At 36.8% G+C, this 72089-nt stretch overlaps 1 long non-coding RNA gene across 1 annotated transcript; it reads right to left on the bottom strand.

Annotated features, from left to right (window-relative positions):
• Positions 1–22190: 22190 nt before the first annotated feature.
• On the bottom strand, positions 22191–69795 carry LOC147651936 (uncharacterized). Its single transcript, XR_015289824.1, has 3 exons — positions 69681–69795; positions 24784–26204; positions 22191–24527 (listed from the first exon to the last, which is right to left on the bottom strand). It is a non-coding gene; the product is annotated as an uncharacterized LOC147651936 (long non-coding RNA).
• Between the last annotated feature and the right edge of the window lie 2294 nt (positions 69796–72089).

Raw genomic sequence — 72089 nt, 5'->3', positions numbered from 1 at the left:
AAAAAGAAACCTTGCATATTTTTGACAATGATAAATTACAAGCTACTGAAGAGAGCAAAGACTTAGTTACTCTTTTAGAAAATCACATCCTGGACAAATATCTTCATGACACAGAGGATGTGATGGGGAACACAGACAGTAGCAAATGAACAACAGTAAAGCTGGCAAGTAACCTCATTTCACTTTCCTTCCCAGCCACACTGAAGGTTATCACAGCTCTAATGTTCTCTCCCAGGACAGCAGGAACTGTAAAGCCATCTACAGAAAATGAGACGAGGGTAGTAAAAGGACTTCAGGATTCATGCAAAACATTTAGTCTTCTTAATTTCTGGTTACTGTTTTACAGCTGGAATTAAATGGCTCAGTTATGAATATGAGAAGCAGTTTGGCAATACATGAAAACAAACTAATTAAAATTAAACCTTATGAAATAGTGCGAGTCAGAAATTTTCCAGTCCAGATGTCCGTGCCTTGATTTTGTTTTTTCTTTTTAACTGGAATATCTCAAACCTTCCTAAAGTGCAAGAAAAAAATAATACACAAAACTAGACCAAATTTCTCCAAATCTATTCCATTAAGTTCATTGCTCTCAAAAGCTGTAAGATACCTGAAGACTAAAGTAGAAAAAACCAAAAACCTTTTGTCAAAAGAAACCCAGAATACTCCAGGGTTTGGTATTTATACTTATCCCATATAATTAAAGAAAAATATTAAAAGGGCATTCTGCAGAAATAGACAACTATATTAGAGGCTATATTAACAAACAGCTTAATTTCCCATAATTGGATTATGTGTTTTAGCTCATCAGTTCTATAGACTGGCCCCTAAGATGTTTTTCTTGTTACTTTGATTATTGCATACCCAGTACAGAGAAGGTACAGATGCTACAGAACACACCAATCCCCTAGAATGAAGTGACAAATGTCTTCAGTGCAGTCAATTCCCCTCTCAGGAGGACTCTGATTCTTGGGTATGTCTCTTTGTGCTTGCACTGCTGAAGATAAAACATGATGGGCTCTGGAGAAACCAATATTTAGGTAAGCCTATATGTCCCTGTGGTTACAGAGCTGCCTGTAAATGTGGGCTCCACAACAGGAATGCCTTCAATCAGCTTTCTGACAGCTACATCTCTATGAAGAAATGTTTGGGCATTAAGGCTTTAGGTAGCAGGTGATAAGCAGGAATTTTAGTTCATTGCAAGGGAAACCAGGCAATTTGGGGTAGCCCCAGGATAAAACTCCTATGAATATTTGTTATCAGGTGCATTCTCAAACTGCTCCAGCAGATATTCCTTCCCTAACCCTGACTCCTCTCTTGCACCCAACCATTTTATCATGGGGTGAGTGGAGCTACAAATTAACCTGGTTACAAGTAAGAAGAGAAGGTTTAAGGTTTTTCTATGTCTCATTTTGTGACAAAGACATTTAGTCACACAGTTGGTTTCCTTGTTGAAAGCAAAGCAAAATTCACCATCTAGCTACTAAGATAGGGGTTTTTTGAAGCTCATGCTGTCTATGACCTTCTTATGTTTAGGAAATTCCTGTCAGAACAAAGTATTTAGATTAATATTGGGGAAAAAAGAGACAATATCTTCTGTTTAGAACAGAATGTTTATAACATGTATCTCTATTATCTCTCGTTACTTTCAGACTGTCATCTTTTCTGGAAACCTCAAAAAGTAAGAGTGACATTCCCAATCTATGCACATAACCTGCTTTAAACCACGTCAGAACATAGACCTAATCTCTCTTTTCTGTAAATGTGGACATGGAATTTCTGAAACTCTGAAAAGGTCTGTAAAGTGTCATGCTTTGGCAATCATGGAAAAGTCAAAATAGGACTGATGCTCAGCTCTGAAAATAAACCAACAAACAACCTAACAAGGATAAACCTTTTATAAATAAAACAATATTCTAACTTTTCCATATTAAAAAACCCCAAAACTCCAGACAGAAGAAAAACCCACCCCTGTACTTAGAAAAGATATTTGATAGAGACTTAATCACATCTAGCCAGGAAGATGCCATTTCATGAATCAGGGAAGAGTAGCCAAGTTTGGCTAGGAACAACTAAATTTACATCTGGACAGACCTTGCCTGTATCAATAATAATATTTTCTGAACACAAAATCGTGCAAAGTAATGGCATTAGTCATACAAAAGCAAGATGAATACGTAAATAAATCATGGATGGGCCAGAGCCATAAATATTTGAGTGGGTGTTTCTGTGTTTAAACACTAGTACTGAGAACTACTTCAACAATCTGACCTGAACATGACACTGCTTCAATTTTGGAAATAATAACAATATCTTCATGTTCTGCAGGAAGAGAAAAAACAAAGGTTGTTTAGGTTTGTTTGTTTTTTAAACACCTAACTCCTCTAGTCCCCAAAATAATCAGAAAAAACAGTAGCAAACTTTTTAAGGTAGTTATCATGGTCAAAGACTGCTTCACCTTCTTTATAAACTTTTCCAAAAGCTCTTCCATCAAAAAGAAAGTAGTTAAGGCACATGTAAAAAAAAGGATAACTCTTTCAAAGCTTCTCACTGTATAGAATTTGCAGTCTAAATACTACAAGTACATGTGAAGCCAACTTTCAGCTTCAACAACCTCAGATTTCGTAAGGTGCCACCTCTCATCACTGAAACAATGCCTGTTGATTGTTTTTCAGAAACATTACTGGCCCCTTTTGTATGACACGAAATATAAGGCACCATCCCTAATTTTTGATTGTCTTTTTCCTGCAAATGGTCACTGTCACCAGTTCATACAAGGGCAGTCACTGTTCTCCTTCTAAATGCTCTGAAAATTTCCCAAAATAATCTGGGATTTCTGGGAGGCCCAAATTTTGTTAAAGTTACAAAAGCTGTCTGAATACACATCTGTATATTGTGTAGTAAACTCATTTTCCTGATCAACTCTGGCAAACTAAGTGCACCCGCAGCTTGTAAACTCAAAAGCTTAACTATGAGTGACAGCATTCAGTCCATTGAAGGATGAATCCTACAGAAACACAAAGCAGTAGTTTTCCCATATAATTTAGAACAAAGTAGGGTCTGATTTCCAGTTCTTAAATTTATTACAATTTATGGTTTAGAGACAGACAGAAAGGGAAGAGAGAATTCAGAAAAGAAGCAGCGAGTGGGAAAATAGCAAAACAGTGTATCATTCTTCCTCCTTCACTACACACATTCTCTACCAGCTTGGATTTGAGTGCTACCATCTTGCTTTAGGACTTGGATCTGACTGCAGCAGCAGCTGGTAACCATTTCTCAGCTCTACTCCATGCACAGGATACACCAGTGTACAAAATTAAGGAGCGCTGCTTTTGGCGAGCAGACAGGGCAGCAGTTCTGTTGCTGGCCTGGGGTCAGGAGTGTGTGAGCCCCAGAAGCAGCTGTGGAAATGCTGAAATCCTGCTGCTGGGAAGGGGCAGTCACACTCCTGACAGGCACAGGCAGTGAGGGGACACCACGGCACAAACACTGCTGGAATGGAGAGGTGAAATCCCGGGATGAAACCACAGACAGGGGACAAAACTGCACAGGAAGAAACCCTGAATAATGCTCCCATTCAATGTCTCAATGGCTGCAAGGGGTGGGAACAACATCTTTTTAAACACACTTTTGCCAAAAGACATTGACATTTAGAATGAAGCAGATACTGCTTTTCATACTGACAGAGTGATCACATATAAGGAACGTGGTTAATTCCAGTTTATGGCGCACTGCTGAGGCCACAACAGAGCAGCAACCCTCAAATCAGATGTTACAGCACTGAATTATAAAAGGTTACAACCTCTCCAGAATAAGAAAACATTGAAATATCCCAAAAAATAAACTAATGAGTCAGTGCAAAATAGCACCATCTTTGACTAACATTTTTATATCTTAAAAATACAACCATGTAAGCACTGGAGTGTTAAAATCACATTTCCCCAAATCTAGAGTCCCTGTGACAGCCCTATGACATTCTGCTTCAGTAAAGCTGGCTTTATGTTTTAGTAAATTTAGTGAATTTAAGTAAATTAAGAGATCTAAGATCAGAATTGCTGGACAAAACAACTAAAATGCAACCTGTAAAGCAGGCAGTACTCTGCAGGCTTGAACCAGGAGTCAGTCAAGCAAAGGGGCACCACCAAGAACTTCAGGCAGGCCAGAGATACTGATGATAATGTTTAATTTATTCTCCAACTCAGGATCCATTCTATCAATAAGTCACAGTTTTCCAAAGAAAATTATCTTGTGATGTTAGATCACATTGTCAGATACCAGAAAGGCAACACAGAATTTTCTCCTAGTGGCAAATGACTGTGAAAAAATAAAAGAAGGTAACAGCTTCTATTAGACCAGGGAGAAGTAAAGATCCCATTGAACTGTGGTCCAATGAAAGATAAAGAAAACAGTCCCTGGGTCAGATGGGGGGTTCTGGAACATTCTCCTTTCCCAAAATCTTTTCTTCAAGTCACCCTGGGCAAGCCAATTGGAAAATTCACCTAAGATGACAGAATTTTTAATAAAAAGCTGAAATCCTGTTAATGGAGCATGGACATGACAACTTAGTATACTTCAGATTTTTCACAAAGGAAAATGCAGTTAATTCTGGAACTGATCTCCAAAACCCAAGTGAGTGTAAGACAGATGTCAGCTTTTCCTAGGATGAGACAGCTCTGTGGGAGAATTCAGTGGAGTTAATGTTTCTGAAAAGCAGACAAAGCTGAAGGATAGAAAGAAATATGGGTGCAGTCTGTAACAAGGACTTTCTGTGGGAAGAATAGTTTAAGGGACAGATTTTGGGACTGTGTATCAGGACACCTGGGCTTCATTTTGGTTATGACATACATTACTTCCCTGCCAGGAAGATACCCTGCTTTGCTTTGTTTCTTGAAATGCAGCTCAGAGGAAATGAACATTATGATACATACCAATTGATGGTATCTTGCCACTTGAGGCATGAGAAATATTTATAGCAGAAGATTTTTCATTCATCCCTAATGGGACACTTAGACCACTCTAGACTTAGACCACTCTATGTTTGCTTATTTGGGCCTCAGCCAAAGGACTGCTTCATTAAAAAATGGTCCTAAGATTCTGTTTCTTATTACACAGCTCTGTTTCCTGTCTTCTCATTGGGATCTATGCACTGAAAACCAGATCCCTAATCTATTTCAATCTTAAAAGCCAACCACTTTCCTGATTTTATTCCAGCAGTATATATATATATATATATATATATATATTACTTTTAAGCGCAATATAAAATATAGGTGTATTGTGTAAGTTCAGAGTACAGGGTAGGTTTCTGAATAAAAAGGAGAATTTTTTCAAAGGTAGGGAAAAATTCAATTGCAGAAAGTTTGAAATTTTTGTTTGAATAGATTCTGTTGAGCTCCTTCTCTTACAATATAAACATTTCTATAAAATGCATTTTGCAGCTGCTTTTTTCCCAGTTTTGTCTGGGATAAATTGCTCTGAGTGTACCACAGGGTATCAAGTTAAAGAAGTCCCTACCAGATCATGATAAAAGTGTCCCAAGGCTTACTAAACTCTGAGATGGCTCTCTGTGGTTTCCTGGGACAGAGACTTCATGGTAGCAGAGTATCTTCTGATACAGAAGCACCACACAGCTCTTTATTTTAGGAGTACAGGCTTTAAGAGTCTTTTTGCACTAAAAATTTCATATTTTCATATTTCAGACTTTCATATTTCTACTCACATCAGAGTCTGTTGCGTTCCTAGTGAGTGTGGGCAAATGGTTTGGAGGAAAGAAACACCTCCCATATGTTCTGAATTTCAATTTGGTGAGAGTATAATTTGTTTAGCTTTGGTAAGGTCTCAGCTGGAATAACACATCCAGCTTGGGAAGCGATGATAATGATGAATGACCAAACACATTAGTGCTGATTAGTCTAAAGAAAGGAAGTGAAATGTCTGTCAGTCCTACAAACATCTAAAAGAAATGCAGAGAGGAATGGAAGAACCTGCTCTATATTTAGGATTAGACAAGAAGCTTTAGGTTTAAAACACATGAAGGAAGATCCAAAATAAATGCTAAACAAGAAAGTGTTTAACAGTGAAGGCTTGTTTCATTTGCAGTTCTTGAAAACTTCAGTGGTAGAACAAGGTTGAAAAATTGTCTCTCAAGAACAACAGAGGTTGGCTCAAAGAGGGCCCAGCCCATTGTTATTTGCACATCCCTCTCATGCTGCCCAGAGGGGAATCACCCACCCTTTTACCATCTCCCAGTATGAAACTCTCATTCTAATGTTGGCTTTCTTTTGAATAATCTGATTAAGTTATCTGTATATTATGTTTCTAGAGTAGGATTGAGATTAAAATATGCATAAAGTACAAAAATATAAAAATATATAAAAATATACACCTTCAGTACAAAATACATGCCTTTTACCACACAGCTATGAATTTCAGCTACTGCTTTTAGTTTAGCAGGTGCAAAAACTCATGCACACAAATGCTTCAAAAGCTTTTGCTGAAAGCCTATTCATCAATTTGCAACAGGTACAGAGCATTCAATCCCCTTTTTTTTGTGTTAGGTATTATTCTATCAATACTATAATATTGGTATTATAGTATTGATATACTATAATACCAATATTGTAAGTACTGCTTACAAAAAATAAATAAGAAAATATAATGGAAAAACTATTACAGTAAAACACTGTACAATTTTCTGTGGGTTATAATCAGATATTTATTATTTTTCCTCTGAAATTTGAGCTCATATATTCAGTGACTTCAAATTCTGGCACCTTAATCTAATATAAATGTTTACAAATCAGCACAAGATCTACAAGATATTTTTAAAAAGCTCTATTTTTATAATGAGACCTTTTTGCATTTATCTACCCCAACACAGGAGAGCTACATTTCTCAAAACCAGGCATGAGATCCAACATACACTGCTAGGGGCATTTTTGCTAAATTAACTAAAGAACACCAGTAACTAATCAATATGAAAGTAAATCTAAGTGAAAGGGTTGATAACTTATATTAAATATAACACTTTATCTTCAGGAGGGAAACAACACATAAAGTTTAAGAGCAATTCAAACTGGCAGCCCCAGAATAGGGTTAAAATCAATAACTGTGAACTAACTTCCTGCAGGTAGATTACAGAACACAGTAATGCACTGTAGGCATATGTAATACAGAAATTTGTTCATCTAACTCCACAGTCCCCAAAAAGGGTTCAGATTTTTTTTCCTACTTTCATTTAAAATTCTTGAAAACAATGGACATGCTGATAGCAATTTTTAGATGAGGAATTAAACTTTAATTTTCAATATTTTGTTGGCTTTTACTGAGAATTGTTCCACAGTTTACTGAAGAGCAAGGCTTTACAGACAATGAGGGAAAACCTCAAACTTCACCCTTCCCACTTGTGAGGATTCAAGAAGCACTTCTGTTATTCACTCAGCAGGCATTAGAAGCTTTCTGCTGGTCCCTAAAGCCACTGTGGGAACTACACTTCCATCTGCAGAAGAACAAAATTATCTGATGAAGTTAGAAGTGGTCAGCAGAAGATCCAAATTCTAAAGTCAGTTATGTGGCCATTGATTTCAAGGAAAGCTTCATATTTTAGCTGAAACAAGTAATGTTTAGAGAACCATGCCTTTCCCCCAATGCCACCAACTACCTACAGTGTTTCCTTATAAAATTCACTCCTTCACTAATGGCATCATTTGCGTTTCTCATTGATCCTTAACCTAATTCCTAACCCAGATGCTTTTAAGAATTTAATTAATTTCCTAATTTAATTGAAGCTGTTAATCAATTATTATAAATATGTATAGATATACACACATTCTTCCTTCCATTTTTTAGATATTTGTGCAATATTCTATGTAAGTTGCAAAGCTTCTTCATAATGTTTGATCTAATTCACCAAATTGTCTTGAACTCCTTTGAAAGCTTACTTCACTGATTAATATTTCCTAGCAGGGAATCTTTAAAATCCCCATGCCTTAAATATTTTCATATGCTGGAGTCCCTTCTTAAGTCTAGTGGATAAATAGAAACTATAGCTGTGTATGTATATATATATAAATACACACATATACATGCATACATATATATATATACATACACACACACATACATATATATATATGCACAAAATTTTCTCCTTTTGGTTTGCAGTTTTCTCCCTCCAAAACAGATGAATACCATACAATAAATTTAGACTTTAGTTGGACTACCTCACTCCTTTATATACTGGCCTTATTAATTTCTCTCTTCAGACTATGCCCCTTAACAATCTCTTCCCTAAATCCATTTTACTTCTTTTGTTTTATGCAAATGAGACATTTTTCATTAAGTAAATATTAGCTGTGAACAGCAAGGAGTTGAGAAGGAGGAAGAGATTTGATGAAGGGAATAATATAAATATTTTTGTTGTGGATGTTTTGTTTAATTTTTATGATTCTTTAGGAAGTATAGGTGGAAATAGGTTCTTTTTATGTTATTTTAGCTTTATTATGAGATTTGGTGAAGGGAATAATATAAATATTTTTGTTGTGGATGTTTTGTTTAATTTTTTATGATTCTTTAGGAAGTAGAGGTGGAAATAAGTTCTTTTTATGTTATTTTAGCTTTTGTGGCACAGACTTGTGTTATATGAAAGATATCTTTCATTCTCATCAAATTGCCTTGATTTCATTTAATTTGAGGTTTGTCATAAGTATTCATTAAAGGCACAAGGGATGGGATTAGACATTCTGATCCATCCCACAGGGAAAAGGGCTGGAGGAAACATTTTGCTGTGTCTTGGGTTCGACTCGGAAAGAAAAACAACTGTCAAGAGGAAATCATGGATGCTGACTCCTCCTTATAGAGTGAATGGGAAAGCAATAATAAGAGAATGGTTGAATTCCTTCTGTCCAAGAATCTCTTCCAGCATTGGTGGGAAGAGATGATCTCATAGGAGAGAGCACAGGGTCTCTTCCCTCTGCCCTGAGCTTTAACTGCTCTTCTTGCACATCAAGACTGGCTCTGCTCGAGCCTCCTTGCACTTGATAATTGTTTGAGTAGAAAAAATACATGGGAAATTATCACAGTGTGAGCTATGAGCCTTCAATGAATATATTCAATCTGCTGCAGTACTGTCCAATCTTTAACCACTGCTAAATTCCCAGAATGAAATTAAAAACAATTAAAAAATCATTATCTGCATGATTTCTGTATCTTGTACGAAAGAAAACAAGTCGTATCTAATGCACAGCAAAATGCCGCTAAATGCTTGCAGGTATAAGGAGAATTTTCTTTCAATTTAAAATATAATCAAGCTCCTTGAACTTTAAATTAATCTGTGTTCAACATGTGCTATCAGAATTTAGCACTGCTATGTGAGTTACATGCCTGCTTTGTAACAGGCATTTAACTTAGCATTAGATTTTGAGTGGGTTAATAGATAATAAGCAAAGGAGAATCTCAAAGCCTCAAATTAAATGAAATCAAGGCTGTCTTCAGAGATCAAGGCAATTTGATGAGAATGAAAGATATCTTTCATATAACACAAGTCTGTGCCACAAAAGCTAAAATAACATAAAAAGAACCTATTTCCACCTCTACTTCCTAAAGAATCACTGATTCCTTAGACAACCTAGACAACTTTATTTCTCTCCCAGTTCATTTCTTCTTTTTATATCCTGTGGGGTGCAGTAGTTCAGTACAGCCAAGCACTTTTATATTTCCCTAATGTCTGGGTTCCCTGCATTAATATCCCAATGGGATATAGTGTTACTGAACTGCTTCTGTTGCACTTTACTGGTGAAAAAGAAAAATTACTCTATTTTCTGCTAAGGGAGAAGAAAGAACTTTAGGTATTTCAGTTTCTAAACATTTGAAAATTTATTCTCATTGTCTGAGAAGTTGAGAGAGTTATCCATTTCTATCAGTTTTGAGGTGAGATTTCATCCCCTTAATCTGGTAAGTAAATTAGGCTTTTAAAGTGAGCCTTAGGCATCTGAATTTTGCCTACATGCTTCTGAAAAGACCCACCTAGTTCCAACTCTGAAAATGCCTCCCTTTTTTTTTTCCTAGAATTTCCAAAGCAGCTTCCTTGATGCATCTTCACAGCTTTGAAAGGCTCTCTCACAGTTCTCCATCAGGAGCCATCAGCCAAGCATTACTACAGCTTGAGCTTCCATAGGAGTCTGGTTTGGTAAATATTTGCAGGCAATGCCCAAACCAATCCAACAAGAACTGGGATTTCCATGAATTCCAGTTGCACTCCAGGGTAATCTTTAGCTTCAAGTGCTGATATGCAGTGTACATAGAAGCCATGCTTAGAATACTTGATCACAACAAAATGCAGAGCTGAGGATCATTTATACTGTATTTCCTACCATTTGGAGTGTGCTGATTTTGTCTAGGGTAGAGTCCATTTTCTTAATAGTTGGATCTGTGCTGAACACAGTGGTGATAACACAGAAATGTTCTTGTTATTGCAGGGCTTGCACAGAGCCAAGGCCTTTTCTGCTTCTCAGCCCACCAGTGAGGAGACTCAAGAGATATTCCATATCATTGGTGCAATGCTCGGCATGTAAAGCTCAGGAAAGAAGGAGGATGAGGGGATATTCATAGAGATGATGTTCCCAAGCAGTTATGGAATTCCATACTTCAAACTTTGTAGCCCCTTTTTTGCCTTGTCTCCTTCTTCTAAGCTGTCACATGTGGGAATTACTCTAGTGGAAATTCATAGCACAATATAGCTGAAGGGGACTACCTGCACAGAGGGTCTAAATCCCTATGTATTCCACCTATACAGATGGGTTTTACTAAAACATCTCTTTTTGCTCAATATTTCAACTAGATTATTTTATTATAAATTAAACCTCCAATGTTCCTTTATGTGGAATTATTTCTCCTGTCGTGCTTCCAGTAGCTGTTGTGCTTAAATAGGAATTTAATGAAAGGAAATACACAGCAAGCCAGCCATAAACTCCTTCACTGTAAGGAGGCACAGGTTTCTGATGACAGCTTTTATCTCAGAGCATCCTTAAGATCAACTGTACTGACCAGCCATCACACCAATCCTGTGAAACACCTCTGAAAGCCCAGTTCTCCATTAGTCTGTAAAGTAATAAAATGAAGTAGGAAAGGATGGATTGAACTGTTAACTGCAATTTGGGACTCACAGCAATGTAAACCTTTTATTTTATCAGACACTATATAGTGTCTATAGTGCTATATAGAAAGGATAAACCAAAAAAGGAAGAAGTAACTAATTGTAAACATTTTTTTTTAGTAAATATATTTTATATATTAATTTTTATATATATATATATAAAAATTAAAGTCAATCCCAGTGTGTGGATTAAAACTATGCATTTGTGAATACACAAAGTTTTACTTCTAAGGACTGACTTTCAGTACTGCTGATTAGCTGTGTCTCTCTTTGGCAGATCTGCTAGAAACCTCTGACACAGCAGGCTCGTACTTTTACTGCCTCTGCAATCTCTCATGAGCTTGAAAGCAATTGATACCAACAATACAACATTCAAATACACTGCTGACTAAAAGATGTCTCCTTTATAAAGCTGGGCAAGGAAGAATTAAATCAGTAAGAAACAGTCAAATGGAAGCAGCTCTCAAACAAAAGACAGAAGGGAGTAAGTCTGACCCTGCAGTTAGAAAGGGAACATTTCTTTTAGCAGAAAGATGTCCTAAAACCTGCAGCTCCTGACACCCCAGCACCTCTTCCTGTGCTTGTGGTGGAGGCTCAGTCACTCCACGTTATCCTGGATAGGAGCAGCACAGCTCTGGAGGGGCTGTGGGACACAGGGCTGATTGAGAGCAGTTGTTTGACAGCTGGATCAGGTCCCAGCAATCATGAAACTTTTACACTCCCTGCTCCTGCAGAGTTCACAGTACATTTACACTCTGTATATTCAGCCCCCACAGGTCATAAACCAACATACTTTGCCAGCTTTAGACCTCCAAGGAAGGCAACAGAAGAAAAGAAAGACAACAGAAAGAAAACCCAAACACAAAGGCTATCACCAACATTCTAAAACAATACAGGAAGGAGCAACTTGGGGTGTCTGCCAGGACACATTTCACAAATCATATTAGGTTTATGGCTTAGCAGTGGTTCATGCTAGGCAATCCATGCTAATTTGCAGGAAAGAATTTCTGACTGCAACATTTTCTCAAAGAATTAATTTTAACTCAGCCAGTTTTTCAGCCTTTAGCATTTTGTTAGTTACAGCGGAAACAGAATTAAGTTAATTCTTGAGAGTAACTCACACTTCCTCTTGATGGACTACTAGCCCTAAAAATGAGATAAGGAAAAACATGGAGGGGGATTTCATATAATCCATGCCATTCAAATAAACTGAATAATTAATATAATAAAAGATACATCTGACTCCAATGGAAGGATTTACTGTCTCCATTGCAGTTTACATCCCTTAAGAGAAGAAAATTTTGTAGATCATTTTAAAATTCCTGAGAATTTCACGGTAGCTGATGCAAACCCAGGGTAATATAAATTTAGAGATAATGGATGAACTGTACTGTAAGTCAAGGAGGTAGACAGATGAACAATTTTTTAAAAGGAGGACCTTGCCATCATCCTTCCAAAAGACAGGATAAATACATTCCATGTCTTACCAGACATATCAGAATCTTATGAAATATTGAAATCCTCTGGGAAATACTTACTTTTTTTACTGACCAGCTCTATTCTTAACCTGTAATTTTTCTAACAAGATGAAATTGTATTGTAGGCTTGCCTAAATTTCCTAGATTATTTCTTCTGAAAACAATTTTGGATTTGTATTGCAGATACTTGAATAACTGGATCTACTGATTTTGAGTGGTTGACATGCACTTTATATTGCCCCCTCCCCCATCTTCTTCAATGTTTTACAGCAACTTGTATTCAGGAAGAACAAGCAAACATTTTGTAAATATTCTTATTAAATGCCACTTCCACATTTCCTAAAAAAATGTGAAAAAAATACTTTATTTTCAACGCATTTTTACATTTACAGAAATACTCTACTATGTAATGTCTACATTATTTTACACAACGGAGTAGTTTTAGCATTGCCAGAGATGAATGTAAGATTCCCCACACCACCCACAGAAATGTGACTCAGTACAATTACAGAGACACCACTGGTAGTAGAAGATGTGTGCTTGCCATGCCTCTCTAATTACTGGGTTGCATTAATAGCATTGCCAGCAGTGCTGCCAGTTGCTGCCATTATGGCAAAATGACAGCTTCAGAGTGTGGACAACTGGCCTCAAATGGCTAATTTTATAAACACGAGGGAATAGCCATCACTAGCAGCAACTTCTGTTAATTTAGTCTAGATTTGAATTTGTAACATTAAAAAGCAATAGCACTGGTGTACTCTGACATCTCTGAGATGTATATTCCTCCCTGACAAATGAGCAGGCTGCAAATCAACACTGTATTCCATGATCAATACTACAAGAAGTTTGGATGTTTTCAGGTCATTTTCCCACATTTTCCTTGCTTACTATACATGCCCATGAACAATTACCCTCTGTATGGCTTTTTAAGTATTTCTCCACCACTTTAGTTTCTCTGCATGAAGCAAGAGTGTGATTTACAGGTTAGGTCTACAAACAGCCTCAGTAGCTTTTGGAGGAGTATTCCTGTCTTTGAGTTCTGTGTTTCTATTCCCTGTGCCTGAGATGATAATTTCAAATCTCCCTCCAAACCATCAAGTGTCCACATTCCTTATTGACTCTAGTATCCCTGTGCTGTGAGACACCATCTGAAGGAATTCCCTAATCTGCCAGAGACCATACAAGTGTGTCTTTGAGCTGATTAAATAATAAATAATATATATAATATAATATATATTAAATAATATTATATAATATTATCTATTATATCTAATATAATAATTAATATATAATTATATATTAAATATTAATTAACACTGAATACTGTGTATTCAGTGCTACGATTCTATGAGTCTCTTCATGACCAAGAAATGGGTTAGGCAAGTCTGTATGGCTGAGAATTGATAGGAAGGATTTACCAGCTGAAAACTGACTAAAATTCAATTCTCTGGCTACAAAAGCTGGAAAAAAAAATTATTTTTAAAAATTATTTAGTAAATAAATTGCTTTAGCTCGCTAGTCATATTAAATGAGTCAGCTCACTGGCATTCTTAATTGAATAGGAGCTGAGTCACCTATGAAAGAAAATCACCCCTCACAACCAGTACCCTTATGAAAAGTCCTCCTCAGTCCCATACTCAAGAATGATAACTGTCTTTTCAAGCCCACAGAATGAATGCAAATAAAGACTTCAAAAATCATTGCAAAAATTATGACAAAATAAGCTGCTTAAAATATCTTCTCTCCTCTCCTCAACAAAGAAATATGCATTTTATTCTACTGGCTACTGCTTGCAAGTATAAAATATGTCACCACTTAAAATTTACAAAAGTGCTTTCTTCTTAATCCTGCAGTTCAGTGTGCTTCCCCTTTCCTACTTCAATCCAGCAGAATCTCTCATGCATTTTTTCATGTTTTCAGAGGCTGCACAGAATTTCAGTTTTCTGACTGCTTCTCTGATGCATGTGGAGAATAAGACAGCTTTTGATTAAAGCCAATTGCAGTGTGAAGCCTGACCTACAGGGCCACCCCAGCAGATACATCACTCACACATTGTGCCAAGGCAGTAATGCCTCCATATATGTACAACTTTTATGAAGCTCTGTTTTGTGATGGTATTGGACATAGTAAATATTTGGAGACAAAAATTAGAAGTAGCTGCAGCAGACTATAAATACATATTTCTGAATCATGCAACGCACATCCAAGGAGGAATGACACACAGGGTGTTTGGAGCTGTGTGATGGCAGAGTTCCCAGGCATGGCTGAGTATTGGGTGGGATGTGTGTGAAATTCTCACCTCCCACCATCCTGTCTTACACGTTCACTCCAATCCCTACAGGAAAAGCAAGAGTCTAAGTATGGCAATAGTGAAACCATCAGAGCACCATACCAGTCCATAAACATTTTTCAGGACAGAGGATTAACAAATAGAAAAGCCATAACACCAAATAAGGTCTCTCAAGTTCTGTAAAAACCTAACACTGGGAAGATGTGTATCTGCAACCATTTCCTTCCTACAGCACAAACAAATCCTACAAGCAATGTAAGTTTAAAATAAAACAGTTACAATGCTGGAGGATGGAAGGGAGAAAATAGGAAAAATAATCTTGCTCCTGTTATGCACAAGGTAGCCTATATTTACTTACATACAAAACAAATTAGCAATTTCAAAAATCAAGGTATTTGTTCATTTTTCAGTCCAGGTCTTTCTGAAAAAAATATAAGAGTGTGGAACCTCAGAGTACTTCTGAGAGAGAGAGTTGCACTGGAGCTCCCCTTCCCTGGGATGCTGAAGAGTGTTGAGCCCTTTGCTACAAGATACCACTAAACTTACTTCATTTTTCTCTTCCCCTTCTTGGTCTTTACTTGTTTATAGAGTCAAGAAGTGCCTCAGTTATTCTTCCATCCTGCCCCTTCCAGTATAGGGCAGGAACTTGGTGAGGCTGCCCAGCTGTGAGGATACAGACAATTCTCATTGCTCCCTCGTATTACCTACTGCAGAACTTTCAGAGAAGCAGGAGTTTCTCTAACAATAACTAATGCAAATACGTGTGAGTAGCATTTGGCTTTGTGTTTCCTTTGTGTTATAAACTCAACTCTGTGTCTCTTTAAATGCCTCTCTGTGAGATGGCACAAATTCCCCTAACTTATATGTTCAAAGAGCCCACCAGCATCCTAATAAAAAATTAGCATATGAAAACCAGTTAGATGAGGAGAGATTAACATAAAAATGTATTGCAAAAATCTGGATTGCAAAAAAAATAATTGCATTGTGCTGTCAAATCTCAAGTTTACATTAAAATGGAATGCTAAAATGAAAACAGCACACAGCATCATTGTATGTCAACTTTCTTTTTACCCTGCAGTGTAGTAACAGTGTCCAGACTCTGGGGATAGAAAGCTGGAAGTTCTCACAGCATGCATTTAACTCAAACTGTTATGAGAAATTGGTGTTTTTCTTCTTCTGCAAAAGCAAGCAGAAATGAAAAAATAAAAGAAAGGGATTACCCTGTCATAGCAAGAAGATAACTTACTCACTTTCTATCACACTTTAATGTGCAAATCAATCCTCATGCTGTTCTTTGCCAGTTTCCACCATGTTAGTCACCCTGGAACAGCTGGGAGCTCTCCTGCTGCTCCACCTGGCACTGGCTCTGGATCAAATGGGGGTCATCTGTCAAATAATACATGAGAAATAAATGGATGGAGGTCTTCCAAGGGGTGGAACCACTTGCTAGTTGTGTAGGTAAATTACAATGAAACAACGTAAGGCTCATTAGTTTGTTAATTAAAGATTATTAAATAAATAGTCCATGCACTAAAGATAATTTTTTTCTTTTTTTTTTCTAGATGCCTGTTCCAAATCTCTTAATAGGTACAATTTTAGGAGCAAAAATTATTGTTTTCTGGTGCTTGAAAATCTCTGAGATAATTTTGATTTAAGAATTTTTTTCTATAGATTTCCCATTTCTTCTAAACCGAAACAGTTTTGAATTTTAAATTATTTCTAAGGAAGATTTTTTTCTTTCCTCCTTTACCTTTAAACACACCACTTGGGCTTTCAAAATAATTTCAGAGCTTTTTGGCTTCCTCAGAAATCTTATCTGCACTCTAAAGAGAGACATGTGCCCCTACCTGTAATAAAACCTCAATGCAAAGCACAAGGTGCCATATTCCAAGCATCTTTTAAAGTTATTCTTCATCTTGAATAAGTTGAATAACTGTCCTAATAGACTTTATCTTTACCAGGAGCTCCTTTTTCCTGTTCTGGTGCTTTTCATTAAAGTGCTCTCTTTCCCAAAGCAAATAGTCACTCAGCATCACTGAAATTCAGAGATCTTCATGTGGAAGTCCTACACACAGTGAACCAAGTGCAATTCAGTACATGTGCACTGCTGTCAAGCATTTTGCTCCAATATTCCAGTTCTATCAGCTTGGGTCTTTTCCAACATTGTAAATATATGCACAGTATTATTTCAGTGATTTATCACGATAATCTGGACATCTTAGTGCATGTCTCAGCTAGAACACCAATTTTGTCATGCTGAACACTAATTTGTTTAGAAATTCTGTCATGCTTAATAAAATGAAGCATAATATCAAGTAACCTCACTGATTTCAATGACTCACCCACTTCTCCTGTGGGACACAATCAAAGCAACTTCCCATGTCACATAATTCCTTAGCAGCTTTGAAGGCTACTCACATTTTCAAAGGGGAATAAATTTAGATTCTTCAAAAGATCTGCACAGATACTCAATCCTTATGTGTGATCTAATGTGTAATCTATCTTTAGGGCTAATTTAACAGCCTTTTTATTGAAATAATGAACTATTTACTGTAATTATGCATGTAGCATTGTTTTAAGTTTAATAAGCCTGGCAAAATCATGAAAACCATGTTGTGTAAAACAGTCACTGAAGTAATTAAAAGCCAGAGTACAGTGTTTCACAGAACTGATACAAACATCTGTGGTTCAAGATTATGTCATGGCATTCTGTGCAGGCAGTGAGCACCCCTAGTTTATTCCACAGATTTACTTTAGCTGGGTGCTGAAGCAGTTCCAAAAATTCCCCAAGAAAAGTTTTGTCTCCATACAGAACACAAGTAAATAGTAAATTACATTAAGGTCAGACTTATAGTCAGAACAGGCATGTGTGCCATAATTGTTCATTTTTGCAGGCAAAAAATAAGCAAATGTTGATGGCCTTATGGGTAAAGTTTCCTTATAAAATTTCACTTTATTCTTTTTTGCATGACATAAATTTCCATAAGAAATAGCTGGATAACAGGAAAAGGTTTAATATTCAACTTTCTATTTTTGCATACATTTTATGATAATACAGCAAGAAAAAATGCCACAGAAATTTGCTTTATCAAAGTCACATAAACTCAAGATGGGTGTGTTTGCACAGGTTTGACTTGACCTCTGAGCACTGTGGCTGAGTAGAGACTAAAGAAGAATTGAGCTTAGGGGTTGCCATTTCTCAGTGCCCCCTACTCCCCAGTGACATACACAGGGCTAGATAAGATTTCCCCCTGTAATTACCTTATCAAGTACATCTCACTTTCACTTCAGAATTCTTATCTCTATAATAGCCAAAAGTAATCCAAATGTATGGATCCATGATAAAATTTTTCCAGCTTATGATGCAATGGCTCCTCTTTTTTTTGTCCTTTATGGAAGCAGCAGTGGGAATTCAGTCACCTAACACAACCAGCCTTGGGGACAGTCAGTGAGAAGTGGTACCTTCATCATTAGGTCATCAATTAGGTTCTAATTTGGCTTGATACTCTGGATTACACGTTCCCTGCAACATTTCTGCAATTGGTTTTGTTTGACAAGTCAGCTGCAAAGCTGTTTGGGGCTTACCTGGAGATCCTGACCTTGCAGTAAAGAAAATACCTTGTGCCAAAAATCTGGGAACAAATGAGGCAAGTCCAAAGAGCAAAACTGTAAGGCCATCTCTCTGTGTGTCTCTCTCAGAAGATCCAGAAGAAGAGAGTGTAGAAAAAAGTGCTTTTAATCACTTACTGATGTCTGTCAGTATATAATGGGTTTTATATTTCTGATTATACTCTTAAGGGCAGGAGAAGAAAGAAGCTCTACTACTATCCTGAGAAGTAACTCTGCTAATATCCTGAATGTCCTCATGAGGATTTAAACTAGAGGAACCTGAAGAAACAAAACTACATTCTTTGTGAGGAAAAAAAATTCTAAAGAAACTATAGCAGCCGTTTTGCTGACAAGGTAAAGTCACAATGCTTTAGATCATTTTATCTCTCAATGCATTGTTGTCTGCTGCAAGCCCTACATATCCTGTCACAGATAACAGAAACCAGGAAAAATGAAATAAGGCTCAGGAAGTAAGTTAAATAACACAGTAAACTTGCTGATAATGGGATCTGCTATGACTGTGAGATAACTTCCTAAAGAAAGTCACAATGACCTAGTTATTCAAAGAATGGAAAGCAGATGACCCTTGAAAATAGGACCATCTTTCTTCAAGAAGAGGATGCTGGGCTGCCTGGTATTTCTTAATCCTGAGCATGACATCTGCAAAGCCAATTGGACAATTTTTTGTCTTTATCTCTTCTAACTAACACCTTTTCTGTCATTGAAAAATAGCGAGATTACAGATCTCTTCAAAAAGTTGCTTGAGAAATTCTGAGAGAACCATTGCTCTCAAATGTGATAAAGCAGTTTCAGAGATAAAATATCATTCAGAGAACATTTCTTATTAAGATCAGCTTTTAAATTTGAGAACTACAAAATATCTATCTTTTGTCCTGTGGCTTATTCAGCAGAATGTTTATTATTAATATTATAGTACTTATGAGCAACAAAATGTCTTCTCTTCTGAACTCAATATGCTTCTGAAGAGAAACAAACCCATCAATGTATATATTTATTTACTACCATTTTTTCTGTTCCTTAAAGAACAAGCAAGTTACTTGAGATTTTAATTATGATTCCCAAATATGTCAAATCTCTACTGTAATTATTTTTCCACCATGCTCTGTAGGAAGTAGAAAATGGAAGTGGGCAAAGAAAAGGAAGATTCATTTTTCACAATACAGTAAACTAAATTTTACTTAAAGAAAATTTTTGGGTTTAGGCACATAACATCTTTAAATATTTGAAAGATTATAGTTTAACAAAAGCCCAGGAAGTTTGCTTGACATATTATTTCATGTTCATTCCATCTGTTACTAAAATGTTGATGTATTGATAATTTTTTCCACATTTTTACTAAAGGCTGTTGACAATATTTGATTTTATTGTAAAAAATACTGTCTAATACTCCTTCCAAATGAAAAAAAAAAAAATCTAAAGCTAAAATATTCATAAGAATATTTTAAAATATTTATTAAATTCGAATTTTAATGAAACTTTTGTTTAATGTTTGCACTGATCTCTTTGTTATTGTAGGTATCCTTATCCAGCAGTTTTTTAAGTAGGATTTACTTTTTTTCTTTTAACAAGAATGAAAATAATATCTGCCAAAAAATAGGAGGAATATTTGGACTCTGTTTAATGAAAATTACCTAAGAATCTTTGATGGATATATCTGTTCATTCCAGCAGACAAAAGAGAACCATCTAAGTGAGAGCAGGAAGCTACAAGAAGTTACCAGAAAATAAAGATTCCAGCATGTATTATTGTGTTTTTTCAGTGCTTGGTGTCTATCCTGCTGAACACACCCACATTTTACAGCTCCAGACTTCAGCTTTTTGAAAGGGCAGGATTATAGGACAGTGTTGAGAGCAAAGCCGTACTCTGTACAGAGTTACAATGTAGTTTTAGATAAGTAACTCAGTTTTTCACAGACTTTGTACTACTTCATTGTTAGTTCAGTGTCTCTCAGGCACTCTTCATTGAAAGGAATTGCTCCTTCCTCCTGGTGCAATAGGTTCTCAATCATGGACTTAACTTTTCACTATCACTCAATAGAAAATTAAACCTAATTATGAATTATGCAGCTATAAAATCTCTACACACATATGCATTTTAAATCGCTGTGTCTTTGTTAATGATTTAATTTATTATATTTCTGTTTAGTAATGGCGTTAAAACCTTGGTACTGGTTGTGACAGTCAAGTAAAATGTTAAAGGCCTGTCAGCATTATCAGGAGGCCAGGTCCTTAATCCCCTTTTTGGAGACTGAAATCCCATCATTTCAGGCTGCACAGGGTTTCAAAGGGCAGATCAATTTTTATAAAGGCACTGGGGATACTTCTGCATAGAGGCTGAGAGAGAAGATTCTGTTTATGTATCTTGCTTGTACAGCAAATACGCAGTGATGCATTCCTTTTATCACTTTCAACACCCCTCCCAATTTGTCCAGTAAAGCCCTCTGATGGAGGAGAAATATATCACAGTGGCACTTCCAGCACAGGAGGTGCACACAGCTGCCTCCTTGGGAAACAAGATCACCATCTCGCTCCCACTCCTACCATACGTCATTCTAAAATCAAAACAGGTTGTCATGAAAAAAGCTGCCTTCAACAGCTGCTTTTCTGGCACTAAAAGCTTTTAGGCCAGTCTTGAAATAAAGGATTCCACGAGCCTGAATTTCCAAGCATATGATTGATTGTTACAGTGAAACACATATGAAATAGCTGCCTGTATTTAGGGATGTACACATTCCTCCTCCTGTCTGAAAAGCAGCGGCCTTGCCATAACATTTAAAAACCATTAATGGACCATTAATGGCACTTCATGGTTCCAGTTTGGCTGAGCTTTTGGGGACAGATTAGAGGTTTTAACACTCTCGTTCCCAAAGCTGTGAGGCAGTCTTTGGAAGCCTCCAAGTCACACAGCTCTAATAGCTCATACAAAAATGTACCCAGATAAGGAGATTTCATACAAGTAATTAATTGGTGTTTACAAAAACACCCAGGAGGTCTTTGACTGCTTCCCCCTCACTCTCAACCTCACAATAATTTCTCTTTCGTGGCCAGACATGCTGAATCTTTGTTATGTATTGAAGGGTTCCAAGGAGTTCCCTTAGACTGTTTTCTAAGAAAGGTCAAATTTCCTAGAATGTAGAGTTACAAAAATAAGTTGCAAAAGTGACAGAGGCAAAAACTGCCCCACTTGGCCATTTCCAGAAGCGCCTTCCCTTGTCCCCCTGTACTCCAGAGGGGGAAGGTGTGTTCCAGCAGGGTCTCCTGCTGCTTTTGGGCAGGCTGCCACGGGCACCAATGGATCATTTTGGCTGTGCCACCACATTCTGTGGGCCACAATCCCATCACTTATCCCACACATGGCACATTTATTCCCTAGTAAATGCACACTTGATCAGTGATTCTGAGTAGAATGGAGATGCACGAATTATGTAGGAGGGAAGCTTTCAAAACAGGAAACAGGTGTCCAAGTTGCACTACTTTTAACATTTTAAATCTACTCTTTTTCTTGTAATATAATAATTTTTAAGCTCCAACTGTGAAACACTAAAACAACATTTGAAAAGTGAAAATTCATTTTTTGCCTGCTTTGTCAGTTTTCTAATAACATGATACATTAAATTCCTTGCAGAAATAATTAAGATACTGAATTTAAGCCTGATTAACAAATACCAATTTTATTCATTAAATCCTTGGTTTTAATTTTTAGATAGGAAACAAATTAAAACTAAAACATGTAGAGCAGGAAATACAATCTCCTTTAATGTTCCAACCCATTCATTTATTGCATTAATTTTAAAGTAATTGTACTTAACTTTTACTCAGCTAGGTACCTGAGAACTTGAAGAAATTAGCATATTCATACTACTAAGACATAGCACAGTGATCCTGTCTATTTATTTACTTATTTATAAATTAATGGCTTGATTTTTTTATTCCTTTATCCAGCTGTAGATTTTTCCTTCCATGAATAAGAGTTATAAATTCTAGAGACAGGTCAAAGCAAAAATGTCACACAAAACCTTCCAAGGATAAACTTTAATACAGCTTAAAGGATTCGTGTAATTTCCCCTACTCCAAGAAAAAATTTACTCAATGCATATAATTACATTTGTATTCAACATATATAGATGAAAAGTTGCATGAAACTGGAAAATTAATTAATTACTAGTAAAAAATGCATCTTTCATATTAAAAATAGCTTTTTTCATTGAGGCTAAACACTGAATTCCCCCAACAATCTGCAGTCTTGGACTTGGGATTTTCCCTTCCACCTCCTCCAGCTGCACTCCTGGCTGGCACACAAGGAAAGTTTGCCTTAAGCTACTGTGTGACAATGGGGAGAACACAGATCCAAGACTTGAGTGAATGTCTGGGAGGGAAAATTAGATCCTGACAACTTTGCACCTCTGCTTTTGCATCTCCAGGTCCAGCAGGCTAACCCATGAACTCTGCTTGCCACCTTACAGCCAAGCTCTCTAATGTAAAAACTTATACGAGTCACAAAGTGCCAAAGAACCACAAAGAACAGAACTTTTCTAGGAGCTGCATAAAATTTATGCAGAAAAATAAAATCTTTACAAAAGAAAGTCCTGATATGGTTACTTAACCTTCTGAGGGAAACCAACAATAAATAGTTGTGGATTTTTGTCAGATTTTTTTTTGTCATCTGATTTGCTCTCATTTCTCTCAAGGACTCAGACATGTGAGAATGTCTTACTTCTCTCTAGGAGATAGGGCATGAAGATTTCAGATTTCCCCTGAAGTTTTAGCACTAGTTTCTTCTCCCACCTCAGCTAGAACTGATGTTCCTGCTTGATTGCAGAAGGAACAGAACACATCAGTTTTCCCATTAGTAGTTTAAGCCTAGAAGCCATTAAGCTCTCACCTTTACCATACAATATCCAGGGGCTAACACACACCAAAAAGCCCCCCAGAATTACTAATGACACACAGAAATCACATTAATGTTTTGATTTGCAATGGTTTGGATTCAAACATGTACAATTTTATAGGGGACTTCACTGAGCACAATTAAGCATAAACTGTATTAAAACTGAATACTATCAAACTCCTTTCAGATGCATAATTGCTTTGTAGACCCCAATTTGTTCAAAATCCATATTGCACAGGAGATATATTCAATTAATTAATGAGATTTCTCTAGATTTGAATTATCTGACCTAGTATTTATGAAATTGCAGCTTTTCTCTTTTTTTAACCCCCCTCCTGTTTTTTAAACCAACACCTAGTAATTGCACTAAAAACAATTCTCTGTGCTTCATAAAACAGATAAGGAAGCACCAGGTTGCCATTTATATTTATTAAAATGAAAAATATCTCCTGGTTATCCTTTTGATGAATCCAACTGTCAGAGAAATTAGCATGAAAGGCTAACTCATGCAAATAAGAACACATAAATGAACAATAAATTATACAACAAATAAAATACATCATTTATATTTATTAGGAACCTAATTCTGGATGCTCTTATCATAGTATCTCTACTCAATCCAAATACTAAATAAAAATGTAGGCATTGTCATTTTGGATTAGGATATGTTATTCCATCTCTGAAAATAGTATCATACAGTAACTATAGATGCAAATGACAATGGAATAGGCCTTAAAAAAACCCCACAATATATAAACATAGAACTTATTCTGATCTCTAAAGACACTGGCTTTACCTCAATGCTAAGATATATTGTCTCTTCTATGAAAACTCTAGATGTTCCTTACAGTCTCAGAAATATACAGTTCTTTTTTGAACCTTTAGCCTGGCCCAAAAGTCAATGAAGTCTTCCAAATTCCTTCTGCAGGGAGCTGCCAGTCTGTGCCACAAGGCACATCAGGCTTCCAGTCTTCTGCTGGCCCATCACAGTCCTTTTTCAAATCCTTGCTCTTGGTTTTCTTCCTCTAAAGTCAAAATCATGCATTTGCAGGGCAAAGAGCTGCTGTGCATTCAGGACTTGCCACATAAAAGGCTGGGAGTGAGCAAGAAAACACACTTAGAGCAAAGCAAACCTGGCAGTGCTTTCAATATCATCAGTTTAGTTGTAATTACCCTAATTTAGCCATCTTTAATTCACAATGTAGACACTTTTTGGGCTAAGTTTCAGTTACACCCCTAGGTAGCTGTAGCTCAGTAGTGTTTGCTCTGGTTCTGTATTCACCAAGGACATCAGCTACCTCTTATGGGAGCAAGTGCCATGTATTTATTCCCCACCACACCATCCTCACCTTGTTGCCTCAAGACCCGATTCTGTCTCTTATCCTGTTGCAACAGAGATAATTTTGAAAAATCCAGGGGCTGTTGTACCTCCACCTTCCTTGTGTAGAGGTACCATCAGCTATCTTTCGATCCCATCCTCATCTGTACGCAGGATGCAGCTACAAAACATGCTAATGTTTTTGTCTAGGTGAATGGGGTACTGAAATACGATGGTCTTCAATCAAAACCAGCATCTAAAATGTTCCTGATGGAAGCAGGAGTAAAAGCCTAGTCAGGTAAAGAGCATAAGGTAAGTTGTGGAATGGAGCCATCTGAAAAGTCAGTAAAATCAGGTTTTCATGGTGAGGAAAATGGGAAAAGGACCTTGGTGGTTACCACAGCACATGTTGGAAAAGAGCTGATGTCCAGATTCCAGGGGCATTATATCAGTGTCAAGAGCCAGATTAAAATGAATGTCCTCAGTTTGTAGGATTTGGTCCCAGGGAAGCAGGGAGCATCACTGGATGGACTGACTTATGCTGGGTATCATCTGTTAGGCTGTGCCAAGGACTCTTCATTCAGTCTGCTCAGATAACTGCTACATACGTGCTGAAACTCTACAGATTTTGGCTTTATCAACACTTGCACTGAGTAATTAATCACACCTTGGTCTAGTGCCAGTTGTCAAGCCTTCAGAGAATTTCCAATCTATTTGTTAGCTAACATCCATCACTGTGATACCAAATTAAACAAAAATACAGTTTTCCTTAAATTATTTGGTTATTCATACATTTTCTTAATAATTAAGACACTTAAAAATAAAAAAACAAAATTTCAACTATTTTACCTATTAGTCTTTATGTTCTGATCATTTCATATGCATATATTTGAAGATACTGTTTTTAATTTTTAAAGAAGCCTGTAGTGTTTCACTCAGGCTACAGCTGGCTTACTTGGAGGACTAAACTCAGAAATGTATTATTCTGACAGTGGGAGCAAACAAGCTGACGAGTCTTCGGTTGGCATGGCAACACAACACTGAAACTAATTCAGTTCTTTGGTAATGACAACAAAATATTCTCTTCAAAAAACGTAGTAGTGAAGCATTATTTGATTCCACAGTTTCTTGTTTTGGGGATGTATTTTGGCTTTTTTTGATTTTGTTTTGGAAAATCATATTAAACTATCCTGTTTCTAAGCAGTGTGGTTTATTTGGATCGATGTTGATACAACCTCTCTTCACTCTTTCTTTTCATAGCTTGACTGTATTCCCACCTTGATGTTTACCACTGCTCCTGAAAACTGCAATTACAGACGGCTCTCAGTGTGCAGACTAATTAATTAACACCCTCAGCTCCTATTCAGAAGCAGTCAGTGCTGTAATGGATGACTTCTGGAAACAGATATAGAAGCACTAGGGATTATGAGCTCTTTTTCTTTCAGTATTTATCTGTGCCAGAAAAGAAAAAAATAAAAAAACAGAAGAAAACTTAGGTAAGGATGATATTTTAGAAATCTTTTTGCAACAGTACAGATGCTGAACTGACAGACAGAGCTCCAGTCAGCACCCAGTAAGTCTGTGATTTCACTGAAACTGTATAAAAGAGAGGTAGTCTAAACTAAGTCATATTTAATACACAGTCAGCAAAAATATTTAAGATTTAAGAAAAAAAACACTGAAAAGCCTTACTGAAAAGTTTACCACACTGTGGACAAGTCACAAGAAAACCCTTTACAAATGCATTATGGAACATAATACCACTTCCCTGTACACATACATTCTTCTTTTAATTGCCAGGACCTCCTTTCCTGATTGGATCTGATCAGTACTGCCAGTGATTTTATGGAGAGCAGACCTGTCCCCCAGCCTGCTTTCTGCTGTTTCAGCAGGGTCAGTTTTCTGGTGCAGAAAGCCGAGCTGCACAGCCACTCTCAGCTCCAGTGAACTCACTGCTCTCAACATGGCACACAAAGGAGAGGAAAAACAAAATGCAGAAGGGCAGAGCAATTTATCCAAATTCAAGCAGGTAATGGGATAAGTTACAACAGATGCCAGAACACCCAAGGAAAGAGATCAAGGTTTCAGATCTCGTTCTTTCCTGTGATTCAAGATACCTTGCAATTAAAAAAAAAAACTAACTAACTAACAACTCAAACAAGAAAAAAACACCATTCTTCTGCCCATTTGACAGCTAATCATGGAAGTGTAACAAATTTTTCTAGGGTTTGAAAGTGTTTCCAGAAGACTTTTAAAATAGACTACAAAAAACATTGATAGCCATGTATTTGGTTGCAAGTCATGGAACTGGGAAGTTATTTGCATGCCTAAGCAGGAAACTGATGTTGGTCTGTTTAAAATCCATTATATGGGTAGATTATACCGCTTCAAGAGCTCACTACCAAAAATTATTGACATAGGTTTTTATGCTGATCTCTTTAATTTTCATCATTGCTTCCATGAGATAAACTATAATAATAAAACTCCATGAGACTGACATTGTGTTCTTTTCATCAGGAAAATGCTGTTTTTCTGTGAATAATTTATATCCATCGTTTTGTGGTTTTGTCAATCACAGCACCACAGACCGCAATACTGACAATTTTTTTCCCCTCGTGCACACACCATTTTTGGAATGACTTTAGTAGGAGTTTTGGCAATTTAAGCACTGCAATTTGGAGACCAAGTCATGCTGGGAGTACTGACATCTAGTTTAAGAAATGAGTTCTTTAACTACTGGTCTAGCTTCAAGGTGATTTTTCTGATGCAATTTTTTTTTTTCTTTAATGCTTTTAGGAATGTGCTTTCACATAGCTAAGTTTCCATCATTTGTATTTGTCCTGTGTTCCAGTGTTACTAAATGAGATTCAGTTCAAAACTAAGGTTACAAACAACACACGCAGTGAAAGGCAGGCTGTAATAAGAAAGGGCGAAAAAAGCCCATTCCCTGGAGCTCAAATCTCTCTCCTTCAAAGGCAGAACCATATCCTTTAAAAAATGTTATGTTATATGGAAAGCTACTGCATTTTGAAAATTGGATGCAATATGCTATTTATACTTAATTAGCTCTGTGTTTCACCTTTTTCTTTTACAGGTCCTTTGTCAGGCTATGTAAGTGCAAGCAAAATTCTGCTTTTCTTAGGGGTTTGTGATCCCTTATAATATTTTTTAAGAAATACCTTTGTGATCTATCCCGTTATACTTTTGACTTGGACTGAATGGCTTTAATGGGTTCCACTCAGATCTCTCATCACACCTTCTCTGTTAAAGTAAACAGAAACTCCCAATATAAATGACAAGAAACTGCAGAATTATTCTTCTATTTTCTGCAGTCATTTCCTTTCCTAGCCATCACCACTTAGATATACCACACAATTTCTAATTATTTACACCAATGCTAGTAGGAATCCAGAAGAAAAATGCAGGCCCTGGGAAATTCCAAAAGCAAGGAATTGCTTTATGATTTATGAGAGCTAAATGAGTACTGAAGAAAAAGTCCTCAGCTCCCTCTGAAAGACAGTTTTTCAGTTTATGTTTTCTTACACTCAGTTTCACTTGTATTTAAATCTAAAAACCAAGCCTTTGGTGGAAAAATGAGAATGAGAAATGAGAATGAGAAAGTCTATACTTGTCAAAGAGTGAACATATTCATACAGGCATAAAAAAATAACAAGAGTTATTAATAGTCAGAATTACCATGACTGTTTATAGACATATTTTTCACTTTTTCAAATATACAATACAGAAAATACAGAAGTAGTTTTAGAAGGCTTTGAAAAAGTTAACCTGTTAACATTAAGGTTAGCATTAAAGATATCTACCTGATAGATATTAAAAACATTTTTTCGTTGGAGGACAAGAGATAAGCACATGATTTCAACCTCTGAAGGAGCTGTTCATCAGCAGAGATGCAATGCTAGAGCCAATGAACTACCATTTCATTCTTTCTGCCTGCAATTATCTCGTCCTGTTTGGTTTGACGATTTGCCGCTGTGGTTTTCATATACTAATAAAACCCGGGGAGGATTCTGTGTAAATATAACATCCTTCTTTTTTTATTATTTATTTTGTTTAACTTGAAATGGTTTCTGCACTGCTGGGAGTTTGGCCATTTCTAAATGACCAGGAAAGTATACTCCTAGAGCCCTCCTTCACTGGATATCTGTAAGAGACAGGCAGCAGGCAACAATCTACAAAATTACACCATTAATGATTTCATAGGAGTTGTGTTTTCCTATTAAAACCTGGAGATGGTCATCATCTTCAGCTCAGCTCAGTCAGAGGCAGAGAACGACACTGGTCACCACAAAGAGAGAAGGGCAGATGAGAAACCTTAAGGGATGTGCCATGGTGGAATCAGCTCGGGCAAAGAGAGGCAAACAGTGGATTCATGATGAATGAGGCACCAAAAATTGCACAGGGAATGAGGGACAAAAGGATCACTCCTAGCAGGTGCTGAAACTCCATCTGTGCCAAAGAGAGACATGCAGAGGAGGAAAGTACCCTAACAATATGAGAATACAAAAGAACACACGGTTTTAGAATGAACTAAGAGTAATCTGAGGTGAGAGGGGCACAAAGTCTTTATTATACCTTCTTAACATCCATTTCTTACCACTCACATATGAGCACATTTTCTGAGCTTGTAGGCTTCCTTAAGAGATCACATTTTAACAATGCAAAGCTACTCCAGGCACTGAGAAATATTTTTGTCTTAACCCTTGCTAAGTCATACATAAAGCAGGACCCAATCCTAGACATTATTCTGAGTCTGGTGTGAGAATTGCAGATAAGCTGTATCATCTTACAGTATCTCACATATACTGAGGTTTACTGCTTTTGTAAGTGATTGCTGCTAACAGAGAACTAATGCCCACATGGTGTTTGAGCATGTCTTCGAGGTACAGTGAAAGAAAGTGATCTCTGTCAAGGCAATCTGCTGGGAACTGCACTTTTTGAACTTCGTGAAAAGCAGCAATAATTTGGGAGCTAATGGAATACCATCGGGGAGCCTTCAAACTCTCAGCTAAGGCAATTCTTTCTTCTCAGCATGTTCTATAGCTAGAGGAGAAATATATTAGCTTGGACCTGAATCCTGAAAGGATCTCCCCATTAACAGGGATCTCTTTTTCCTGGAGCAGCCAACAATAACTACTCAGACATCAAGAGCACCGAACACCTCTTTTAAAACATTCTATGCAGGAATTTGCACATTCGAGTCATGGTTGAAACTACAGCAACACCAAACACAGTGCCAGTGCCTGTTTCCTTAGCTGGCATCCCCAAAGACTGGTTTTATCTTTAAATATTAAATAAAAGAATTCTGTAACATCTTTCAAGGAATTTCATTTATGCTTATGCTTTCTAACAGTTCTCTCTCTGCTTTCCAAGAAATTTTGTTGTTCCTTCCTAAGAACTTTTTTAATTATTTCTAGCGCTGCTCCTGCTGCTTTCTGGGAATTTTTTACTACAGGCTTTCAGAAATATCTCTTGTACTTTATAGGAACATTTCAATTGCTCTCCTATGCCCACTACTTTCTAAAATTATTTTCTCAGTACTTTCACCCAGGAATCTCCCCAAAGCTTTCCAGGTCTTTTCCTATTGCTCTCCAAGAATTTTCTATGTTCTTTCTTGAATCCTCCCTGTTGATTTCTGTGAATTTTGTCTAAATGGTTAGTAGGAATTTTGAAGCTTCCTAGGAAATTCCCAGCTGCTTACGAAGATTCATTACAGATCCTTCCTCTTGTTTTCCATTAATATTCCCATTATTCCCTAGGAATTTCCTCTGGGATTTTCTGAAAATATTACTGATTCCTTCTAGGAATTTATTAATGCTGTTTCCCAGGAATTTCTCTTCTACTGACAGACCTTTTTTACTACTTTCTAGGAAACCACTAACAGATCTTGGGAATACCACTCTGGCACTCATAAATGACTTTTAAGAATGCTCCAGATGTTTTTGAGGAATTTCCCCACAACCTTTTGGGGATCCTGCTAATGTTGTTGTAAGTTTCCCTTCTGCTACATAAATAGACACTCTAGGGATAATTGATACTCAAATACATTCTGACAAAAAGAAAGGAAAATGTCCCTGGGCTAGAAGTATTGCCAAATCATTTCACTGCTCATGCAGGTGGCAGGTCAAGTTGATTTTCTGTGAATGCTTTAGAGCTACACTCCATTACCTGGGGGTACACTGACAAAATGACAGTGAAGCACAGAGTTAGAGCTCACCCACTCTTTCACTAGCCTGGACCTCAACAACGGTAAGGTACATAGCTTTCCTCTCAGTCAATGTAATGATGATCAGCTGACATTCCAAATCTTGGGACAAATATCCTTTTCTTAGTAAATTGATTACAACTATTAGTAGTCTTCTAACCAGATTGCTTTTCCATCATAAAGAACTATTAGTTATATGTTTTCATGTCCAAAGCTTCAATCCTCATCCTATTCTAGTTCCATGTCAGGAGATCCAGCTCTTATCACAGCAACCTGGTAAGGGCAGTATCCACCACCTGTTCATTCAATTTCCAAATAAATGTATTGCTGTTTCTTCCAGGCTGCACCTCTGGCTAGGAAAAAGCTCTTTATAACCAGTCACATAGTTAGCTCATGGTTTTCATTGAAACACTTCAGAATTCTCTTCCTACAATACTTCTACAAGTATTGACAGCAAATGGGCTGCTTGAGACAGTAAGACCACAGACTTTCCTGACAACATCACCACATGTGCTTTTCTGTGTTTCCTGGACATGTATATGTCCTTCTGATCTCCTTTTACTTTTTCACTCCCTGTGGCAGAGACAATTATTCAGTTTTGGACTGTACATCACTAACTTGAGTCTGACATTCACAGGTTACAGCTGGGAAGGAAGTAGCTGCTTAATTTCAAATATCACCTGATATACTGTTTCAAGCAAGTCATTTATGCAATTTTAGAGAATTGGCAAAATTATAAACCACTACTTTAGCATAATGGAAATTCACTTAATTTCCAGTATTGTTTTATTATACATTAATGCTTCTATTTTGTATTTGGGACTCAGGTGAAAAGTTGCTTTCCAAACCAATTAACCCTAAGCTGTCATTTATAACCTGAAAACTTTAGGCCTCTGTGTCATGATCATAGATTGTCTAAGTGAATGTCAGAAGGATTCATATATGTTGATACCTATTAAAAACCTGTGCTGTTTCATTGATGGAAAACACCTTAAAGTGCTTTTTAAATGGATTCTGTCAAATTTCTTTAAAAATCAAAGATAACTTGATTTGGATTTTCATTGACAGAAAAGAAATGCAGAGGATTATATAATCTACTGAAAACTATGATGGTCTCAAGACATAACAAAAGTAAGACCTCCATAAGTTAATGAACAGCTGCTCACTGTTAAAAATGTGCTCCTGTAAAAGTGGAAATAAATCAAGCTCTTTTACCCATTGACTTTTACTGACAAGAGATCAGATTCTACTTTAAGGTTTCAAACCAGAGTAAACCTTTACTCTTGGAGAATAAAGCAGTTTCATGTCTTCAGGGTTTAGCAGGCTATTTTCTACTTAAGCCAGTTTGTTAATGAGAAATCTGTTTTCAGCACCCTTCAAAAACTGTCAAATCTGAGATACAGGGTTCTGTTGAAATTCCAGAAATGTGTGGGGCAGTGATGAATTTCGTAAATTTCATAATGGCTCTTGAACTTTCCATCTGGTGAGGATGTAACAGGAAGAGAGGTATTAAAAAACTAACACAGAAGCATGCTACAGCTCTTCTAATGGGTATTTTCTGGGAATCTCAACCAAGGAAACAAATTACAAGAAATGAGGGGTATTATTTTCTCACAGTGTCAGTTTGTAACTCACAAGTGCTCTACTGTGGCTGTGTTTTCTTTGTGTTCTTCCTTCCATACAACCAGGTGCTTCATAACAGAAATTGCTGTTCTTAGTTGAAGAAAACTTTAGTAGACAGCACTTCTCCAGTCAATTTGGGTCTGAAATGCATGCAGACTTATTGCCAAAATTATTTTTAAAATCCCTTAATTGGATATTTCTAAGTGTTAAAAAAAAGGCCATATTTACTATTCAGAGAAACCTGTATTTTGCCAAATTTCACCAGCATTTTTCTGAAATTTTGGGAGCAATTTCTAGAAATACTTGTTTTCTACATTGCATTTTCCTGACATATCCTACTTTTTTCCTGCACTGATCCTATCTGAAGGATCAGTATGCATCTCTTGCTCTTTTCCAAGTGCTGAATAGTGACAAAACATTTTAGCTAGCTATAAGATTTATTTTTTTAATACATTCCCTTCTCTTTCATTAATATGTCTGCTATGTTTTGGCTGAAAATATTTCTGTGACTGGAGAGCTTTGCTACTGTAAAACAGAGAGAGACCCAGTAACGAGGGGGTTGATTTATGCAATAGGCACATACCTAGAATTTTCATGATGAGTTTCAATGAGCTTGAACATTAATTGAAGACTGCATTGCTAAAGTAATTTCTTCTCCTATTTCTTTGTTGGTCAAGAACAACTGAATTGCATATTCTGAGTTACAGCACTTGAAACTGGTTGTTAAATCCAAAGGGATGGAAAGGAGTTTGGAGTTAGCATATTAAGCACATTTTGCTCTAGACATGATCTTAATTTACATTGTATTGCATTAATAGTTTCTTTAATGTTAGATTTCTCCACTGCCTTGAGTGGGAGATCTGAAAATATGTGAATAATGTTTCAATTGTTTTGCTCTAAAGAGACAACTGTTCTCTACTGATCTGAACTAAAAATATAATTCTCATCTTAATGACATTTTAGACACATAGTCACTAAAAATAAGTAATTTGATAAGGAATTTAGCAGCATTCAGAAGACAATATTAAGAGCAGGTTGGAAGTTCCACGAGGAACTGGATATATGACTGACAGCAGAATCTGATTTTCAGTAGAATTAAGTGCTCTTTGCTGGTTTTTTTTTCTCAGATTAAAGGGCATGCAAATATATTTTTAGGCATATTCGGGCTCCTTTTGTGTGGTTTGAGTATCAAGATAAGGTCTCACTTCTATGGAATCATGCTGATGCTTTTAAGAAAACACAGCTCATCCCAGTGCACTGAGATGCTCAAAGCAGGAGTGAAGCACCTCTGCAGAAGACATTTGTGAAACTGATTCAACTGGCTGACACAAGACTTTCCTGTGACCCTTGGTCATGGTTGCCAGCAAATTCCCTAATAATAATAATAATAATAATAATAATAATAATAATAATAATAATAATGAACTAATTCCCTAAGTCAAAAATTTGCTAATTCCCAGCCAATTGCTTCAGGCTTACTAATTGCCCAAACATTTCAGAATATCTCTCTCCAAGCCCAGAAGCAGCAGGATTTTCAAGGAACATTTTCTTTCTCTTTTCAAAAGAGATCAAGTAAATTCAGTTAGGGTTCATTGTAAGTGTGCAGCATTTCCAGGCTGACAAAAATACAGTACATTCTATGTGAAGAGATGTTGCATTAAAATCTTGGATTTTATGATTGTTTGTAAACAATTAAACCTATTCCACTATCTCCAAGAAATATTCTAGGATAACCACATTGGCAACAGACTGGAAGCCTCAGCAGTTTCTTCTAGTGAAGGCACATTGGGGAATACTTTGCAACCAACAACCTACAATGCTGGTTAGGGATCATCACTGATTCTAGAAAGTGCCAATAGACTCTGTTTGGATAGGTATTTTTACTTGGATGAAGAACCTAGATGGTTATTGCCCATATATTTGTATAGATGAAGGTACAGTTACACTAAGATTTAGTCTCAGCTGGACTTCTCAGTGCCAGTTTAATGACAGGACAAATGCATCTCTCAAAGACCCTCCAAACCAGATTTCTTCTGCATTGACAAACAGCAGGGAAAGTGATCAGCTCTGGAAGTGCTTTTTGACACTTTATTTACTGTCAGAGAGACAGAAGTCTCACCTCATTATTCCAGTTCTTCTGTTCTCTTACCAGCAATGCTCAAGGATTTCCAGGGGAACAGAAGCTGCCATTTAGTGATGATTTCAGTTCCTACCTAGCTATACTTACTTTTTCAGAAAACTCTTTTTGGGGTTGAGGTAGTCATGGTGTTTGGTTGGTTGTTGTTTTTTCCAAATGAAATTTTAAAATTGAGGGGAGTAAAAGCAAAGTGGGCAGAATGTCAAAACAAGGGGGAGCAGAACGACAACCATGACAACTAACCTGTAAACACAGTGAAATCATTTATTTGTCCATAATCTGTTATAGCTTTAGCATTTCTTAGATGAGTGACTCATTTGTGATATATCACTACTTCTACTGGCTGGGGATTTATCTGAGCTTTGGTTTGACAATAGAGCAAGAGTGACTTGCAGAATCCTAGCACCAGATTGAAAATGATACAGTCACAGAATAGTAAGTGCCCATCTGCTGTAAAGTCCTATACTTTTGAGGGGTTATTTTTGAGAGCTTGCAGGGATTTTTGTGTCCTCTGTGACACTCAGTGGGCGAGTCAGGCCCAGTTCTGTGAGTCAACACCTCTCTAATGCTATGTGGGTTAGTTGGTCTTCCTTCAATAAAAGCACAGGCAGCCTGAGCTCTCTGACAGAGTCCTGGGGTGCTCCCACAGAAAATCCTCCCTGTGCCTGCAGTTATCTGGGTCACACCTGTCCTATTTTAAGATCTGAAAGCACACAGAAGCAGCACTGGGCCTCGGGGCCCAAAGTGTGTGGTGCTGTTTCCCGCTCTCTTTAACTCCAGAATTCTGAACAGCAAGCAAGGGAAAGAGTATTCCCAACACAAAGCTTCGCAGCTCTGAGCGAGGATTCCTAGCACAGATCACCTCGTTCCCATACAGCTGCAAATCTCATGAATATGCAGCTATCCAAATCCTCTGGAGGAACAATATGTAAAGATACTAAAAGCAAACTGGGCACTTTTCTCTCCTTCCAAACCAAAGTTGCTTAGCTTCCACCTTTATTTATGCCATTATATATTTATTTTTTTAACTTTTGAAACTGCCCCCTTTTCCCCTCTATTTGGGAATGGATACAGTTGTTATGACTAAAGACTAAGAAGTTATGGTTAGAGAACAGTCTGAACAAAAATAAAAGAAATAAAGAGGAGATTGAAGAGCAGGCTCAAGAAAGAAACAGGCAAAGATGAAAAAAAGCAGAGATACAAGAAAAAGTACAAAGTAGTGCAAAGAAGAGCCAGAGGGAAGGAAAGTAAGTTGATAAAAGGCAAGTGGCAGGAAAGAAGAATTAAGGTGACAGAAGAAAAATAGTTGTAGGAATTAAAAACAACTCCCCTAAGACTCAGCATTTACAAAAAGATCCTTCCAGATAATGTTCTCAGATCAGTTTCAATTTCTTTCCTTCACTATGCTTGGTGGTTTCCCTACAATACTGTTAACAGTGAGAGGAAATATTGTAATTTTAAATTTAGAGTTCAAGTCCTTTATCACTTTCATTTCTGTTCAGGTGGCTGTTATTCCAGGCTAGCATGACAAAGCAAGAATTATTACAATTAATTGATAATTTAAATTCTTCATCTTGAATAGTCAGCAGGACCAAGGAGAGTTATGCTCATTAGTTCCACTGAATATTCTGTTAGGCTTATATTCATTACATAGGACCTTTCTTATTTACATGATCTTTCTAAGCTGAGAATTTACTCCAGTCTTTGATCTATCACCCCTATTCAGACTCCCTTAGATTTTCCCTGATAGAGACATAAGTCCCACTTATCACTTCTCAATTGCTTTTAAAGAGATTTCTGTCCCATAAAATGCTGCAGCTAAAGAGTCAGCAGATAAAGAGGTCACAGATGTGTAAGGTTTGCCTTAAGGCCAAACAGGATGGATATTCAGGTAAGAGATTCAAAACAAGGATGCTGTGCTTTATAAATGCAATTAATTTGAATGCTTTTTAAAACAGACACATGAAATAAATACATTGTGTGTAAACAAAACATGCATCATATAGACACACACACAACTTATCTATCATAGTATATAAAGTCTAAAAAACTTGTAGACACACTGGTATTTGTGAAACCACTTAGTTAACAATGAGGCCCCTGATCCTTCTAACCTGGTTTTCTTCAGCATGGTTTTGTATGGATAAAAGCATACTTAATATCAAAAGAATTGCAGTGATCTTTAGTCAATACAAAAGAAAAAAAATGCAGAGAATGATAATCAAATAGATCATAGCATATAGCTTGATTTTCTGAGTTTTTCAGTGAATAGAAATAAGTTTCCCTACTACCACCCAGACCTCTTTCTGAACTGTGTTGCTTTCAGTTGTGTTAACTATCACTTTGGGTTTCAATATATACATTTGAATTAATATTTTTTAAAGGAAGTATTGTCTCATTAGGTAAAATTCTGTAATAAATCTTTCACTTTTAAAAGATAAACACAATTAATATCCTCTCATGGCAGCATCAACCCAGCTACTTTCCCCTATGTCACAGTAGACAACTAGGAATCATATTTTTGAGAATGGCTTCCCAGTGCCTAACACACTCATTTTACTGATATTGCTGACTTGGGTGCAGAGCAACCTCTGTGATAAATTCTTAGCTGATCTAGTGGGAAAATGCCCCATCCCAATCAAAATAAAAAACCCCTAAACAACACTTTGCACAGTGAGCAGTATTTACATTGATTCCCCCTGTTGTGATGTGTCCTCTCAGCCACCACCCTAGAGCTTCCTCACTAGGATTTTGCCCTTTTGCAAACCTGCCAAGAGCCAGCGTGGATCCTCTCTCAGCTGCCCTGTGCAGCCTCCAGCACAGAGGGGAAACAGCAATCAGCTTGGGGGCAAGCACAGAGGCTTTCAGCTATTCTAATTCAGAAAGATTTGGTATTCCTGCACCCTGCCACCACGCTGACACTCAAAAGAGAATCACAGAAATTATCTTCTGCAGCTTGTCATGGCATAGATACTTTGAAATTATTTTGACTTTCAATGCAAGCAGTCTCCCAAGACAACCTGTTCCAAGGCCCCAGATGTATATCCCATGAGAGTTCTCTGCTGTGATATTCTCTAACAGAGTGAAACTGCTCTGTTCAGGTCTCTTGGGCATATGTCTTTTTACCAGAAAAAGGAAAACTATGACAGAAAATCCCAAGCTTGCATGATACTAGTTGAAATCAAAGCAGAATTACAATCTTTTTTGACTGTGCAGTCACAATGGAAAGGAAGAGCTATTATATAGAGGCATATTCCTCCCTATTTTCATATGTCAGGAATCTATTGGAAAAATTTTATTTATATTTCTTTATTTATATGTACTCAGAAAAAAATTTTAAAAAGAAACCCAAAGATGAAATGAGTAATAGTTGTATTTTAAAAAACTCAAAGAAAAACAGAAAATAAAAATATTGATATCTCCCTGTAGCTAATTTCCAGCTGTTACAAAATTTAACCAAGATAATTACATATCATAAGGAATTGGTGCTGTTTTTCTGTAGCACACAGCATGACAGACACAATGGTAGAGCCTGACTTGAAACAGAGGTTCCCAAACTGCACCAGCATTAACCACTGGCCTAGCTAAAACTGGCAGTCATAGATGAGTTTGCTCTCTGTAAAGATACAGTTTCACTTGAACATAATAGGTATGTAACCTTCAAAATAAATTAAAAAAATTTGCTGTGGATTTAAAAAAAAAATACAGCAAACTTGAGGGCACAACAGCAGGCACTGATAGGAACTGACATCAGTTACAGTACAGTTACAGCAGGCAACTGCAGTAAATTAAAATGCTCTATGGATTTAGGAAAAGGTTGGTCTGAAAAGGGCAAAGAAGTAGTGGCTTATATTCACTGAAATAATTTGGAGAACAAGGTTTTCATGGTTAACATCTTAAGAGTTTCCCAGTTTTTTTCTGCCAGGCCTTATTATGATCACAATTTTTAAAGTTGTTAGGTCATTGTTTGGAGTTTGGGGGTGGATTTCTTTCAGGGTTGATTTTTCTTTGGTTAAGGTTCATATGCCACTCATATTGCAGCTCCATTCCCTAACAATGACTTCAATGAAAGATCACACATTTGCAACTGAGATGAAAAGATATAGAAAGGAGATTGTAGATAGATACAGCCAGTGAAAGAGTTAACAAAAACAGTTTGCCATTCCTAGTCAGAATAATAATCACAATTTTTCAGATGCCTCATTGCATCATAAATTAATGTTCTCCAGCTGATTTGCACTTCTTTTACTAAAATACACAATTAGTTAATGCTACATATTGTATTGTCCTATACTATCATTAAAGCCTATGTACATCACAAATTACAGAATTTTACCTCCATAATATTCAGGATCTATTCTTAAACAGAGCAATTTTTATTACATATACATTAATCAAAACTGTTCAGCAGCATTATTCATGATTATGTTCCTCATTCATGGCAGTTAGTTGCTATTTGAAATTTCAGCTATGCCCTTTAAGCTCAGGGCATAAGCTACATGGCATGCCTTGATTATCTTTTGGGGCAAGTTCCTACATCTAGGATTTCTTTGCAGAAATATTTGGCATTTTCCTTTAAGATGTAATGAGCTTTCCAGATTTTTCTAACAATTAAGTCATTAGATATATGTTTTCCAGGCAGAACCCCCAAAGAGATGTCAACTCATTGGGAATAAGTTCTTTTAATATTTCAGCAGGATGGATATATGTGAAATACCCCCAATGAACATTCTGGTAAATATTCATCTGTGCTAAACATAAATGATAACCTGTATGTTTCTAGCTTTTTTGCAAAAATAAAAGAAACAGAAAAGCCCCATGAAGGTCAACAAAACCTGAATTTAAATGAACAGACACTGGAAATTTCTAACTGTACAAGTATCCAAAAGCTAGTGCTTAATTATTTATTTCTTTTATATGCTGAAGGGCTTTGCAGTCCACTGGTACCTCACTTCATAGAGTATAAAAGCAACTGGTTTAAATTTGTCATGGCAAATGAATGTGTGAAACCTAATCTCTTATTCAGACAAAGAAACCCAAGAGCCAATCTCAGATTTAATGCTGAAAATATAAGAAAAATATTCTGCAGGTTGTTTGGATCTGCCTGATTTTACCTTACTGGCTATGTTCCATTCCTTAAGAAATACCTCTGGCTTAGAATCATAGGCTTTTTATTAGCACTCTAAATTAAACTTAATTCCACCTTCATATCCTCTGTACTAAAAAGAATGTTCTAAGGTTAGAAGCCATTGTGAAGTTTAAATCTGTTTGAATTACTGATCACGTTTCAGACTTATTTTAAATAACTTTTATAATATACACATTGAAGTTTCTGGTGAGGGTACTGTAAGATCTTATGGATCTTACAGTATAATGTGAAACATTACTGTGATATAGTAGTATCATTGTTAATAAAATAATAATAAATGTTGAAATTGAAACACAGAATTCTTTCTCCTCTGAAACAAAATTCTTCTTTAGATCCTGTCTATTTATGACACATCACAAGGATTCAACAGTAGAGTTGAAGTTATCTGTCCTTATAGGCAATAAAGTGTCAGGCTAAATCACTTTCCTTAACCACCATCATCAGAGGTAGTTACATGTCCTTCTTTGAGTTAATAATTACATTTTGTTGATAAAACTACAGAGTTTGTTGAGATTTATTCTGATTATTACATGCTGTAATCAAATGACTCTGGCAGTGGTTATAAAAACTCTGACAAACAATTTTTTTTTGTGGAGAAGTCTTCTTTGCATCTTAAATATGGTCATTTGTGTCCCTTCTGGCTCAGAGCAGGCTTTGCCCTGACAGTGTGCAATATGCATAGTCTGTTGTTCTATTTGCACCAGAAAATCAAAGTTCTAAAGGCCTGGACTCTGATGGAAAGTGCATCCCTCGTATAAAGACAGATTTGGGTCAGGCAGAGCCATGGTTCAGAGACAAGAGTTTGTGGAGATAAAGAAACTACTCATGAGTGACAAACTCTCTTCACCTCCCTCCTTCCCAAGCCAAAAGAATACACCCATTTCTCAGCACTAAACCTTATGCTACCTAGTTACAGGTAAGATGAAAGTTGTGAATTGTGTTTTAGACTGCTGTTTTACTTTACAGTATAGATGAAGTGAGAGTCAAAATTAGGCAAATGTTCTCCTGGTAAAATCGTAACTTTCATGCAAAAAATGTCATTTGCTAGCAGAACACGTGCATGAACCATGGCCTCTTCTCAGAAAGCAGCAAAAGGTGATGCACCCAAGGTCACACTGACTGTTCTTCAATTATCATTTCCAAGAAGTCACAAACCATTCATTTCTCAAATGCCTTAGAAATGTGAATTTTTTTAAAAAAAAAATTACTTTATAGGGACACCAACTGTTTCTCGAGCAAACTGACGATCTCTAAAATATATATGTTATATTTTGTCTGTACCTCAGGGGTACTGTCTGGAACAATTTATTTAGAAATGTATCTGTACAGATGAATACACTACCTCTGTATATATAGACCTATTCAAACAGAGCAGATAATAGGATAATTCTCCATTCTTTTCTTCATACAGAAAATTGACTACCAAGAATGTTTATTTTTATTTTTATTACATGCTTATTTTATTGCATCAGTGGTATGCAAGTCATTCAGAAAAGCCAAATTTTGTGCTTCTCCAGTTCCCCCTCAAAGTGTGGTTTTCCAGCTCATTAAGGAAACAAAGGAAGGAAAGGTGAGTGGTTTATGGACTCAGGTTAACTCTATCAACTGATGCAAAGAAGAAAAACCTGAAAAGTTACTGTGCACTTGATGGAATAACAGCTGGTAAGGTATTACACAGCAACTTTCATTTACTGTAAACTATTAAACTACAGTAGGGCAGAAGGCTGAAAATGAAATTAAAGTCAGCCACACATCACCAGTGATTTTCCTTTCAGCAAGGGATTATGCAGTGAATGTGTGTACATGGCATTATGCTGGAAGCATTTGCAGAACAGGAAGCTACTTCTCTGCAGAGCTAAACTGGAGCAATTTCAACCATAGAGGAAAACTTTGAGAGCATTAACTATATGGTGCATTATGAGAAAAAAAGTAGGATCTGCCAAACAAAAGCAAACAAAACTTTGACAGAATTCAATCTAGAAGAATGTCTTTCATAAGTGCCTTTCAAACAAATGGCATGTGCTCCTCACTAATTCTCTTAACAAAAGGCTGAATTACTATTATCCTTGTTTAGTGGAAAATATAGAAAATTAACACAAGCTAAGTCTTTTTCTTTTAAATTAACTCTCTTGTTATTTGAAGCTACTTGTTTTAGAACTAGTTTTTTTTTAGTGGAACAGTAACAAAAATATCACATCATAAGGGAACCAACATCCCCCAGCAATCAAACATCATCCCAGAAGAAAAAAATTTCATACTTGCTGGATTTGCAGCTAAATCTACTCCACTTAAATATTTTATGCTCACTTTCAAAGCTTCTGTTTTGATCACATGAAAAATCAGGCTTGAAGAATTCCAAGGAGCTGAAAGCACAACCAGCTGAATCCAACACTCCACTGACTTTCATTTTTACAGCTCATATAGAAACACCAGATACATATACCGAAGTGAAGATGCAAAGACAACCATAAAATGAATTTTGAATGGGTTCATCCAACTGACATCACCTCATCAGCATTGTACACATGTCCACAGCTCCACATGTACCATTTACAGATAGAATGTGTTCCTGTTATGGTTTCAAGAGTACAAAATCTCTAAGCTCATACACTAAAACTAGTTCATGCTCTTCTGTTTCTATGCATTAGCTTAGAAACAGAATTCTAGAAACATTACATTCAACAACTTAGAAAAAAAAAGTATTTTTAGTTCCCATTTTGCCTCATTGTCTTTTCTTAGCTACACCTTTTAATTTAGTTTAATGTCATGCAGCATTTTAAGGCATGAGAAGGGGTCATTCAGGGATACTTACTGGCTTATTAATCCAGACTGCATTCTTAAACAGAAAAAAAACAAAAAATCAAACTATCTGTTTATAAAGTACTAATTTAGTTCATCATAAAACTAGATATTTGTAAAGCACTCTAATAATTTTCACTTTAAGGACTGATTCACCTCTAAATTGGTTGCTGTAGAAACCTTGGGACTCAATACTAGGATATTGTGCTATAAAAAAACTAGAGAATCCACAGATGAACACTGAGACATCCAAATTTCTTGTGTAGTTTTGAAAATCTTGGCCTCAAAACATGTGGTATGAGGTTTTAGAGAGTTAAAATAATTTTTCTTGTATTTCAAGACCAGAGTGAATAACCTGAATTACCAGAGCAATCTTGTCTGATTTGACAGTTGGCCTTTCTTGGAGAGAGAATTTAGACTGGAGACCTTCTCAGGACCCTTCCAAGTGGAATTATTCTGTGCCTACTTAGAAATATTTCCTGAATGCATCTGCTGAAAGATTTGCACACTGATAGTTTAAGACTGCATACCACATTACACAGTGACAAACCAGATTACAATCCACATAGGCAAAGCAAATCACTCTCTTGAGAAAAACACACCTTGCTAGCTCTCAAAATGAAGGAATCCATGAAGCTACAGGACCCAAAAGTCCTACATCAAGTTTATTTTAACAATTGCCATTTAATCTGAAATATTCTGTCAGACAAGTATGCAGATATTTGCCTGCACAGTGAAGTTTCTGATTTCAGAAAATGCATTAAGTTTTTCTGTGGCAGATATCCATGTGCAAAGGGTAAGATTTTAAGAGGAATATACCTTCCCAGAATTGCTAAAGGATGTGCATCTGCCCTCCTAATTCAGTGTAAATAAGAAAGTGAAGAATAATTAAAATTCCTGGCTTACCTTAATTGACAGCAGACTTGGTTCAGCCACAAGGTCAGTACATCACAGCAAACATTACAGCTTTCTCATCTTTCATTAAACTATTACCATGAACTAGAACAGTGTTTATGCTTGTTTTTAAAGGTAGTTTAAGACAATCAGGATTATCTCTTAAGCTAAAACTATTCTGAAAAACCCAGGGGAGAAAAGGTATGACACCACATGGTCATGAACAGTGGCTATAGCTGGAGAGAGCCAGAGCACAACAGTGAATGGACATATGATATCAAATATATCAATTTTGAGTAGAAATTGAAAGGTGGAATAGCAAGAGTACAATTAATAGAAAATAAGCACAAACAATTAAGCAAATGAGAAAATATTCCAAGTGGCTTTGTCAGTTTAATTTCCACAAGTTATGCAGCAGTCCAGATTTTTTAATGTTAATAAATTCCTGCTAGTTCACACAAAGTTTCTTGCATCTTTTGTATGTAACCACAGGTCCAGCCTCTGGTCTGTGCTGACCTGTTTTCAGTGCCTCAGGTACTCATAATGATGTGTTGCAATGGCAAAGCTAAGAACTGAGTAAGCTCCTTGCTGTTACTTCTTCCATGGACTTTGTCCTCACAAATAAAAGACATGGAGTGGTAATTCAAGTTGTGCTTCAGTTTCTTCACAGAATCACAGAATTCTTAATGAACTTCAACCTCCAGAAGCCACAGCCACACCAATTCCCCTTTCACCTTATGTTCTTTTTTGCCTTTAAGTACTAATTAATTCTATATGTAATGGAAGCTCTTTTTTCTAATATGTGCCAAGACCTTAATACAAGCAATTGGGCAAATCTTCAATATAACTTCATTGACTTTTAATGATTTAGAACAGATGAGAACCTGTCTTCAGAAAGTATACTACTAATTAACTTATGAGGAGTTGGCTGCTTGCAGTATTTAATATAATTCTTGAATGTTCCTAGGCATGCATCTGAATTTCAATGAAACTTGTACCAATAGATAGATATTGACATTCTCATGAATACCAAATGAGTTCATTAGCACTTGTCCTGCAATGGTGAATACCTGCTGAATTTATAATTGAGTGGCCTTCAAATGAAACTGCTGGCCACATACCAGGCTTCAATAGCTTTTCACCAAATCTCAAACTTTATCACCTTTTCCATCTTTTATTTGTGAAATGGACCTAGAAAATTGGAGGGGGAAAAAAGAATTAGCAGAGAGACAAGAGGCAAGAGAGTTACCACAGACATGCTTACTGCACTGAGGTTTTGACACAATTCAACACAGCACATCTAGGGATGTGATTCCTGTCTGCAAAGGCTCTATCAAAAATATTAATCTTTTACACTTTTCCAAATAAAGCCATTTGCTTAATAATTAAGAGAGTTGGAATGCCTTTTGACAAAGGTTAGGAGTACAGTTCATTCTTTTGAAAGTGTTTTTCAAGCAGCAGCGACTCTGGCAGCTCTGGCAATACACCTTGAGCTCTTGGCTGCTCATTATCTGATAGCACCCCCTCACAGCATCCTTCCATCATGGTTTGGCAGCTGGTTCACATCCATTTCCCACACACACAGTTTCAAATGGGTCATAGCCAGGTCACCTCCAATACTGTTCTCAACATTCACACTGCTTGCAAAATGGCAGTGAGGAAAAATGAAAGGTAATACAAAGGCCGAAGGGGAAACAGGGAAACACAGAACAGCAGCAACAGAGTTGTTCTTCCCAACTAAACACTGGTGTATCTGGAAGCATTTGCAATTTGCAGAGACCAAAGACAGTTAGGAGTGAAGGACAAAGCCAGAAGCCTACAGTAGTTAAAGGTAATTGACCTTGAATGTGAATTTAGCAGTGAGAGAGTAGAGAAGATTGTAGGTACAGGAGAAGAGCATGCTTTGCTTTTTTCAGATGAATGCCAACTTAATTAAAAGGGAAAAGTAAGCACTATGTAAGAGTAAAAAAGGAGTAAATAAAGCCTATGTACCTAGTGATGATAGAATTTTCTTATGTCAGATAAAGAAAAATTCTGGAATGAAAATTCTTAGCAATGCCATTAGCTAAGGGTCCTCATGTGGAAAATACTCAGAATCCAGTAAAGTGAAATTGTTTTTGTAAGAGACTGTTTACATTTTATCCCTCATCTAAAGTTTCAGTAGGTTTGAGTCCCATTGATATCAACTAGATTAGAACACCATTCTATGAAGTTGGAAACAAAATTACAAAATATCTGGGATGCAGGAGACAGACCTGCAAACTGATCATTGCAGCACACACACCATTAAAATTAATTTCAGCTATAACTATCCCCATTATTGTGATTCCATGCATAAATGCATATGTAATATACATCTATGTAAAAGTTGTAACACTAACTCATTTGTGCTCATTGTTATAGGACACTAACAGAATTCCTTATCTTGGAACACAGAAATGCACATGACCTAAAAATCTATGTACTGGGGAGAATCTGCTGCTTAAACAGTGAAAGAAAAGATTAAAATCAACATCTCTCCACTACGCCAGATGAATTCTGGTTTTGAAAATTTGGTGGCCTGAAACAGTAAAACAGATGGGGAAAGTATGAGAGATTAACTCTAGCTCTGGAACAGCAAAGAAAGAATTTACAGTATCTGTCTTTTTTGCACATGATGTCATTTCCATACTTGTTCTAACCTCAAAACAGAACTTACATGAGCAGGAGAATGAGTAGACCTCTTTTACCCCAGTCTTTTTCTTTTTGCCATAGGACTTATGATTGTCTTCAACAGAAACTTTATAATGAAAAATAATCCTAAAATACTCCAAATGATCAGTTCTGTTTTCGGAAGCAAATACAAACATTCAGACATGAAAGAAAAGTTATTAGTGGTCAAAGGGGAGAGTATGACATATGAATTCTGTCATCTGAACTGTTCAAAGCCATAAAAACAGTCACTCTCACATGCTACCTTCTAAATGCTAGATTCTTAACTTCTTATTGCCCTTTTTGATTTTACACAGGGTGATTTATATGGGAATTAATAAAAGATATAAAAACCTTGGAAAAAGGTATAAATCTACAGGTTTTTAAGTGTGAATAGATTTTTTTCTCCCTCCTCACTTTCACCACAATTGTGTTTGTCTACATGAGTAAGCAATTTCAACACAAAGTGATAGAACAACTTTTACTTTCTCTCAGTGGAGACTTCTTTAAGATTTGCAAGCATTAAAAGGGATTGTTTTTCTCCAGCAAAGCCAAGAGATATCCTGTTATATTGTAGGAAGCAGAACAGATTACCCTTCTTTTTCAAAAGGTAAAATCCTTTTGTACCATGCAAGTAGCTTAAACACTCCCCAAATGCACAGAGCCCTCATGGGAAGAGAAGTTCCTGGCTGCAGCCTCTCCCTGAGATATATGAATATGTTGTGAGTCCTCCTCCTTTCATCTGGGTTTGGGATCAACTAAATGTTAAATGCTAGTGTGAGAAATCAGGGTTGTTCAGGAAATTGCTCATTTTTCCCAAGCTCAACACCTGGGAATAGAGAACATGAGTATTATCTCGTACATTCACTCAAATCTGGTGATTAGGAACATTCTCATGGAGGGCCAAACCTGTCTTGTGTATTGGGGCTGCATAAACAGGCACCCATCTGAATTCAGAAAGCCATTTGCTTAGAACAGCTGCTGGTTTAGGGTGGAAGTATTTGGAAATAGGATAATATTTCCATGCTGAAAGGCAACCCACTTTCAAGAAGATGGTTCAAACAGGAAAGCAGCCTGGATGCCATAGCTGATTGGAGCATGATTCATACACTTCAAACAGTCCTGCATAAACAGACACAATTATTAAAGAATAGCTACATAATGTTCCCATTCATAAAGGGGCTTTTATTTGCTTTTGTTTTTTTCCTTTGAGAGAGAAAATTTCTCAGTTCAGAATGGTTCTGTTCTTTCATGTGCAATACCGCCAAACCCTCGATACAGAGTCCAACTCAGCAGCAACAGTGTAATCCCATTTTAAATGTTTCTTACTTGTATGGAATTGTATAAGATTAAAGGGACTTCTTTCTGTTTAAAATGTTTTTTTTGGAGGCTTGGTTCATCTTAGTTTTGCTTGTAATACCCCTAAGGCTGTCAAAACATAGGCCTCATGCCAGAAGATGAATTCCTGTAAACACTATAACTACATGACACAACCACAGAAATTTTCTAGTAAAAACAAGGTACAATACTTGAATTTGACCTCTTATTTTTTAAATATTTTTTAAATAAATGAGAGGAAACAATTCTGCCAGACCTTATTACGCCAAGGCTTTGTGAATATCAATGTTCACAATATTTCTTTAAATATGGATTTAGTGCTTCTGATAAATGTCTAGAAACACAGATGATTATGTTAGGAGCAATGAACAAATGGGTCATCACCTGTACTACACTTGTACTACCTGTGTCCAGAAAGATGTTGAGCTCTATTTTAAAACTGCACAAATGTAGCAGCACTAGAGTGACTATAGCTTTATTGCTAACACATTTAAAATCCTGCATTTGTTCAATTTCCAACAGTTAGACCAGAACCCGCAGCACTTCACAGCACAAAGGCACAAAGGCTGCAGAAAAAGTTGGAATTGCACTCCATGATTTGCTGCATATTCAGTTATCTTGGTTGTGAGGAGAAAATGCCGAGGCAGTAGAGGAAGGGAATGGTTGTTTATGTTATCTTGGACAGCTCCAACCTTCCCATAAAGATCAGCCAAAAGCCAGCTCTTAATGGATTATATGTATGGATTCTGCTTTTTGACTTTGCTTTTTGGGTATCTGTATCTAAGCTGGTCATCTCAGGCTCCCTCATATCGATTGTGATCTAAACATTAAAAAGGTATCAAGGGTTCAATTCTAACTCATTTTAAAACAGACATTGACTTCTGATCATCACCTGAACTGCACCACTGATGACATGCACTGCCTGGGGTGACTTTCTTAGATGTGCATGCATCATACTTGGGATATACATCCATATTTGTTCAGATGAATCCCACTTTCACTGCTGCAGGCTGCCACTTTATCATCTCTCCTTCAACACATCTGCTTGACTCTGAGATATCCAGTAAAAAAAAGATGCAACACAAGCATGAATGCTCCTTGACATGGGTTTCTGAGCTGCCCTCTACCCCACTGTGCAGGAAATTTTTCTATGGTTTTTGGTCCACATCCATGTCATGCTAACAACAGTCTTTGGCTGAAGTCAACCACTGTGCTTGATTCAGCTCACAGCTAAACTTCATACTTTTGCTATCTTCTGTAAAAGGTATTTAATTTTTTCATCATCCTTCATGATGAATAATGAGTATTTATTATCTTGAGAAGTTCTCATTTGCATTCAATCTTGTGGCTTGAGCTCATCAATAATACTAATTCACATTTACATAGCACATTTCATCTGAAGAACATAAAGCACTTCATAATTGTCAAATGATTAAATTTTACAACATCTCCCAAAGGTAAAAAGTATTTCATTCACAGAAGGCCTGGTCTCTGTTGTTCCTATGTCTGCATGCTGGATTTTTTGAGAATTGGCATAAAGCTCAACAGCAAGGTGTACACATAGATATATATGTGTAAATATTAAGATTAATTTTCTGTGTTCAGCACCACATTGGAGAAAAATCTCAGCATGTTAAAGAGCCTTTGTGCAAACTTGTGCAGCAATATTTCATTTAACCCAGCAGTTCTCAGCAATGTTCAAACTCAGTACAATGGACACTAAAGGGTAAAATGGAGCAGATGTTTCAGTCTGAGTTAGGTGGCTACTAGTAGATTGTACAGATCAGATTTCCTTATGTCTAATAACTTCTTTGAGGTCTCCCAAGTTCCAAGATAGGTGGAGTGGAATCAATTTTCATTTGTATTCAACATCACCCATCTTTCCTGGCTGTTTTCAATGCTGCATCACACGCGTCCAACCTTTGGGACATACAAGACCTGCATCTGCAGTTTCTCAGAGCACATCCTCTTTTCCTTGGAAAAGGTGGCAGGTAGAAAGCAGGAAAATTCCACATAAGTCTACACTAGGAAATTTCTAGAGCTGGGCACTGCCACCATTCACCTACAAAGAAAGGGACAGGGGAAGACTGAGCGATGTCCTAGAAAAGGGGAGATCTTCGGTGTAGTCATCCATGGGTCCAAAAAGGACTAAGAAGTAAAGGAAAGCATTCAGTTAAAATCTGATAAAAGCAGCCCCAAGAGATTCTCTGTTGGCACTCCTGTCTCATGCTGGGTATCAGGTCATGTCACAGCTGAGGTCCCAGAGTGGGGCTGCAGCTAAGCCCCTGTGTATAAAATATGGGGCACGTCCCAGCTCCACAGCTTTGCTCTGCCAAGGCTTCACCTGCCAGACAGATCTGATTTGGCACAGGACATGGAAGAGACTGGGAGCATCAATAATGATGGAAGTTCCCCTGTGGTGCTGTACAGCAAGATTCTAGATCACAGTTCCAAAATCTATACCTAATGAAAACTAAAAGCAAAGGAAAAGGATAGCCTTTGTAGAAGTGACTGCAAGAGTTGCTCACTTCCATTTTACTAATTCCATTGTCCATAATCTTAATTTTGCCCTGTAGGCCATACTTTTGGCACAATATTTTTAGTACAGCACAGATGTCTCCTACAGAAAGGAGCTAGAAGTGAACACCATAAGAGTCAGTGAGAGCAAACATTTGAGATTTGGCAATAATCTTGATAATTACATTCTATCCTTCTTTTCTGTAGCACTTAAGTAATTGAATAAAATGTTCTTTGCATCTATTGTTTGTTTGTTTAAGTAAGTAAACACTTACTCATGCTATACACAATTAAACTTCTCCCTACCCATCTGTGAAATAGCTTGCATTTTCTGTCACAAAATCTACAGCAGCTACAGTAACCTAAACCCAAAACCAGAATTACAAATCTAGAAATTTGAAGGGCCAGACATACAGAACCGTTCCTAACAATGGCTAAAACACATAATTTCCAAGTTAGAATTCACATACTAGAATTGGCTAGGATTACTTTTAAACCACAAAATCCTGCTTTTTTTTTTAATGCCATCTGAATGTCAGAACTTTGGAGTGCCATATTTCACTTGAAACATGTCATTTCACACTAGGAGAGGGACATTTTTCAGAGTTATGCATAAAAGATGTCTCTTTTCCATGGTAATTTATGAAAGAGATTAAGCCTGTGTTAACTTTGCTGTGTAGTCACTTTCCCACACTACTGTGGTAATGAAACATTAAGTACACAACAATAGCAGAGCAGGTTCAGCACCATTACCATACATACAAGAATATTATTATTTGTTGCCATAATAAGTAGTTCTTATAATACCAGATTTTGCAGACATGATACACAGATTTTACCACCTATTTTATATCACTGGTTCAGTTCCCTGGCAAATGGCAACTACCTCTCTCAAGGGTTCTCTTCCAGCTCTTGCAAAGGAATAGCAGGAATTGTTTCTCCACTGGTGAGCTCAAATTTAGTTCTATCATCATAATGGTCATAGTGTCAGAGAATTGGGATGTTGATGGGATTGTACCTTGACAATATTGTACCCCAAGCATATCCTAACATTTTATTTGAATACCAAGAAAGCTAGAGAAGGGTGCACATGCTGATTACAGTGTGATGCTTCATAAAGAATATAAAACCTATTAGGCTGTTAATATTCAGTAGTACCTCACAGCACACCTACCAGGTAGGTGCCTATTCCTAAAACTCTGATCAGTCTGTGATTGCAAATGATTGAAACAGAAATTTCCCAATTTCAATCTGAGTCTGAGCATAACTGAAGAAAAATCCTCAAAAATTATTTCAGTCTGAAGAAAACACCAAATACATACAAGATATTAAAAGTGGTATAAAGGTGAAGCATTAAGTTGAATACAGAATGAGCCCTGGATGGATGGATGGATGGATGGATGGATGGATGGATGGATGGATGGATGGATGGATGGATCCATGGCAGGATCTGTGAAAAGAAGCAGTGCCTGGCAGTTTGGTGAGCATTCAGCAAAACCTCTGCACTCCTGCAGGAGTGGCACAAGTGCCCAGTGCACAGACACCAAGGTGCCCCAGCAGGAGCACAAGGGGACCTGGTGTAAGGTGACAGTCATATCCCCTCTGCCTTCTGCACTGGGCACACAGGTCCTGCCTGGTAGATGGTGGTGGAATTGTTACATGAAGCAACCAGAACTTTGGAAGACAGCTGAGAAGCCAGCTAAAACGAGGCTATCAGTATAATGAAGCCTAAAGGGACACTTGCTTTGTTATGTCTTCAGAGTATGCCCTCAGAGGACGTTGTGTTGTACTCTTGCAACAGAAAACTTTGAACAGAAGAAAGGACAAAATACTTCTTTTTATTTGCTGAATATCTTGTATTGCATGCAGTCTCTTGGTTAAAAATTCATAATTCCTTAGCACTCAAAATTCTCAGGCAGTCCTACTTTCGACACACTTTATATTCAGTTGGCCTTATTCTTAAAAACAGCCAGTAAAATTCTGCTCTACAACCTCTCCTGTGCTAAGGGGCTTTGCAAGCAAATCTGCTCCCTGAATCCTGGGTTTCCATCATTTACAATTCAAAATGAAAAAAATATCTGCCAAAATTAGCTCGCTGCTAATTGTATTGCAACAAATGGGGTTCCAGAGGGTGCAGAGAAAGAAAGGAAAAGTGAGAAGAAAATTATTTCCATTCTTAATTATTTATCCAATGTGACAGAAAAAAAACAAACAACAGAGAGGCAAAAGATCAGCCTATACATAAGGTTCTCACAGAGTCCAAATTTAAGTGCACACAATGCAGCATTGTACAGTGTCTTGTGATTGTAGTGAAAAAATATTTTTTATAATTCGTAAGAAAATCTAAAGTTGCATGAAAAATAATCTGGGGGAATAACCAGTAATTTTCACGGACTTAAAGAAAAGTGCTGAGCCAGGATTGATTAAACTTTCTTTGGTACAACACTGACACATGTGATTTGGATAATTTTTTAATTAAACCTTTAGACTTTGCTATTTGAAACAATAAGCTTCATTTACAAACTGACCTGAACTAAAAAAAAAATTTTAAAAAAAATGTATTCTAGTTCATTCAAGATTTGCCTTCATTTTCCAATTCACCCAATAAGCTGAGGAATCCATTATTCATCCAAATCTAATAATTATTCCATCAGAATTTAATAGCTAAAGTGCTCTTTATTGGTATGAAGATTACTGTAGCACTGTTTCTGTTTTACCTATAGAGAACTGAATTAGTGTTTCATTCCCCTTTTAAGTGGAATAGCATATTATTCATTGATTCAGTAATTCAGTGGCTTTGAGTTATCTAATCAAGTGCTCCTTGAGAGCATAAAGATGATAAAGTTTGAGAAATTGTAATAAATTGCCTTTGAATGTAGTTATAACTAAATTGAAGTTAGCATTGCTCATTCTACAGATTATAAAAGTCAGCAGTAGTTTTCCCGACTGGGGCAAAAAAACCCTATAACAATATTTTTCACACATTCCTGGTGAGGGGAAAAACCACCCTCCTTTCACAACTCCCCAGTTCTCTTTGGTGCTTTCTATCTGTGTGTTGCCAGTTAATTGTTCAGAATTTAATTGCTACTTTTGCATTTAGTGACAGTGCTGTCTGCTTTCCCTCATACACCATCAATCTGAATAAGACACAGCAGACTCCACTTTTTCTCTGACCAGTTATCACCTCCACAAGCAACAGTACTATGACCAAATAACAAAACAATGAGGAAATGCATCTGACACATTAAATATACTAAAACAAGTATGAATATGGTACTGGAAATCCACAGTGTACTAGAAAAATCAATTCATTGTTATGAGGCATTATGGACAAAGAGTACTCATAATGTAGTTAAAATCTGCACCTCATGAGTGCTCCCTCCTATCTTTATGATTCTTGAAGAGCCAATAAATAGCACCAGACCCTGCTGCCAAAACCAAGGCTATTTAGGTCTTTAGCCTCTTGCAGCACTTGGCAGCACACACACCATCTCTGTTAAGCAGTGCCACTTTGTGTTAGTGATTCACTTCAGTGCTTAAGCACAAAAGATAAAGTTTCTTACAGTTCTCATTCTACCTGGCACAAAATTAAAACTATTAGATTGTTGTTCTATCAATTAATTTAATCTCAAGCATTTTCAAGACTATCATTAGTCCCTAAATTACCAAAATTCGTTTTCCCATTGCAGAATCAAATTATGCCTTCTCCATTCATCCATGTATAAAATAATTAAACATTTCCTTTTGCTTATTTTTAAATATTTCCACACATTGTGTAAATAACACAGCATTTTGTAACAGCATTGATAACATTTGTTCTTTTCTTAAGAGAGGAGCCAGCTCAGGTAAAGTTGATGTGAATTCCCACACAGGTGCAGAACAGGTTGGTCTGCTTGGAGCCAACTGCAAATCACAAAACCAGGATTAGAACCAGGCTAAAGAAAAGGGCACATGATTTCAAGGCAAATCAAGGTGCTGGCTGCCAAAATGAACCATCTTACTTCCACCCCACCCTTGAATCATTCCTTCCTATTCACTCAGAATTTTCTCTTTCTGAGAATACTTGTAATTTGCAGAATGATTTCTGTAATAACAGAGATTATAAATTCCTGGGCTATCATTTCCTAATGGATTAAGGTATCTGATATTAAAAATTTGAGTTATACAGGCTGGATTTTATTGTATTCCATGAAAATATTGCAGATTGTTAATTCCTCTGGTTTTTCCCTATCAATTAACATTTATTGTGGTTCTTTCCTGAGCCAATCTTGAACAGTTGGTGTTTTATGACTAGGCAGTTTCTTCTGTTGTATTTTTTTATGTGTGCCAGTGGAAAGCAAAGAAATATGATCTTTTCTCTAAAGGAAATCTCTTGAGTGATGTAAAATATATTGTAACTGCTGCAACAAACTTCACAGAACAGTAAATCACCTAACAATTTAAAATTTTTAAAGAATATTTGAGAATATAATTTACAATCAAATAGGTGGCTATAAACCCTCCTCAGCTGTATCATAATATAAAGTATCACTGAATATCCATTTAAAAGAGGTAGATGTAAGGATTTTTAGAATCTGTTGCAACTCCAAAACTTTTCTCTTTAGAACTTCATATTTTCCCTTTGCATTTATCCACTGCATAGAAGCTGCCAGTATTTATTTTTCAGGAATTATAAAAAGGTATCATTTTTGAGCTGGCATTGCACATACCAAGACTATTTCATCTACAGAGGAATTTATACTGACTTACACAGAACTTTTTGCTGAAGATTTTGTACCTATTATTATTTCAGTGTTCAGTATTATTTCACTGAGCTCAGTGACATACAGGAGATTTGTCTCCTTGTCCAGATCACCAGCATGTGATGTGTGAACAACAATAGGTCATGTAACTATCAGACAGCTAAAGTATCAATACAGTTAAAACCAGGCAAGTATTTGGGCCCATGTCCTTCAGGAAACACCTAATCTGTTAAAAAAGCTGTAAAAGATGTTAAAAGGTGAGTTTGAGAGAGATTGGGTGTTATGCTGTATAAAAATTCATATAAAACTTCAGCAGTGTTGTGTAAGACACTGTAAGAGGTGCCAATTGGAAACTTCACTAAAGTCAAAGGAGAAATGATCCTTAAGTTTTCAAGACCAATGGGATCAAGCAGAGCTATTAGCAGCATTCACTTGCTGTTAACTAAGCACAAAGCAGGACAGGGAAATGAAATTCAGCTGCAAGAGAGTCATCATAAACAACTGTATTTGCACTATGAATGGTAAAATGATAACCTAAAAATTACATGCTCTTGTACTTTGATACACCTGCTATTCAGAACAGACTGGAAAATGTGTTTGCTACATCATTTGAAACTTTCCAAATTATGCCATTTTACTGACTTACAGATTTCAAGCAAGAAAAACTTCACAAGTAGGGAGCCACTTGTGGAGCTTATGCCAAGATGAGCCTTAGCCTTGCAAAGTTTTATTTCTGAGTTACTATGTCTGATTATTCAGCAAGGTGAGTTGGTGTGACACTAACAAAGTGGGATTTACCTCTCCACAATGTCAGTGAATGCAGTGAGGTCTGGTGTGAGCATACACTCCTCAATAAGTATGTCACAGACATTTTTTCTGAGCAATGTGGACACAGGTAGTCTTTCCTTCCAAGACCTCCAAGAGGCCAGTTGAATGAACTGTATTACTACACAAGGTTGTAACAAAAACTACTACTACAAATATGAAATAGTGCTCCTTGGCAAGGAGCAGATACCAAGAGATGCTCTTTACCACTTCAACCCTGAAAAATTCAAATTTTGGAACACAGCTTCTCATAAAAATAAATATGAATAACTGCACCATTTCTCTTTGGATACTCTGCCCAGGAAATCAAATCTGCATCTATGATTTCTTAGAGATTCAAGTATATGATGCATCCACAAAACGTTAAACAGACAGGATCCATGCAGAGCACACCTGCTGAGGAAATGTTCAGATTTATTCCACGAAGGCCTTCCCTATGTAAAACATTTACAGAAAATAACATTGCTTATCTTGAAATGCATAAGCCCCAAAATTATTGTGCCCATGGCATAAAATTTTTAACACCTTTAAAAACAGGTTTATTGATTTCTACAGTTATTGAGTCTCTACCTTACAATTTAAAACCTCACTTCAAAATCATCAAGGCTAAAATTTCGATTATTTGGGGTTATTTAAGAGAAAGTAAGGTTTACAAGTCACCTCATTTATCTGAGACCTAAAGAGTTAAGAAAAACAGCCCATAATTGAGAGTTTTATAATAAAAGAATTGTCAACCAAAATGATCTCAGTAAAGGAAAAATTAAGGAAGAGCCCACAGGGAGATGAGATGACAAAAACGTAATAAAACAAACAAGGGCAAAAACATCATCAGGGAAAGAATCTTATGTAACTTAGAGCAGTCTGACCTTAATAGCGTTGTTTGAAGAGACATTAAAGCTTATTGGTTTTACACCTCAACCTATAACAGCACTTAAATAAAAACAGGTCTTCTAGCACACTCGAGTAGCTCCACTGAAATGATGTTTCTGGGCAGCAGCTCTGTATTTTTTAGATATTCTTATGTACTAAAGCCTAGTTCACTTCCTTGCATTAAAACCTATCAACTTCTTCAAGTGTGTCTTTTATTTTTTTGGATGGTAAGGAAATGAAGGGCCTGGCAAAACAGACACCTGTGTGGAAGGATTAGATCACACTTTGTACCCAGGGAGTATAAAAACTGTGTGCTAGCCTTGGGCACTGGCATTACCAGACTGGAATAACAGCAATGAAAACACATCAGCCCCTGCAAATGAGAATTCCATGTTCTGCCACACACAGGTCTGGTTCCCTGTCTTTACCACCACCATCCCTAATACAAGAGTGTCTGTCCATACATCTCTTCCCTCATTATTTAACATACATTCTGCATCAGGGTTTCCTTGCTGTCTGAAGCACCACTTAATGTGTTTCCACAGGGTATTAACCAGCTGCATTCAGCACACATAGTGAATTCACTGGAACAGCTTATTACCATATTAATTTTTATTCTGTCCTTGCCCTAGTCCCAAACCAGTAGTTTTGTTTGGAATGTCTAACATGACTTTGGAGCACACTTTTCATTTCCACACAGTCTCCTATCAATGATCTCTTCCCTAAACCTTCTGCCATGCTGGCTCAGTGAAATTCTAACATGGCATCAAGAGGAAGAAAAGCTCAACACAGCCTCAACTAGCACACAAGAAATTTTTTAATCATTCTGTTATTAAGACCTAATTAAAACAGGTACAAGAACCTCTATCCACTGAAGAGCTCCCTGAGGGACCTTCTGAAACACCCTTAAAATCATTGTATCTAGCATCCACATGGAAATTTCCTGATTCTATAGAAAAGGAGGAGGTTGTAAATTCTGATTTATCTCCAGATAATTATGTGGGCAATTTTGTTTTCTGTTTATTTTTTCTTATCATTAGCAAGTACCAGTCTGATTGTTCATAAGATCTGCTTTACCAGAAAGCAGCAAACTTTCTAGTGTTTACTAGACACAAAATCTTGTGACAGAGTTTGCAAGAAACAGCCAAACCAAATCTGCAGGTTGTCTATGGGATTTCTAACTTTGGCTGGATCCTCTCTCCATTTATGTATAATTATTATTCTCATAGGCTTCAGTTCTTTTCAGACAGTGTTTACTTTCACTGCACTGTAAGTCACCAGAAATGTCAGACTCATTCACAATCTTGCATTACATTTGGCTTATGTGGTCTTACCTTTGCATCAAGAGGTCTCTAATTCAGATTCTTCATGTTATTACTTGAGTCTAAGACAATATTATTATATTTTCCACAGATTTTAACTTTATGCTTATCCAATGTCTTCCTTTAATTCTTTTATGCCTCTTTCTCTTTGGTCACAGAAGATACTTTCTGATCTCTTTTGTTTAAATCTATCAGGGTTTCTTCTCCTCTTCAGGAGTACCAGGTTTTGAGAGCTCAGTAATTTCTCTGCTACTTTAATGAATTCTAAGCTGCTGCAGGGTGATTTTTATTTTTCTTTATTTTTTTTTGTGGTGCATGCCATGGTTAATTGCTGTAATTGTTCTTTTTCTTGTATTATTTATACCCCCATGTTACAGTACTGTAATTCTAATAACACTTAAATTAGATCACTATGGGTCACTGGTACACCTGCTAAACTGAAATCTTTAGGTCAAAGATTGGGAGCTAAATGAGAACACTTCGATCGTGCTGTCCATTATAAAAATTGGAAAGAGAATTTATCATCTGACTAGTATGTAATTTCCAACACCAGTATAACTCTTTTTCCTTTTTTGCTCTTTTAAGAATCAGAATTAGCCATTTTCTCCACTTTAATACTATTGATTGTTTTCTTTATAGCCTCCTTGAGCTGGTCATTTCTAATTCATTTCCTCCAGCGAAGACTGCAAATGTTCCCTCCATTTGCTATAATTAAGCTTTCATTAACCCATACACATTTACACCAAATGTGTTGCAGTCTCCTTCCATGAAGCTATAAATGGTTTTCTTAGTTTGCTGTAATGCCCATTAGGCAGTGATGACAAAGCTGCAGATAACACACTACATCATGTCTTGTCTGTATTTCAGTCACTGCTTCAGAAACACTACACTCAGCAGCCATTCCAAACACTATGTCTTGATTTATTATTTTATCCCTAAGAGAAAAGGATAAAGTTAAAAAAGGATAGGGTCAGGGTAGAGAGTTACAAACCTATAAACCTAAAATAGGGGTAAACCTAAAATAGGCAGAAGATGGATGAGTGGGTGGGAGTGAAAGAATAAAAAGACATTATAAGCAATACGACTGGGGAAAGTCAGACATGCAAAAAGCCCTCCAAGAGTGCTTCTCTAAATTAAAAGCTTGTGCTAAAAATAAACAAAAACAAAACAAAAAGCAACCAAAAAAAACCCCACACAAACAAAAAACCCACCAAACAAAATCCTAAACAAAAAACAACCCCCAAAACCAACCAAACCAACCCCAACCAACAGCCTCAAAATCAGACACAAAATCTCTTATTCAAAAAAAGAAAAAAAAAAAGTGATTATGTGAAAACTAAGGCTATGTACTTCCTCCAGAAATGTTCTGGTTTTGTATTTTTCATATATAAAGGAATAGATGAGGTTCAATCTCCTCTTTATACTCTATTCAAGACCAGGTATCAAGCCTGTGTTGCAGAATGTGCCTTCCTGGTCACTTTAGATAAGGGTCTTAATCATCCCAGCTATGCAAGTAATAACAATAGTCTGCCTTGCAAAGGTTGCTTACTGAATATTGAAGGACCTGAACTTGCTGTTTTAGTCTGAATTGAATCATTTTAATTTTGATGACCCTTGCTAAAAGCATTTTTGCAAATCAAGAATATGCCACAGGGCTCCAACCTCTTTGCTTATGCTCTTCTCTATACATGCTTTCCCTTGAATCCATTCATAATAATTTGTATACAAATTTCTCCAGGTTTGCAGATGCCAATGACAGCAAGACATCGTGGGTTTGCTTTTCTATCAGATAATTCTATTTTATATATTGAGTTGCGAAAAGGAGAGAGGTTCCATGGAAAAAAAAAAGCAGCTCACACAAATCAAGGCATACATGTGCCCTTTTGCTGGAAAAGATATGGAAAGAAAAACTAATCCCCAGAAACCTGAAGATTCTCAGTGCCTGTAGTTATTGTTGCCTAAAAGCAGTGCCTCCCTCTGTTATGTGAGGATTCAAAAACAACTTCACCCATCCCAACTTTGCCAGCCTCTATCTCGTTGCGATTGCATTTTAAAACAGCTTGTTGTCATCTGAAAAAAAATAACAAGGATTACATCTTGCTCAAAAGCAGAGGATTTAGGAAATGCTTTCTTACAGCCAGATTGGGGGTTGTTGTTGTGTTCAGATTGGATTACAGTAATTCTTTGTTTGCAGATTTGCCAGCACCATTTTCACAGGTCTTGCAGGAACAAAGCACAACGAGAAAAATCTCCACTTGAGGGAACGGGATGTCTGGTGTAGATGCTCTGTATCAACATTTTATCCTGCAGTAATTTGAAAAATGCTTTTGGTACTCCTCATTCAAGATTCTGATATACCCGTGACTGATACACTGGAATTAATATTCTAAATTATGTAGTTCCTACTATTTCCTAGGCCAAGTATCACACACTGGGGAAACAAGATGCCAGAGAAAAAGCAGTTGTGTAATTTTTTTCTAATGTTACAAAATTTCCTTCTTAAATATTCTAAGCTTTGCTTATCTCTGTATCTTTCAGAAGTGTTACATCATAATACTCCAAAGGAAAATCCAGTGCAGGTTTTTGGAAACCTCTGAAAACTAATAAAGTAATAAAAAATACTGAAGCACTGTAGCAATGCGTTAGAAATCATAGGGGAAAAAACACCCTAATCTATTTGACTTACTGGTGATTCCCACACTTCAGACCTGTAAAATCTGTTTTTTCAGGTGATTTGAATCCCATAGTTTGGGCTCAAAGTAAATTTTTACCTTAGAGTATATTCCTTGGGTCAACATTAAATATTATTTTATATATTAGATGTTAGAGTCTCTCTCAGAAATATTGTAAATGACTCTGCAGAGAGTTATCTCATTCCCATCCTGATTTACTTGTACTTTATGCATACTTTGAACTTATGCAAGGGTCTGTAGGAGATGCACAGGAAAGAAGGATATAGTGCCCTGAATCTAATTTTCCTCTCACAACCTGTTGACTTCAGACCTACATGAAAATCACACAGAAACAGTGAAGTCAGGTCAAGTCTCCAAAAGATTATGTAAAGTCTCATGAATGCAACAGGTCTCACAACAAAAGCATTATTTTTGTTATATTTCAGAAAGACTGAAATATTTAATACATTTTGAAGCTATTATTCTTCATATGCTTAAGTCTTCCATGGAAACTTGTGCTCCTGAAATCAGTAGGGCATTTGTAAAAATTACATTCTGCAGAGTGATGTCAGGCTTTTGCAGATAGTTCTTCCATTGTTTCTACATGATTGGGTTTGTGCTTATGTTTGTGCTTTGGTTTGTTGTGGTAGTTTTTAATTAGATGACCACTGAATAATTAATTCAACAGATTAAAGAATTAAGTAGTTAAAACTCTAAAATTATTTACGTGGAAGTATAAGTGCATTATTCAAAAAGTATATAATTTAAATAGGGATTCTCTATTAATTGACAATCTTTATTTTTACTGGGCCATGGCATACAAGAATGGTGGAAACTTACAGACTTACAGCAGGAGTTGCTAGGTTTCCTGAAAAAGTGAAACCTTTCAAGAGAAAGTGTTTACATGGTGATTTGCAGAAGTCTTACATATTGTAATTAATTAGGAAGAAAAATGGCAAAGCTAACTGTAGCCCCACTTGAGTCTTTTTTCATGAATTTTGATTTTTTTCTTCACTCTGTTTTGATTTTAAATTCTCCTATTAACAGTATGAAGTACCACATAAAAACTCTGCTAATATTTTCACTGCCAAAAGAGCATTTTTTTAATATCTTAGAGTACTAAGACAACCCAGGGACCCCTAAAATTTATGGCTGTGAAACAGTCTTTCCCTCTAGCTGTAATTAAACAGAATACTCTGTAAAATAATACTAATTAGAATTATTGCTTTGCCTTGTTTATCATTGGATGTATTCTTATTTATTCCATAGAAGGTGAAACTGAGCTTATCATGCCCCCCTCTCCATAACAGAATACAAAGTGGGATTCTGCCAGAACTAATTTTAGACATGACAGAATGACTAACAGTGGAAAGGGAAGCATTGTTTCAGGGAACCAGTCACAGTCTTCCCTTCCAGATGCAGCTTCCTGCTACGGTTCTGGGAGAATACATGCACTTTTGGAGACTTAAATAGCATGTATCTTACGGGCATAGCTGAAATAGGGAATTATAAAAGTGATAAAAAATATTTTTCTAGGGAGTTTGCATGCTATTATTTCTCAACAGTTAGATTTCTCTAAGCTCACCTTTGCCTCTGCTTCAGGCTGTCCAAATATTATTATTTATTCCTCTAAATAAACCCCTTCCTCCTAAATCTATCACTTTAGACATTTACAGCTTAAAATAAGAATCTTATTTTTTTTCTTAAACAGCTTCATCAGCTCTTCTCCTCCTCCTCCCTGAAATGGACTGCTCACAGAAGGCTGCCCTCTGCATTCCAGACAGTGCCTTGTTCTAACTATGGTCTCCACCAAACCCTCATTTAAAATCTACCCAGTGGAATCTGGGCAGGGTGGAGTGGCAAGAGCAGCAGCAGATCCTGAGTGTCAGCAGTGCTGAGCACATGTGCACCTGCCTGCCCAGGATTTACTGCTCCCCAGAGCAGGCTGTCAGGATTAGCCAGGAGCACACACTCCTGCCTTGCTAATTGGTGCTACCCCCTGGCCTTTCTACCTGTTGGCTTCTGTCTTTCAAAGCAAGTGAAATGCTCAGGTCTGGAATAATACTCTCATATACTTTACTAAAAGCACCTTTTAAATAATAAAGACCATTTGTGTTGACACAAAATACAGGGAAATCTCTTTTATCTCTATATAATGACAACTGATTCATTTTATTTCTCAAGTTGAAAGATTTAATGAAAAGTTCTCTCTATATTTCTTCATATATGAGGCTTTTGCTTAGGAAAAGAAAAGAATCTCCCCAACAAGTTACATGTTTAACAAGAGAGAACATTTATTTCTGCAACCTCCCCAACACATTATGTAGGCTGCATCTGAGTAGCAGAATCCCACAAAGCCTTAGCTTTTTAAAATTCAACCAGAATCCCTTTTGTGTCATGTTTACTTCCCTTTATGAGCAAAAAGTGAGCTGATGGAGAGATGCACTTTAAAATATCATTCAAATGTCTTTTTCTATGTGTGACAAAGCACCACTGAAACAACAGAAAAAGCCTAATGAAAAGAGAAGAAAATGTAGCAGATTTGTAGGTCAGCTGGGGAGGAGGTGTGGCTTCCTTTTACAAATGTAAGTTTGCAGGAGGAATGTTTGAGAATGGAATTTTACTAATGGGACTACAAGCTTCCAGGGGTTTCCTGACTGTCTGCCCAGACAGGCTCTCCTGTTGCAATGGTATTCTTTCCTCACCTGATTCCACCTGGGCATGCATTGCCAAGCTGATAGCCTAAGCAAATAGAGACTAAAGTTTTAGCTCTTCATGGATGAAGAACACCTCACAATGTCTGTAGAACAAGATGCTTCTTTGTCTTCCTCCTCCTTGCAACATGTGGGATTAATCTCCTGGCATAAGGGAGTACTGGCAGGAGCCAATTCCTGCCTGATACACACTGAGCTGCCAACAAGCTCCGAAACTTGGCTGGTAGCAGAAGCAGGTTGCTCAAAGAGCAAAGAACTGAATTCATGAAAATGGTGAATCTTCTGTACTGCTCAATTCTCCTGGGTCCCTCTGTTGTTTTGCATATTAATCTCTATTGACAGTTTTGTAGTTTCTCTCACCTTCCAGATTCCTGCCATCCATAATGTGCTAGTTCCCTTGCAAGCTGTCACAAACTAGCAAGTTACCTTGGGAAGAAAAATTCCATCACTAAGCCAGGGGGGACGAGTAGACTTCAGCTTGGCTCTCCCTTCCTGCAGGACAGATGTGACATTGGTACCTTCATCATTTCATGTTCACCGTGAGAGTTGTTTTCTGTTCAGTCCCAAACCTCTTGATGGTTCCTGCTGCCCACAGTTTGGCTCTCACTCCAGTTCATCAGCAGTGAAACAAACTGACAAAAGTCAGTCACAAACTCTGCCATAAGCCACGTTAGCAGGAGTGTCCACTCAGCTAGCTTCAGCTATTCACCCTCTAAACTCAAGGCCAGCTCCTGAAAGAAATCTACTATAGCATCATAAAGGATGTGCCTAAACTTACTCAAAATAAAGCTTTACAGTTTCCCCCAAAAACTGAAAAAGGTAACTGAACTTCTAAACATACAAAGAGAAATGGGACTTCATGCTAAGTCTGTCATCCTAGAAGTGTTCCTGCTGTTAGTGACAGCAACTTTGTCATTTACAGGCCCTCTCTGACAAAGCAGCTCCAGTCCTGTCACAGGCTGTAATTTAACACTGGCTGGCAATAAATTCATCTGAAATGTTCATGTGAGGCTCCTCACTCAGGCCAGTTAAGTGAAACAAATGAGATTCTGAGGGCCTCCTGTGCACTTCCTCCTAAATTCTGTAGTCTGATTTTATTGGCTGATAAAGACAATTCCTGAGGGAAACACCTACCAAATATTTTTTTTTTTTTATATTGTTCATCTGACTTTCTTTTTTCCTTTAACAAATCCAGAATGTGTAAATATATTCAAGTTAACAAAATAAGAGTCACATAAGTATTCTTTGTTAATTAATTACTGAGGGTTTTTTCTCCATTTACACTTAAAGCAATTTACACATCTGTAAAAAGCATTCAAAAAGTTCATGTAAATAGAATGCTTTACATGATTTATATTAACATCTTATCTGTGTATATATAAAAATATATATATAATTAGAAACACAGCTCAAGGTCACCCTTTATGGTAGATATATTTGCAATTAAAATTACTTCCATTTTTCATTTCTAGTTCATTTTGTAATATCTTCTCTTTAATTAAGAAACTACTACATACCACTTGCTTTTAAAATAGGTGTACCTCCAGATCAGTCTGAAAACCACCTGAACAGTACATAGAATTATTATGATGAATGTAAAAGTGGGTTTTATTCAACTCAAATTGCACAGAAATTTTAATTTAGAGCCAAAATTGACTTAAGAATATTCTATAAAGGAAAACTTACCTTGCTTTTTTATTTTTCCAAAACATTTTATCTTGACCTGTCTTTCACCTAAGTTAGCACTTACAAAAATAACATTTCCATGGTAACTGTTCTTTTGCTTCATTTTTAGAGATGCTGAGGAACCTCAGCTACCACTGATACCAAACAAATCTGTGTATGCTTCACATCCCTGAGATTCATATTGCATATATTTTCCAGTACAGGCACTCGGTTTTTTGTTAATTCCTTTCTCTAAATTTCAATTAATATCTGTCCCTGAAAAATATTTGGGCTGTGTAATCTAAACTCAGCACGTTTGAGAGTTTACAGAACTGGTAAGTAGAACAAAAATATCCTCAGTGCTCAGTGAGAAGTCAAACATAGATGCAAATAAGCTTTGGAGAATGCAACAAGAGATGGATTTGCATCCTTCGAGACTAAACAGCTGTAGAAATGTGTCCTTAAATTTTAGAGCAGAGAGAGATACTAATCTAAAAACCATGAAGACCATAAACCCACTTTTTAATCCCATGCCCCACTGTTTAACTATGCTTTAACACTCCCACACAAGCCAAGACCACCTTGTGAAAGCATTCCCTAGAACAGGCAGGAATTGCATTCCACTCACAACGTGGCTGAGAACACCCCAACAGGCTACAGCCCTTGTTTATACATAGTCAAGATGTTTAATTCTTGAGAAGTGGTTATGGACTGTAGAAACAGTATTAACTCAGTTCTCATGAGGCAACAGAATTCATTTCATAAGTGGCAAACAAAATATGTATTCAATGTGGATTAAAACAGTAGGTGAGTTGTATGGCAGGCCCAGCAGAAACAAGAAAAGACAACTCAAATGCTCCTAACCTCAGAGAATTAGCTTATCTCTAAAGTACCTGTCAGAATATAGATTAGTTGCATCTCTTTGAAAATCCGTAGGGAAATGTGGGATGAGAACTTGATCTCATAATGTATTCAAATTCCCATTGAACTTTTGGGTGACTCTTCTATTATTTCCAGTGATCAAAAATGTCTTTTTCCAAAAATCAGGCCAAAAAAGATAAATTATTTAATATTTTGTAGTATTTGTTACAGAAATTATCCTTCTTTTCAATTTTTCATCCCAAATTTTCCACTGAGGAAAAAACAGTAGAGGACCAATTATCAGCAAAAGGCCACAGCTGCTACCATTTACCCAGTTATCTTCTGGACCATATTCCACACAAATTCCATAACTATCACAGAAAGAATGAGACCACATCAAAATAGAGTTTTTTGTTTTTTTCCAGGAAAAGCTGCAGGGTCAGACTGTTAGCACTGGAAAGACTTTCTTGAAGGTTTTATTTATGAATTTAGAGTGAAGGTGTCTGTATACGGGGTTTTGTTGCATTTTAGTGCTTAATGAGTGCAGAGATACTGGAAAACAGAATGTCAATATCTAGACAATGTAATTTCTGTAGGCTAGCACAACTCTTTCTCTGAATAAAGCTGATTAAAAATTAGATACATTTCTTGATCTTTACCAAGGGTAATTCAGCATATCATCCATGCCTTGCCTCTTAACGATACTGTAGATCTTTTACAAGTACCAATTAGGAGGAAAAAACTCAAACCACACACACAACTCTATTAGAAGTGGTATTTTTCAGTCCCTGAAAATTGATGCTCACATTTCATCAGATAAATTAAATATTTGGCAGCTTTGCCACTACCCCATTTTTTGTTATAACTGTAAGATTCATTTTGGTATGGAGAGACCTGGGCACTTTCAGGACTGCTACAGCATTCTAGACGACAGCTCTTTAGTAATAAACCGCATCCTTTAAAGCATCTCAACACATAAAAGAGGTACTTTTCCTTCTTGGGACTACTCTCTAAACTTCCTCCCTACATCACTCAGACTCACCAACAGCTGTTCAATATTTTAAATTGATTGGTATTTATATTATTATCTATAACTATATGCATTACAGAGGATATGTATGTATGATAATTATGTGCATAACATAGGATATATTACACATCTCTTCACTAACATAAAGAGATTCTTTTAATGTCTCCATTTCCCTCTTCTTTTATGAAAAATATCTTGGCAAACATTTTCAAGAAACCAGATACCCTAAATAAGCAAGTGAGTATTACAAAAGACTTCTTATGGTTATTTCTTTCAGTTGTTAATCATCCCTTCATAGATTAAATTTTCTTTTTCTTTATGCTTAATTTGCATTATTTTTTATAAAGAACTCCAATGGTAGTTGAATTTGGGTAACCTAATCTTTGGTAAGATGTAAAGAGCAGTGATTTTCATGCAGTACTTATTACCCAACCAGGAGCCCCAGACCACATTAAACTAGGCCTAACTAAACTGCCTGTACGACGACGTGCTAGGCAGCAAGACTTTTATTCCTCAGCTGCAGTCAGAGAGACTCCTTCCCTTCCACAAACTCCTCCTGCTCATTCCCTCACATATTTATTTACCTTTCTCTTCCATCCAAATCATCATCTGCTGCTTGGGTCTCTCTCCAGACAGCAGAGCTCCATGTGCCACAAGGGCAGCCAGAGGGGCCCTGGAATCACACCAGACTGCAGAGAAACCTCACCAACAGCTATGGCACAGTCAAGAAATTCATTTCACACGTGGTTAATGTGGCTACCCATGTCTCCATCGTGGGAGCCTTTGCACCTCCTGAAGGATGCTGCCAACGCACCTCTGCTCACCTGATTTCTCCCTAATACAATTCCATAGTCTGATACAGAATGTACTTAACAAATAAAAGAAATTAGTATCTATGAGATGTTTTAACCTACCAATTCTACAGAACTGGGGTGGAGAGTAATCAGAAAAATAAAAGGAGAAAACACAGAGGTAGGGGGTAGGGACAGCAGACAGACAACATAGCTCGTGAAAAGCTAGAGATTTCCTTATGTGGGTTGCCAGCAACCAGGTGGAGAAGGGTTTCTAGTGAATTGGAGCATTAGCAAGCAGCATTTTATATTGGTGGGTATGACTGCAGGCATTCTTTTTGTTAAAAAGGGGTTTGAGTAGCAGTCAATTCAGAGTGCCAGATACCAGAAATTGGAGTAGTAGCACTGAACTCTACAATGCAGAATATAAGCATGTATACCCTTCAAAGTGTCCCTGAAAAATCTTCTTTTTATTCTCTAGCTACTTTAAAGATACCTTTAGAAAATGGACTGTAAATTCTGAGAAAGGCCAAGGAAGACTATTCTATTCCATGCACAGGAAGTTACTTCTGTCACTACCCTTTTCCCCAAAAGACACATGCTAAAATAAGGGGTCTCTTTCCTCATCTGATAAAATTCCAAAATAACAAAAAAAAACTGCCAGGAAACCATGATATAAAAGAACTCATACAGTAAAACGATGCTACTGTCAAGCAGCAAAAATACGTATGTTCTGCTAGATATCTTAAAAGTCATTTTCTGAACACACCATTCTCTAGGTGTGAGAATTACATTTGCCAAGTTTATCCTGGAAGATATTAGATATATATTATAACCCTCTGTATTTAATGTAATCTTGGACTACAACATTGAACAGCCTTGCTCTGCAACTTCTCCCACTTACCACACTCACACCAAAGCAGGAAGCTGATTAATTCCCATGCAGTATTCAATAGTTTGTTTTATTAGAGAGAAAAAATGTTACTGTCTCCATTTCTTTGTAAATATTTGCTATAACTGTGTATGTATGTGTCCATGTGTACCCTGATTTTATTCACAGAAGCATCTTGTACTGCCACTCTTTAGGCAGGAAAATGTTTAATAATTGGGGAAAAAAAAAAAAACAAACCTCATTTTCATCCCACAATAAAATAATAATGGATAAATTTAATTTCAATTTCAAATAAGCATGATATATCCGTTGCCATAGAAGTTTCCCTGAACTTTCAGGAGATCCTGGTAACAATAATCTAATGAAATACTGCTTCACAAACACAAATCACAAAAGATGTCCACCTTCCAAGGTACTTAAAACCTTTCTCATTCTCCATGTTTGTAGTTAGCTCTATCCACATAACATCCATGCAACAATAGTCTACTTGTCACGCTGCACTGTAATATTAAGCACAAGAAAAAGGTACTCAGGATGTACCTGTCTTCAGTCCTGCTTTACGTAGAAAATAGATGGATCTTTGTGAATTGTTTTAACCTTGAAATGCAAAGTTATAAATAGCTACTTTTAGTGAGCAGATGCAGTAGATCAGGAAAGGGGCTGTGTGAAAGAGGCAGTCACTAACAAAGGAACATCCTGCAATTTGATCATATCTGCCAGTAAGAATAACTATTGAATATCACACTCTGCTGTCTCAGAGGCAGCACACCAGCCTGAATGGGTTTTATTAATAGGTCATTAACCTGAATATTGCAGACATATCCAAAGATGTGTCCTCCCCATTTTCCTGTGTCTGTGTTGAAGGGGATAGCAAAACCCATTTTCTGCAACAATATAAAATATCCATGTGCTTGTGCAGAGAACAACTGGCTGAAACACCATTGACCTACATAGGATTAGTCCTACTAGGCTAACAGAAGCTCAAAGATTCAGGGGGAGAGGGGGATGATAAGGAGGGACAGTTTTGGAGACATGCAGAAAATCAGCTAACACAGAGACAGTTTCATATCGAATTAATGAAAGCAAATTTGTTCACAAGATTCTACATTAGCACACTTTTAGCAGAGAAAAAAAAATAGATTTTTTTAAAAAATGAGAATCAAGAATCCTTACTTTTCTCTTGAGTCTTCAGGGAGGCCACTCACTAATTATTAAAAGGTTTTTTAATAGTATGCACTTACATTTTAACTGGGACCTGCAAACTCACCCAAATAGGCCCTGAGAAATCAGAGGATGGTGAGTTTCTCTCTTAATTTCCAGGTGGTATCAATCTCTATAGGAAAAGCAGTCATGTCTCCCATTACCAGATTATCCCCACACCTTGCAGCCTGTGATGAACATAACCTCCCCATGCCTTTGCTGCACCAGAGGAACCTGTTGCTCTCAGCCTGCCATCCTGCAGATCCAGGAGCAGCTGAACCTGGCTTGCTGGTATCACAAACCTGCTGGGCAGGGAGACTTTCTGGTGGAGAAACAGAGTGTTGTGGCACTGAAGCCTTTCTGGTAGCCTGCATCCTTCACTTATCTTCCCACAGCTGAGTCCCACTAACACAGCAGCTCTGCCAGTGTTTCACAGCCACAGGACCATTCCTATAAGGAGGATGGTAAACCTCTCCCTTCCTTAATTCTTAGTCACATTATTTAACATCTCTGAAATGTAACTTTTCGGCTTGGGACAACTTTCCTGATAGAACTAGATGCTTAACAAAATTCTAATTATGTAAATCTCGCTCATGTTGACATTTTGCTGCATTTTTTATTGCTTCATTGTTTGTCCTTTCAAAAGTAATTTTTTTTTTATGGACCAAAGCAGTATAGTAATGGTTTAGCTCCATTTTGAAAAGTGAAAAACAGGTAAGATTTAGGCCAATTTACTTTAGCATTGTAGAGTTCTGCAACATCTAAATCCAAGGGTTTATTCATATGTATAGAGCATAGTTTTGCCTTTTATTTTTGCATCCACACCTACATATGTATAGTATAGCAGATCATATGTGCTCTATAGTCTAAGACAATCTGTGCTTTTTCTGTATTTCCTTTCAACTTCAGTCTGAACAAGGTTTCCATCTGTTCCTGTGGCTGTCAGCCTGCAGACATTCTAATTTTGTGATCACCTGTTCTCATGTATTCCTCATTTCTCCTAGTGTTCCTTCTCCCTTTCTCAGAAAAGCCTATATGCTTCTGACATCTGCTCACCACCATTATCTTTTATGAACTTCCAGGCAAAAAGCCATTCAGAGATGCTGTCAATGTCAGCTGTTTTGTCAAAATATTACACTTGGCACATCTGACAGCCTGCAATGTGCTGACCTTCATTGGTTCAATGCCCTTGAACAATATCTTTTTTTCTCACTGCTCCAGTGTAAACTAACTTTAGTTTTTCTTAGACAACACGACTTAATAGAATCTCTATAACCATTACTGAACTGACCACGCTGCACATGAGATAGGAACCAATGCAGTCCTTACTTAGTCAGAAAAATTCAGCTGAAAAAACAATGGCTTGACTCATGTAAGTATTGAAACTAAAGTATTCCTGCATTTTCAACTGAAGGAGACTAAAATGTCTTTTCCCAAGATCACAACACATGGTCAGGTGTGACTGAATTCAGAAGGGATGTTTGGACACTTCAAATCCCAACACATTTCCCCACACACAGGACCAATTTCTCAAAACTTACACTTTTCCTCTGTTAGGATACAAACTGTAGGTTCACTCCTGAAAGGAAGAAAGCTACCTCATTTATCAGGAAAATAGCTTGGAAGCGAGAGTATTCACAATCTTCCTGGAATATATTTATCTTGTACAAAATAAATAAAAAGTTCTATTAGATGTCCACAAAGCAAGTAACCTCAGTCACTGTAGAAAAACAGGACTTGGCAACTTTCTTTATTACTGTATCAATATTCCTTCAACACTATTTCTCTGTCAAAGTTCTAAACACATAAAGGCAAGAGGGCCTTCCTCCACATTCTCCTACATTTCCATAGCTCTGGGATTAAACAGTGCATAAACTGTAAGCACTTCATTTGCAACTGTCAGGCTAATGAACACAAAACTGCAGAATATTTCTCTAACTGGAGGTCTAATTAACTCATAGGAAGTGATATTAAATGATCCCATGGCACTTGAGCACTCTTGGGACGTACAGAATTTAACATTATTTTCACCTGTATTACCTGTAACAGCTGCCCACATTTTTGCCATCTTAAGAAGACATCACATTTATTTTAAGAAAGAAACTGTATCATCTCTATCATGCATACAAAAAATTGTCATGGAATGCTCCTTTTACCTTGTATTTGGTACAACCAAAATGGTTGTACACAGCCAAAATTGAGTATTTTACTTGGGGAAAACTGGCAGGCTGCCTTTCTAAAATATTAGAAAGAAATTTCCATTTTTCACGTGCACAACTAGCTGCACTATGATCTTCTGAAGGCTTCTGAGAATCGAGGCTTTTCTCATGCTTTCAAAGACACTCAATTTCAGAAATGTGAACCAAAATGTTTGCTAAAATT

The sequence above is a fragment of the Cyanistes caeruleus genome, chromosome 8, assembly GCF_971803275.1.
Source record: "Cyanistes caeruleus chromosome 8, bCyaCae1.hap1.1, whole genome shotgun sequence".
Lineage (NCBI taxonomy): Eukaryota > Metazoa > Chordata > Aves > Passeriformes > Paridae > Cyanistes > Cyanistes caeruleus.
This window is presented reverse-complemented; position numbering and strand designations above follow the sequence as displayed.